We start from the raw sequence: 69783 nt of genomic DNA on the forward strand, positions 1-69783 counted from the left end.
ATCAGGGCTACCTGTCAGGCCAGCCCGCTGGGCCAGGGGCGGGCAGGGGCGGGGAGCACCTGGGACCAGGTGTGCTGTTTCCTGGGAAAACACACGACGCCCGGGGCTGTGGGCCATTAGGCCATCCGCTGACGTCTCACTCCCCAGCCGTCCAGCCTGGGAGGGGTCTGCGTCCTGAAGAGGCCAGGACATGGGCAGTGGCCAGGCTGTGCCCCTGCGGATGCGGAAACCCAGGTACAGAGGGGAAGGGCTGCCCTGCAGGGTGACGGGGACTCAGTGCCAGCGTCCCAGGGTGTGTGTGGGGTCCCACCTGGGACATCTTGGGGCGTCTGGTCCTTCCCGTCGCTCATGAGTTGGCAGAGGCTGGCCTGAGCCTTCCCATTTTTTGCCCACAGAACTCGGGGTGGACCGGGCTTTCTGGAAACATGTTCCATTTTTTTCTTTTTTGGTACCAGGGACTAAACTCGGGGGCCCTCAACCCCCGAGCCCCGTCCCCAGCCCTGTTTGGTATTTTATTTAGAGACAGGGTCTCCCTGAGTTGCTCAGGGCCTCCCCATGGCTGAGGCTGGCCTCCAACTCTCAATCCTCCGGCCTCAGCCTCCCAGGCTAGGCTGACGGGCATGGCCACCCACCTGGTGAAGCATGTTCGCTTTTTGCCACTTACACAAACGGAACTTGATCAACGAGCCTAAAACATAATAGAGCCAAACCCCCAACTCAGCATCCCATGTCACTGGTGAAAAGGGACAGTGAAACCGAGCCCAGCTACATCTGGTGACCACATCCATCTCAGGATGCAAAGCCCGAGGTCTGTCCCCTGGGCTAGTGAGGTGGGGGCCCCGGAGACAGCTGAGCCCCCCGACAGGGACTCTCTGTGCGGCAGTCAGGACAGAGGACAAGTGGCCTGGCACTGCAGCGCTGGTGAGCGCGCGGGTCCTGTCCCTTGTCACCTGTGGGAGCTCAGGTTGGTGGGGAGCCCCGGCCTGTAGCGGAGGAAGGGACCCTGTGCAGACCCCAGCAAGGCTCGGATGCAGCAGGTCGCAGTGAGCAGGCGCCCTGTGCTCTCGGGCCTCAGCCTCCCTTCCTCTAGGACGGCTGTGGGACCAGCTCAGGGAAGGTCCCAGAGATACGGTGACCACAGGGCATTGGGGCCTCCTTTACGTCCTAAGGAACCCAGGGGACACCAGGGGGACTGGGTCTCAGCGCCTGCTGGGTGCCAGCTCCTGGCTGAGGCTCACCTGCCGGGTCGTGTCCCCAGGACCCCACACCTGGTCTCCCTAGGTGCTGGGGACAGCAGTAGCTGGTGGCTCCCGGCTGTCACCCGGCGGTGCTGAGGCCTGGGAAACAAAGGTCCAGCAAGGACAGCCTTGCTGGGGCCCAAGTGGCCTGCGGGAGGGTCCCCTCGCAGGGAGCCATGTTTCCTGGGAGGCCGGATGTGACTGTCACTGTCGGGGCGCTGGATGCTGCCGACGGAGAGGAGAGGGAGGAGGAGGCTGAGCCTTCGCAGGAGGCCGGGCGAGCTGTAATTAGGTAATGACAGGCCCCTGCACCCCCGCCTCCCCGGGGACAAGGACCCTCCCTCCCGCGGGTAATTGCAGGGTCGGGTCCCGCGCGGCTCCTTCCGCGCCCGGCCTCTACCCAGAGCCAGCAGGGCCTCTGAGGGAGGCCGGGGCGCCCGGGGGTCCTTCCAGGAGGTGGGACAGGGGCTCCCGGGCCTGCAGCCTCAGCCTGGATGGTGGCACTCGATGGCCCTGCGGGGCTCCTCGTCCTTCCTCAGCAGGAGACATTCAGGGGCACCAGGAGCCCGTCCCCCCTCTGCCCTGCACCCTCCGTGGCTCCCACCTTCCCCAGAGCCCGTCCCCGACGGCCGCCCTGCCCACTCCGCCCCAGGCTCGCGCTTGCTGCGGCCGCCCCTGCACTTGGTGGCCTTGGAGCGGGTGCTGCACCCGCGCCCTCCTGTCCTCCTCAGCCTGCATGGTCACCTCTGCGGGTCCTGGTGCCGAGGGACACACCCCCGGTCTCTGCTCCTGCTGCTGTGTCGTCCTTGTGATTCCCTCCGGGGTCCCCCCTTCCCCACCTGGTCACGCCCTCGCCCTCCCCTGAGGCTGTCACCTCGCCATAGCCCTGCTGGTGACAACCTAGGTGACAACCGTGCCTGGAAGCCAGTCGGGCTCATGAGGTGACGCACCTGCCTTAATTCGCAGCCTGGTGTCCCCCGGGTCACCTCAGCTTCTGGTCTTCAGCTTCTCCCCCCCAGGCTCCCTCCCCAGGGGGCTGGCCTGGTCCCTTGAGGGACACTCCAGCCAGCCCAGGCCTGCTGGGGACGCTGCCCTGTCCCCACTCAGCCACAGTCTGCTCCCCACTGTCACCATGGACGCCTCGGGGCTTGTGGCCCACGGGCGGAGGGTCCTCTGGGCTGGTAGGGAAGGGGCTGTGGCCCCAGGTCCCAGGAGCAGGGAGGTGCGTGGGGCCTCAGTGACCACGGGGTGGGCAGTAAGACTATTCCAGAATGTTCCGTGGCCAGGTCTGCGCTGCGCACGCTGCAGCACTCACGCATGTGGTCTGCAGATGTCCCCGTGGGAGGCACCGTCACAGAGGTTCTCGTAATCAGTGGACTCCGAATTCTGGCTGCATGCTGCGTGTGAACGCGTTCCTGTCCCTGAGGGTTGGTCACCAGGCGGCGGGCCTCCAGGAGGCCAGGAGTTCTTGGGAGGGTGCCATGGTGGCCGGGCCCGTGGGTCCTCAGAGCGGGACTCGCCCTTCTGTCCCGTGTCTGTGGTGGCCTTCGGGTCTTGTGCCTCCCTCCCCACGGCCTGGTCCTCCTGGGTGCAGCCGCTGGTCTTGGTCTCCCGCCCTCCAGACCCGTGAGCTCCATGAACCTCTTGTCTTTGTAACTGACCTGGCGTCGGGTGTTCTGTCACAGCAACAGCAAACAGGCCAGGACCCGGCACCTGCTCATCAGCAAACACGTTGGCAAAGGTCCCGTTTTCTGTAACCTGTTTGCTGACGAATCCTGTTCACGTCACCCATTTCTATAAATGTCTGGAAAGATGACAAGCTGGGCTCCTCTCTGCAGCAGATCTCCGCAGCGTCTGTGTCTGTGTGTCCCCTTAGGAGGCCTGAATACTGGGACGAGTGAACAGAGAGAGGGACACAGGCTCTGGGGCCGGGTGGCCTGGTGGCCTGCTTCACTTATTGGCTGTGTGTCTCTGGACAAGCTGCTTGACCTCTCTGAGCCTCAGCTTTCTCCTTTGTAAAGCAGGGCTGGTCAGGTTAGGGGACCGGGCCCTGTCCTGGTGCCACGAGGTGTGGCAGGGCACTAGAATGACGGGTTTTGCGGAAGAGAGCTTATTTACCAGGTGGAAGCGGGGGCCTAGGAGAGCAGGGTGCAGACTGCTCCCCAAAGACAGGGTGTGGGGTATTTATGGGCTCAGGTGTGGGGACGAGGTTGGAGTCTGGGAAGTAACAGGGGAGTATGGGGGTCATCAAGCCGTCCCCAGGGTCACCATCTGGCCCCTCCTGAGGCATTCTGGCCTTCAGAACCGGTGGGTCCCGTTGGTTTGGGTTTTACTGGGCAGTGGGCGGAGCTCCACGAACCTCTTGTCTTTGTAACTGACCCGGCGTCGGGTGTTCCGTCACAGCAACAGCAGACGGGCCAGGACCCGGCACAGGGCCAGGCGCCTTGTGGCCACTGGGAAAACCCTTCTGCAGGCAGCGCTGAGAAGGTGCGGGGGTCGGAAGCCAGAGACAGGTGACAGGTGGCTTGTCCTGGGCCCCTTGGACCCCTGGGAGCTGATGTGTGACTGAAGCGGCTCTCTGTAGTCATCTTGGACACGGAGGAGGAGCCGAACAAAACCAAAGGGGACCAAGTTCCTACCCCAGCCTGGGCCCCCGCGGAGTCGCAGTCGCTGCCACGGATAAAAGAAAACCCGGGATCAAGATTCCAATTTGATGAAGGTATCCACTGCCTCAATCAGGTCCCTGAAGCTCAGGAAATAAAGAAGAAATAAACCCAAATAAGCCGATCGATAAGTGGGCCCAAGAACCCAACATCAAACGAAGAAACTCAAACCGTCAGCAAATACACGAAAAAGTGTCTGAGAGCCGTCAGGGAAAAGCAGATCAAAACTACTCCAGTTAGAACGAGCCTCGCATCGTGATGACGCACACCCCTGTTTTTCAGCAGCACAATCCCCAATAGCTGAGTTGTGGACCCCGTCTAGGGGTCTGTCATCAGGTGAACCGAGAAAGAAAATGTGGTGTCTCTTCCCGGTGGAATATTACTCAGCCATAAAGAAGGATGAAGTATGTCACTTGCAGGTACCCGGACGGAGCTGGAGAGAGCGTGGCGCTAAGTACAACGAGCCAGGCCCAGAAAGTCAAGGGTTGAGGGTTTTCCCTCATGTGAACGTTAGAGGGAGGTGGGTGGGAGTGTGTGAGAGAGAATTTAAAAAAAAAAAAAAAATGGATCTTCTGAAAATTGACGGAACACCGATAGAGGGGAGGAGAGGAATCGAGAGCAGGGCGGGAGGTGAGGGCATCGGGGAGTGCCAGGCAACAAAAGCTCCAGACTGTGCTACGTCCGTGTACCAGTGTGTCGCAGTGAATCCTGCTGTTACCTGGAGTAATAATGCACTAGTTAAAAAATCATAGAAGGACCGGGCGCAGTGGCGCACACCTGTCATCCCAGCAGCTCGGGAGGCTGAGGCAGGAGGATCCCAAGTTGGAGGCCAGCCTCAGCCACTTAGCAAGGCCCTAATTAGCTCCGTGAGACCCTGTCTCTTAATAAAATGCAAAATAGGGCTGGGGACGGGGCTCAGGGGCCGAGGGCCCCCTTCTGTCCTCCCACCTCCTGAGGGCTCCGCTCACACTCTGCTCCCTCGGCCCATTCCAGACCTGGGGGAGTGGCCCTGACAGCGTGATTGATTGCTCTGTGGGTCCCGGGAGGGGACGCACGGAAACATCCGTGGAATGTCATCATGGCATCTTCGCGGAGGCCCAGCACGAAATGAAACTATGCTCAGCTGCCGGCTGAGAGCAGCGCCCGGCGGTAACAGAAGTCCGGGTCTCCCCTGGTGACAGGAGCGTGGTGACGGTCGGAGCCTGATAGCTGATGGGCGACAGGGACCCTCCTCTCCAGGCACGACCTGGCTCTTCCCGACGTCCAGGTGTGGGTGCACGAACACACACACATGCACACCAACCTGCACACGCACACACATGCACACACACCCACGTGCACACACATGCATACACACATGCACACAAATGCATGCACACACATGCACACTTATGCACACTCACATGGATGCCCAGACATATGCACACACATGCATACCCACATGTACACACACATGCATGCACACACATGCATACCCACATGTACACACACATGCATGCACACACATGCATACCCACGTGCACACACACATGCACACACGCATGCAAGCTCATGCACACACATACGTGCACACACATACATGCACACTCACGTGCACACACATGCATGCACACACACATGTACACTTATGCACACACATGGATGCCCAGACATATGCACACACACGTACACTTATGCACACACATGGACACCTACACATGCATGCACACACACGTACACTTATGCACACACATGGACACCCACACATGCATGCACACACACGTACACTTATGCACACACATGGACACCTACACATGCATGCACACACACGTACACTTATGCACACACATGGACACCCACACATGCATGCACACACACGTACACTTATGCACACACATGGACACCCACACATGCATGCACACACACGTACACTTATGCACACACATGGACACCCACACATGCATGCACACACACGTACACTTATGCACACACATGGATGCCCACACATGCATGCACACACACATGCACACCCACGTGCACACACACATGCACACTCATGCACATTCATGCACACACGCATGCATGCTCATGCACACACATACATGCACACTCACGTGCACACACATGCATGCACACACATATGGACACTTATGCACACACACATGGACACCCACACATGCATGCACACACACATGCACACCCACGTGCACACACATGCAGGCACAGACATGCACACTCATGCACACACATGCATGCACACACACATGCACACCCACGTGCACACACATGCATGCACAGGTTACTGACTCCTTTTTCGTTTTTAATAAATAAGATAGAGTTTACATGCCCTGAACCCCCCTCTGACTCACGCAGCGTGCTCCTGGGGTTGGGTAGGCATTGAAGAAACCGGAACTTGGTCATCCCTAAGGGGAATGCCGCCATGACCCGGGCCCCTCCTTGTTCCTACCACCATGAATCCATTTCCTGTCTCTGTGGCCTTGCCTGCCCCGAGCATTTCCTACAAAGGGGATCACACAACCTGTGGCCTCTGTGTCAGGCATTTATTAGGTCAGTGTTTACAAGGTCCCTGTCTGATAGCACGCATCCGACTTCATTCCTTCATCCATTTTCACGTCTGCATAATATTCCCTTGTGCAAAGAATGGTCTATGATGCAGATAGACCACTTTTTTTGGCCTGTGAATCCGTTGATGGGCACTGGACTTGTCTCCCCGGTGGCTTTTGTGACCCGTGCTGTCACGAGCTTTTGTGTGAACGTGGGTGTTCTGTTGAATTGTTGAACAACTCGAGTGTTTAACTTTTTTTGGTACCAGGGATTGAACCCAGGGGGTGCTTAACCCCTGAGCCCCGTCCCCAGCCCTGTATATATTTTATTTAGAGACAGGGTCTCGCTGAGTTATTTAGGGCCTTGCTAAATTGCTGAGGCTGGCCTCCAACTTTTGATCCTCCTGCCTTGGCCTCCCAAGACCCTGGGATGACAGGTGAGGGAGGGGGAGGGGGAGAGGGAGACAAAGGGAGTGGGAGGGGGAGGGGGAGATACAAATCAAGAAAATTAGAGTGAGAAAGGAGCTGTCCCTGCAGACATTTCTGCAGCCAGAGGACCGAGACCTAACCCTGGACCCTTCTGACATGTCACTTTGAGCTGAGGTTCCATGTCTGCGTGGGCTCTGGGGCTCTGGGGCTCTTGGGCTCTGGGGCTCTCTTGGGCTCTCTTGGGCTCTGGGGCTCTCTTGGGCTCTCTTGGGCTCTGGGGCTCTCTTGGGCTCTCTTGGGCTCTCTTGGGCTCTCTTGGGCTCTGGGGCTCTCTTGGGCTCTCTTGGGCTCTGGGGCTCTCTTGGGCTCTCTTGAGCTCTCTTGGGCTCTCTTGGGCTCTCTTGGGCTCTCTTGGGCTCTGGGGCTCTCTTGGGTTCTCTTGGGTTCTCTTGAGCTCTCTTGGGCTCTCTTGGGCTCTCTTGGGCTCTCTTGGGCTCTCTTGAGCTCTCTTGGGCTCTCTTGGGCTCTGGGGCTCTCTTGGGCTCTCTTGAGCTCTCTTGAGCTCTCTTGGGCTCTCTTGAGCTCTCTTGAGCTCTCTTGGGCTCTTGAGCTCTCTTGGGCTCTGGGGCTCTCTTGGGTTCTCTTGGGTTCTCTTGGGTTCTCTTGGGCTCTCTTGGGCTCTCGGCCTCTGGGGCTCTCTTCAGTGAGCTGTTGACACCCGACAGAGACGTGGTGCAGGAGGGTCTAGGGCAGGGCAGGGTCCTCTGCATCTGCAGACCCTAGTGCAGGGGTCTCCCAGCTGAGGCTGAGGCTGAGGCTGAGGCTGAGGACGGGGATGGGGCGGCCGGATCCCCGAGATAAGCCTGCTCTGTCCACGGCTCTGCGCTGGTGTTCGAGACACAACCGGCCCTTCAGACCTCCCCAGGACCTTGTTAGTTGTGATCGCCTCCTTATAGACAAGGAAGCCGAGCTGAGGTCACAGCATCGTCGAGGTCATGGCCATCAGTGGGTGGCCCCGCAGAGTTAGAGAAACCTGGGCTCCAAGGCCTGCTCTCTGGCCCTGCTCTGGGCACCCGCCATGCAGTGGACTGTCACCTGCGCTGTCCTCCTCACTGCAGTCCCATCCCCGTCCGTCCCTGCCCCAAAATGAGGAATCCAGGTTTTGTGGCTGTGGCGCTTTGGTGACCAGTTCTCGGGGGGTTCCTATTTGACCTGCCTCATCTTCATGGTCTCCCTCTCCTTCGCCAGGGACTGGTTCAGGGAGGTGACTCCATTTTGACCCGTTGGATTTAAAGAAGAGGCTACCAGGGACCCCAGGAAATGATTGTCCCAGTTTGGGGACACGCAGACAGAAAGTGCTCTTTGCTTTCCTGACTTTTTGCCCCGAAGGAGGTTGTCTGAGGGAGTGACGGCAGCCATCTTGTGACCAAGAGGGAGATCGCGTCATGCCAACACTGGCCGGGTGGGGGTTTAGAAAAAGTCCTCAGTGACATCACGGAGCCTGAGCCCAGGGACCCTGCCTTGGAACTTCTCGTTCAGTCAGCACAAATGTCGTGGAGACGGCGTCCTAATCAGCTGGTGACAGACAGCTTTGTGCACTGAGTTAGGATTTCCCTCGGGCAGGTGGAGGGGGCTGGTGGCACGGTCCCCCTCTGCTCTCGGGTCCCTTCTGGGCTTCTGCCACTTGTTCCCACGGACCGAGGCTCTCTGCTGCCGTGGCCCTGGCCCTTCCCAAAGCCAGATCTGGGGACCTGTTCCTAGCGCAGGGACAGAGCTCTCCGCAGGGCTGGAAGTTTGGGTTGCTGAGCCCAAGAGCAGAGTGAGCTGTGAAAGATGGAGTCAGCGGGCCTCTCTTCTCAGCTGGCAGACGGAGTAGAGGCCAGGAGGCCCAGGAGGCCGTGTCAGGAGTAGAGGCCAGGAGGCCCAGGAGGCCGTGTCAGGAGTAGAGGCCAGGAGGCCCAGGAGGCCGTGTCGCCCTGCGAGGCCCTGCCAGGGGTGGTGCTGGGCACTCTGTGGAGGCGAGGAGGCCACTCTCGCTGCAGAGGAGGGCCCTGCGGCCTGCCGTCTCCCAGGCAGGTAGAGGCCTGCCCGCGCCCAGCCCCTCCTGCAGCTTAATCTCTGCCTGCCTCCTGGGCCGGCCCAGCCTCCTTCTCCCCCGGCCTCTGCCAGCTGACTTATCCCTCTGCCATCTCCTTCCCTGGGGCCGAGGCGGGGTGTGGGGAGGGAGGCAGGTGAGGGCCTTGCTGCTCAGGGGAAAATTAATTAGCCTGGGCTCCCCAAGTCCCTTTGAAGATAAAAAAAAAAAAAAAAGAAAATACACACACTCGCGCCTCGTGGGGGAGGCGGCTCCCGGGGGCCTGGCGTGGTCCCCTCTGCTGGGCAGGGTGTGCGCCTTCTCCGCTCCACACCTGTCTTTGCAGAGAGCCTCACTTGGAAACCCAGGTGCTCTGGCACGGGGACGGTGGGTGGGTGACTTCTCCAAAGGGCTGCTGCAGTCCCCTGGCAGCCGGGCTGGGCCTGGCCTCTCTGATCCTCAATATCTCAGCAAAATGAGGGAGGGCAGAGCCTGCCGCCGGCCGGCACGTAGTAGGTGCTCAGTAAACACGCCTCCCTCTCCCACCTTGGACCGAACGGGTGGCACGGCCCGGTGCTGGTGTCTGAGGCTGGGTTTCCAGCTGCGTCCCCGGGAGGGACCACCCAGCCAGCCCGCTCTGGCGGCGGGGCCGGCCCTCTCCATCCTTGGCAAACCCTGCGAGAACCAAGGTGCGCCCGGAGAGACTGGAACGCGCCTGGCACCCCTGCCGTTCTCGAAGAAGAAACTGAGGCTCAGAGTGGTCCACACCCCCGCCCCCCCCACCGAATTAGCGGATGCCCAGCTGGGCCGGCGGAGGAGGGTGGCCGCCGGGCAACAGGTGAGGTTTGGCCGCCGGAAGGTCTGGAAGCTTCCAGGGGCCTTCAGAGGCGCTTGGCACGGCGGGCGCGAGGCGGGTGGGGCTTCCTTCTTGGGGACCCCGCCCCGCCCAGGCCCGGCTTACCTGCCAGGCAACAGGTGGCCTGGAACCAGCTCATTTATGGCTCCAGGTGAGCCACGGGCCCCCCACTGAGGGGTGGGGATGAAAGGCAGCCCCCAGCCTCCCGCGCTCCCTGCCTGGCCCCTTCCTGACCCGGGCCTCGGCGGAGGGACTCCCTGCACCCAGCAGGCGCCAGGCCTGTGCCCACTGCCCCCCCCCCACAGCAGGAGAGGGCTGGCGGCTCGGCTGGGACAGGTCTCCGTGCTGGGCCTCAGTTTTCCATCTGTGAAATGGGAACATGGTGGTGACCGTGGAGGGGTGGCCCTGCCTTTGGGGCCCCCTGGCATGTTGACAGTGGCCGCAGGAGGTCACAGGAGGGCATTTGGGACCCAGGATGGTTCGTTTCCCCTCCTCTGTCCTGCCCAGAGCTGCTGGCCTCCCCCTGGTGGCACGGCCTGAGCCACTGTGTTCCCTTGAGGAACCTGCAAAGGGACAGCAGGATTCATTCCTGGTGGTGGCCAGCATTTATTAAGCCCTTACTGTTTGCCGGTCCCTGTGTTAACGGCGGGGTGTGTCTCAGCCCAAGCTCTCAGCCGGCCACAGGAGCCTGGCATCCTGTGACCGTCCAGCCGGGCACCCAGACGGGGACCTGAAGCCAGGCTGGCCCTTGAGACTTGTCCACCCCTTCCTTTCCCATCTCAGGGTTTATTCTGCTCCGGGAAGTCAGGAAGTCCTACCTGAATCTAGCCTAAATCCCTCTTTGCGGGGGAGGCTTCTGGTCACAGAGGCCAGGGGATCTGGAGGGGGGTCTCCGGGCAGGCGCGTCTGTCTGCCTGTCCGTTCCTGTCTGCCGGCGGCCCGGGCAGCGCTGGCCCTGGGGCAGCGGCTGGTGCATATTTGTTGAGTGACTCCGAGACGCTGCGTGGAGGGAGCGGCCGGGGCCGTGCCCGGGGCCTGCGCTGCGGGATCAGAGGCCGAGGTGCCCGGGTGAAGGCCCAGAGGCCGGGATGGGCTGGGGAGCGGGCGCTTCCTGAGGGGGTCACAGGCCCCAGCCACCTGCAGGGGCAGAGGAAGTGGAGGCTACGGGAGGCGGAGGCCCGCGGGCGGCCTTCCCGAGAGCCATTCATCACCGTAGCAATTTGAGGAATGTGGAGCCCAGAGTCGGAGCCAGGGAGGGGAGGCTGGGGCCCGGCCCCCTGTCCCAGAGCCAGGGAGGGACCAGCCCTGGGCACCTGGGGTGTGAGAGTCCCCCCAAGCTCGGAGCCTCCAACCACAGCCTGGGCTGAGTCGGGCCAGGCCGGCTGTCCCCTACCCCTGCACCCTAACCTAGGAGCCCCACCGCCCGCTGCTCCCACTTAGGGTCCCCCGTGGCGTGGTGTGAGGCCACTTGGCCTTCAGGGTCTGCGTCCTGTCTCGGGCCAGCGGCACGTGTGGACTCCTCCCCGATGCTGGTCAGCAGCAGGTCAGCCCTGGGACGCTGCGGGTGACCGGTCCCCGCCCCGTGTGGCCAGGCCAGGGCCACGGATGCGTTGAAGGACATCTCCTAGTTGTCCTCTATTAGTGGCCTCTATTAGTTTATTCGCATGCGGTGCCGAGGGTGGGACCGGGGCCTCAGTGCTCCCCCACAGAGTCACTGCTCCGGCCCTCGAGCGCAGCATCCACACCAGGCCCTTCCCGTTCCCAGCCCATGAGGGTCCGGGGAGAAGCGTCCTTCCGGGCGGCGGCTCTGGGCCCAGCAGCCCGGACACTTTGCTTCAGAGCACTTGAACTTGGCGTGGGCGCGGGGTCCCCAGAGCGGTGGCCCGGGCCCTGGGAAGAGCAGGCTCTGGATTCGAGGACGGGAGCTGCCTCTGTCCTGCAGTCTCGCCACCCGAGCGGCCTGCCAGGGTCCTCAGGGCCTCGGTGGGGTGGCTCGGCTCGGCTCCGGCTCTGCTCAGAGTGGACCGTCCATCCTGGAGGCTGAGGGGGACGGAGGACGAGGTGCCCACCTCTCCCAGTCAGCATGGCCTGGATCAGGGTGGCCCTCCTCCAGCCTGGGCCCCGTCCCCGTCCCCGTCCCCGTCCCCAGGGACTTGGTGCACCTGCTCTGAGTGTCCAGGAGCAGCCCCGCAGGGTGACAAGGGGACAGGCCACCACAGATCTCCAGCTGCTCCTCACAGCCCAGCCCCGCCCAGCCAGGCCTCCCCCCAGTGACCCCTGCCCCTCTGCCCCGGTGCTGAGAAGAACAGAGGGGACACAGGCCTGCCCTGAGGACAGAGGGGGGCTGTCCCCAGAGTGGGCTGTAGCTGTGGGGCATGGACAGCCCCGTCCTGGGCTCAGCGTCCTCCTCTGGGGAGGCCAGTGGTAGAGGCTACCACCATGACAAGTCACAGGGTTGTCAAAGGCCGCCTCCTGGGTTGGCCTGGGGCAGGGAGCCCCGCGACAGGGACATGGCTGGGCCCCGGGTGCCTTTTTTTTTAGAGACAAGGTCTCCCTGGGTTGCATGGGATCTTGCTAAGTGGCTGAGGCTGGCCTCCAACTTGCGATCCTCCTGCCTCAGCCTCCTGAGCCGCTGGGATGACAGGCATGGGCCACCGTGCCCAGCTGGGGACACTGTCCTCCTGCCGCCACTGGTCCCCGTTCACATCGGGGTTCCCTGGAGACCTGGAGCCTCGGCTGCACGCCAGGCCTAGTGAGCACCCGTGCCCTGCCCGGCCCTGGAGCTGGGGAAACGGAGGCCCGCGGTGGGGGCTCACGGGGGGGGGGGGGGGGGGGTGAGGCTGCAGGGTGAGGCCGGCCAGGCCGGGCAGGGCAGGGCAGGAGGGGGCTGAGGCCACTTCCCTGGGCCCCCCGCAGGGCCTCCGCCTAATCCGGTTTTCTGCCCAGCTGAGCAGCCAGGAGGAGGCCGGTTCTCATCCCATTTTAATGCAAAGGAGGCTGCCCGGGGCCTGGCTTGTTCTGAGCCTGGTGACAGTGGCCGTGAATGGGGACCCCAGTAACGGGGACAAAAATGTGACAGGGCCCTCCATCATGGTGTCGCACGACAATCAGGACATTATGGTTGGTCCTGGAACCCGCTATGCTAAGCAGACAAGAGGCCAGGCCTCGGGGGCCGCCCGGGGCTGGTCAGGGGCTCCATTGTGTGGGGCGCTTGGACCCGAGGACTCAAAGGGTCCCCAGCTGCCCGTCCCTCCACCTCCTGCCACCGTGGGGGGGCCCCATGGGGCAGTGGGGGAGGGGCTGCAGACCCCCCTTGGCCCTGCTGTGTGTGCCTGGGGCAGGAGCCTCCCTCTCTGGTCCTGGCTGGTGCTATCTCAGCAAGGACGGTGACCACACCACAGGGACCCTTCACACCAGCAGGCGCTCTCTTTACCAACTCTCACAGTGGCCCCCGGGGGTGGCGTGGGGGAAGCGCTGGTCATTTCCAGTCCCCAGGGACGCAGTCAAGTTTGGGGATGGGAAGCTGGCCGGTCACCCCAAAAATCCAGCCACAGACACGGGCAGGATCCAGTTCAGTGGCACAATTCCTGTGGCCACCTATCTCCCTGCATCGGCTTCAGCTTTGGATTTCTGTTGAAAATGCTGTGAGCCGGGCGCAGTGGCCCACGCCTGTCATCCCAGCGGCTCGGGAGGCTGAGGCAGGAGGATCGCAAGTTGGAGGCCAGCCTCAGATCCTGTCCCCGTGTGGACGGCCACACTGCGAAGGCTCGGGGCCTCTCTTTGGGCTTCCTCAGAGGGAGCAGCTTCTCCACACTGTCCCCCGGGATGGAGTCAGGGACAGTGGAGTCCCAAAGAGGGTCTCCCCATGACAAATCTTCCCACTCGGAGCCCAGTTTACAAAAGCTGTAGAAACGAAGGTCACCCTGTCCAGAGGCGCACAGGGAGGGAGCGGCTGCCAAGCAGAGGTCACCTGCGTCCTGTAGGGGTCTATCTGGGCCAGTCTCACCCACACCCTGTTTGCCCTGGGGGCTCTGGTGAAAAATCAGGGACTGGATCCCCCTTCAGGTCAGGCTGGCTCTATCCGCTGAGCCACCCAGGCAAGTCACTTGCCCTCTCTGTGCGGTTTCCCCAGGGGCAGGTCTAAGGTCCTTGCTTCAGGGGCAGGGGGAGGTCAGAGTCGGGCAGTTCCCAGGCCAGGGCTGGAGGGTGCAGGTCCCCCGGGGTCCCGGCTCCCTCCTCCCGCCTCCTTCCTCTGCCCTCCCTCCCAGACCCCATCGATCAGCGGAGGCTCCAGTCCCGGACCGCAGACTGGCCTCCCTGGCCAGGCCCGGTCCTTTCCATTTGCGACTGGACAGGTTCCAGGCCGGAGCTGGGAGCGGCGGTAATGGGCCACCGGGTGAATTATGGAGCCGCGAGAGGCGACCTCAGAGGGAGGTGGCCGGGACCTGGCGGCGGGCCCAGCCACCTCCTGGGGGCTCCCCCCCCACCCAGCGTCTCCCCTGCCCGTCCTCCCTGAGTCCCCTGCTGCCCACACTGGCCAATGGGACTGAGGCCAGAGGAGGAAAGGGCCGGTCGAAGGTCACACGAGAAGCCAACCCTGTCCCCTGGTCCCTCTGCCCCCGCCCCCCGCCCCGCTCTGGTGCTAAAGGATGGAGTCCGCGTCCTTCATCCCTTCCCGCCTTGGCGCTGTGCTCGAGGGTGGCCAGGCCACTTGTCAGATGCCCATGATTGGACAGGACAATGGAGAGAACAGAGAGAGGGAAGCGCATCGCCGGGGCCAACTTGACCTCGGGTCTCATTAATCAAGGTCTATGCCTTTAGATGAGGGAGTTGAATTTGGGGCTTTATGCTGCTCAGAGTTTTTTTCTGGGTCTGGTCCCCCCCCCTCCCCGGGGGGGGTGGGTGGCTGAGAGGACCCAGCCAGGGCTAGGTGCAGACCGCGGGTGGCCCTGTGGGACACGGGGTTGGGGTGCTGTGTGCATTTAGGGAATCTAGATGACAGAACAGCACCCAGTGAGGAGGGGACTAGGGCAGGGCTCGCCACCAGCGGCCTCGAGTGTCGGGAGGGGCTGGACTCGGGGACCCGCGGACCCTCCTGCTCCGAGCTGCGCGCTCAGCCGGGGAACAATGTTCCCAGGGAGCCCCGGCGACAAGGACGGCTGCTGATTACAAATTGCTCCGCGATTTTCTCCCGTTGCCATGGCGACCGCAGGCGGCATCTCAAGCAGCTCAGGATGCAGCTGGACCCTTTCAGGCCTCGGCTCCGCGGCCTCCCTGCCCTGCCCCCCTCAGCCCTCCGCCACCTCCCGAGGCTCAGCCCTGCGTCCCGCTCGCCCTGAGACCCTTGCCTTCCCCTGGGGACGTCCCCAGGCCTCGGTCCCCGGCTGGGCACAGACCCTCATTCATCCACTCACTTTTTTCGGGTGCTGGGGACGGAGCCCAGGGGCCGAGCCCTGTCCCCAAGCCCCTTTGTGTGTTTTATTTAGACACAGGGTCTCACCAGGTGGCTGAGGCTGGCCTCCAACTTGCGATCCTCCTGCCTCAGCCTCCCGAGCTGCTGGGAGGCCAGGCGTGGGCCGCTGTTCCTGGCTGTTCTTCATGCATGTGTCCGTCGACCTGAGATGTCACAGTCGGTCCCCACCAGCCACGTGTGGCTACTAAGCACTTGGAACCTGGCTGTGCCGCAATGTGTGGAAGAAATATCTGGGCCGTGTTGAGTCACCAGCCTCTTTTTTTTTTACCTTTTAGGACAATTGAAGTCACCCACGTGGCTCATATGTCACTCCTATGGCAAACGACCCTCAGCTCACATTGGGGATGCGTGCTGGGTGGCAGGGGTGATGGCAGCCTCCTTGACAGGGCGCGGTGCCTCGTTCACCTGGACGGAAGACCCCGTGGGTGTTCCTGTTGGACAGGGAGGACATAGAGGCCCAGAGAAGCGGGTGGCCTGCCTGTGGCATGCCGCCCCGGGTGGCAGCAGGTGGCCTTGTCCCCCTTGGTCATATGCCCCTAGCCATGGCGTTAACAGGCGACCACTTCAGAGCTACGCGGCAGGGGGAATGCAGCTGTCACCGGGCAAGCAGTGGGGTCGGTAGTGACGGCCGGTTGCTGTCCAGGTACCAGATCGTGGTCACCCTTGAGGGTCGCAGTGTGTCACCCTGAAGATCCTGCTCAGGTACCCCCAGGTGTGTGACGCCCTGGTCATTGGGCACCGTTGGTCCAAAGTCTCTGAGGTCACAGTCCCTGGGAGGAAGCGGCTGGTCCCCAGGCCAGAGCTGACATCAGGCTGGCCTGGGTGGCTTCAGGGGGCTCGCTGCTGGGTGGCCGCCCGGGTCTTCTCCGCACAGCCCCCGGGGAGCTCAGGACCCCGCGTCCACCGCCTGGACCCCCGTGCGTCTCTGTGCCCCGCTCCTTCTCCGGCGCCCACTGGACGGTGCCGTCCTTTGTCACAGCCCTCCTGGTTTCCAGGCACTTTGCCCCCGGAGTTGACCTTGGTTTGGGACACGGGGCAGCCAACAGCGACCACCTTACGGGGTGTCATGCAGCAGGGCGTGGCAGGGTGGCAGGGTGGCTGGCTTGTCACCGGTGCTAGGCAAACAGCAGGGTCAACAGAAGGTCAGAAACACCAACCCGGGAGCCACTTGGCCCAGGATCTAGTCCCGGCCTCTGGGCCCATTTCTGCCTGCTGTGTGACCTTGGGAAAGTTGCTTGGCCTCTCTGTGCCCGGCTTGTGTGGCTGTTAGACCTCCTGTGGGGGTCCCCGTGAGGACCAGTCCCTTCGACACCCTGGACGCGCCCACAGCCAGCACTCACAGGTGGCAAATGTCATCCCCTGTCATTTCCTCCAGCCCCCACACCTCCTTGTCCTCAGGGAGGGGGTCAGAGTCCCGAGCACCGCAACCTTGGCCATCGGCTGACCTTGACTGTCGGCTGACCTTGACCGTCGGCTGACCGACCTCACGAAGGAGAAAGCTGGTTGAGCCCCGCGGCGAGAGGAGCCGCCTTGTCCTGTCTTCTCTGCTTCCTGCCCAGCAGAATGTCCCTCGTCCTGGTCACCCCCTTGTCCACGTGACCGCTGGCCATGGACAGCATCCTGGTGAGGGTGGTCTCGTGGCGGGCGGGAGGCCCAGTGTCCCTCTTCTTCAGCCCTTGCCGCCCCCACGGCCTCTTGCTTCTGCCCCACTCGGGGTGGACACTCCCTGTCACCCGCTGTGACCGTCCAGGGGACTTGAGCTGGGCGGGAGCCTGGGCCTCCCCGGGCAGCGTCCCTGTCCCTCCACCTGTAACTGGAGCCGCGGGCCGTGGAGCCGCAGCCTGGAGGCCGATCGCACAGGTATCGGCTGACGGCCACTGTCCCACTTCCCTCCCTAGGAGGGCCAGGTGACAATGGCCACCAGTCCCCGGGGCCCGGCCCCCACCCCAGGGAGAGGCCGCGGTGCTATCGGGCCACACGATCTCGCCCTCGGAGGCCAGCCCGCCCCGGGGACACGGGCACAAACGGGGCCTTCACTGGGTGCCAGCTGCGTGTCCCCCCATGGGACCTGCGACTCACACACCTGTCCCCCCGCCCGGCTTCGCCCGTGAAAGCCCTTTGTTCCTTGGCCCGGGAGAGACGGGTCCTGGCACCGTGAGGGGCGCTCGCCGGCCGCAGCCCCAGGGCCACCTGCCTGGGGACCCTGCGGCTGACCCCCTCCCCGTGGACACCAGTTCTGGGCTGCGAGTGGGGCTGGGTGGTGGCCCAGGGGACCAGGAGCTGCGGCTGCCCAGGCAAGGCTGCCTCCACCCCCTGCCACCACCACCAGGTCCTTTGTTCTAGAACCTTCTGGGCAGCGCTCGGGGGAGGCCGGGGTTTGGGCCCAGCGCTGGCCCTGCCTCCCTGGTGGCCCCGGGCAGCCCCTGCCGGCTCTGAGTCTTTGTCATGCTCCAGCGCAGAATGGGGACCATGCTCTGTCCCTCCCAGGGGACCCTGAGATGGCATTGGCCAGGGGTGTGGCCGGCCACAGAGCTGGGCAGAGGGTGGCCGCGTCCATGTGAGGTCTCCACCTGGGCACGGGGCGCAGCCTGCGCTGGGCCCTGACACTGGGCGCCAGGCCAACCGGGGAGGGGACCAGCCGGGGAGGGGACGAGCCAGCGAGCCCCAGGTGGGCAGGGACCCGGGGAGCCTGGGACCTGGAGCAGTGGCTCTGCTTTGAAACGGGTCTGAGTTCTCAAGACCCCAGGTCCCAGCGGCTGCTCGTGCCCAGGGCCAGCTGGGCCACGTGTGGCTTTCACATTCGGAGGCTGGACGGTCTAGCCTGGCCGTCCCTCGGCCATAAGGGGCTTTGGTCTCAGTTTTATTTTTTTATTTGTCCACATTTTTTCTTTTTGGTCCTGGGGATGGAACCCGCCTGACCCCTGAGCCCCGTCCCCAGCCCGATTCAGTACTTTATTCAGAGACAGGGCCTCGCCGAGTGGCTGAGGCTGGCCTCCACCTGGCGATCCTCCTGCCTCAGCCTCCCGAGCCGCTGGGATGCCAGGCGTGGGCCGCATGCCCGGCTGACAATGTGCCTGTCCTTTGAGAGCCACTCCGTAGCTGGCGGAGGGGGCGGTGCCCAGAGCCAGGTCATCTGGGCTGTAGAATCCCTCGGATTCCTGCAGAACGGTGGGTCCCAGGGAAACGGGGTGGGGGGATCCGCACAGAGAGCCCTGCCTGGACCCTGGGGACTGTCACCACTGCGTCCCACCCTGGCCATGGATGCTCAGCCCCCAGACCACGTGGCCCCGAGGAGGAGCAGGGCCGGGCCGGACACCGGCCCCTCCGCCTTGGCTGCCCCCGCCCCTCAGCTGTCCAAACACGGGGACCCCCCAGGAGCGGCCCTGGGAAAGGCTGGGGCGGCGCAGGAAGCCCCTGTCCCTCGGCTTCCGTCCCTCCGGGGTCTGCTTTGCTCTGCAGCCGCTGCCCGCGGTGCGGGGTGACCTGGCCCGGGCCCAGCTGCTTCCCCCGAGGGTCCGGGAGCAGCAGCGTCCTCTCCTGCCAGGTCCAGGTCCCCACCCCCAGCAGCAGGGACACGCTGTTTGTCACTCTGTCCTCGATGCCCCGGGAGGCCGAGGCTCAGGGGGGACACGTACAGGCAGGTTCTCAAGGCCAGTTGGACCTGGGCACGGCCCTGGGCCTCCCTTCCCCAGAGCCCCCTGTCCCCGGGCCCTGGAGCGGTCACCTGCAAGTCCAGGTCTCCGGCCTCTGGCTCCCTCTGCCTCCCCTCACCCTGGGAGGCTGTGTCCCTCTGAGTGAGGCCAATGGGCTCTTGCTCAGGAAGCAACTTGCACAACCGTCCTGGACGCGTCTGTCCACGCCGGCCACCCCTGGCCCTCGGCGGTCAGCGAGGGGGTGGCATTTTGGAGGAGATGTTCAATTCTCACCTTTGACCTGAGCGACCTCTGCGTGTGCTGCTTCCACACACAAAGAAGGGCTGGCCCTGGGGACAGTGCCCACCCCGCCCGGCTCACCCCGGGTCCACCCTCAGCGCCACGTAGAGATAAATAAGTGGCCGTGGAGAGGAGAGGGGACACCATCCTGGCTTCTGATCCCTGTCCCCGTCTGGCTCTGGTGCGTTCCCGCCCTGTCCCCTGTTCCCTGGACGGGCAGCCTCGCTGGACAGCCAGCCCCCAGCTGCGTGGAGGACGAGGTGGGTGGGGGTCAGCCAGAGGGGCTGCGCTCAGAGGAAAGGCAAGCCACGTCCTCTCTGCCTCCTCTTTCCCTTCCCTTCTCTCCTGGTGACAAAGCCGTGACTCCTGAGCAGCCCCTGGGCCTCGGGGGAGAAATCTGATGGACCCCACAAGCGCCAGGTGGAGCGCAGTTAAAATGGCCCTGGGTGCGGCTTCAGGAAGGGCTGGATCAAGCACACAGGGTCCGTCCCGGCCTCCCATCCAGCGTCCACGCTGCTGCCAGGAGCCTGGCTTCTCTTGCCTTCCCTGCATCTCAGAATCACTCAGCAAAACACGGACAACCTGATGACCAGCCTTGACACGGGGCAGGAAGGAGGGTCCGGCTTGGGCAGGATGGAGTGGCTCAGGTCACCTCATGCTGGGGCTTTGGGGACTCTGAGAGAGGGGAACCGTCTTGAAGGCAGGGAGGGTGGGGATGAGCAGGGCAGCGAGACTCAGCTGGGAAGCTCCAGTGGCGTCCGCAAGGGAGCAGGGACATCCAGAATGCTGGTGGTCAGCAGGTGCCAGGCCCCGAGGACCTTTGGCCACAGCCGGAGCTGAACAATTTCTGTTTTGATGGGAGACGGTGCCTCCAGCGCTGCCCTGTCCCCCATGATGCCACACCTCGGGCTCTAGAGCAACAGGCCTCACCTGCCCGGCCAGAAGCCTCCGAGCCCTGAGCAGAGGAACCTTTCTTCCTTATAAGCCCACGGCCTCAGGTGTTGTGTTACAGTCACGGAGAGCCGACCACACCTGCTTTCCCTGCCTTGGAGTCTGAATGTGACCTCCCGTGGGGGGTGGCACTGGGTCTCCTAACTGCACGTCCCCACCCAACACACATTCGTGAAGACAGGGAACCTGCCATGGATCAGGTGACAGAGACTGCAGGGGACTATGGAGATCCAGCGGTGGCCCCCCAGACTGCCCTGAGCCGACTTCGTGGATGTGACCCTGTCCTTGGGGTGGCCCATGTGCCTTGGGCTCAGCCCATGACTGGGGTGTGTCTGTCCCCCTCTGTAGGTGTCTGCTGTCTGCTGGCCGTAAGGGCCCTGTGGGCCTTGGTCGGAGGTCTGTGTCGGGCTGGGTTCTCTGCATAGGCCGGGGCTCCCTCCGCCACCCCAGGGCTGAGCTGGTGGTGACAGCTAGGGCTCCTCTGGTCTCCACAGCATTCCCCCGGGGCCAGAACCGTTGTCCTGACGACCAATGGCCGTCTGTCAATGGAACCCATGGGCCTGTGACCACGTCGAGGGGGCTGGGGCGGTGCCCACGGTCCCCTGCAAGGATGCGCCTGTCATTGTCCCTGGCTTCTGCAGGCACATGCTGCAGCTGAAGCCCAGGCAGGTGGCCTGGGGACCCTGGGAGTAGGCTCGGGGTCTCTGTTCTTTCTTATTCAACGATCCTGACTCCACTGTGTGCCAGGCACAGGGGACCCAGCAGCCACCAGCAGCCACCAAGACAGAGTCCTCGTGAAGCTCAGGCTTCCACCAGAGTTCCAGGGCGTCTGGGGACTGTGACCGGGAATGAGTGAAGTCACGGGCCAAGGAGGGGGACCACACCCCACGGGAGGGGCGTGTCCATGTGTGTGAGAGGGGCGTGCCCATGTGCATGAGGGGCGTGCCCATGCCAGTGAAGGGCGTGTTCATGACAGTGAGGGGCGTGTCCATGTGCGTGAGGGGCGTGTCCATATGGAATGGGCGTGTCCATGTGGGAGAGGCGTGTCCATATGCGTGAGAGGGGCGTGTCCATGTGCGTGGGGGCGTGTCCATGTGCATGAGGGGCGTATTCATGCCAGTGAGGGGCGTGTCCATGTGCGCGAGGGGCGTGTCCACATGGAAGGGGCGTGTCCATGTGCACGAGGGGCGTGTCCATATGCATGAGAGGGGCATGCCCATGTGCGTGGGGGCGTGTCCATATGTGTGAGAGGGGGCGTGCCCATGTGCGTGAGAGGGGCATGCGCAAGGGGTGTGTGCGCAAGTGCGTGTGCGTGTGCGTGCGCATGCGTGGGGCTCTGTGCACTCGGCACCCAGTGCGGGGCGGGCCGCCTGCAGGACCCACCTGGAGGAGCAGCTGCGTGAGGGATGTCCCGTGCGGCCCCCCCGGGTCCCAGTGACAGCACCCTCCCGCGCAGGGCGCCCACGGTGGCCTCAGAACACGGACCCCACCAGGTGGAAGGATTCTTTTTAATTAAATAAATTAATATCATTTTTTTATCAGAATAAATCGTTAAATATCGCTATGCGGAGCCCGAAGGTCCAGAGTCCTGCCGAGACCCTGCGTCCCCGCCACGAGGGACCTGGGGGCCGGGGGTGGAGCAGCGACAGGTGGGGGGAGCAGAGCCATCCAGGGCCGGGCCGGCCTCCGCGGGGTCCACAGGGAGCAGAAAAGCCCAACGGGGGTCCCCTGTGAAGCTCTCCCACTGGGGGATCGCGGTGCAGTGGCAGCCCGGTCCCCCCTGCAATCTCATTTGCAGCCGGTCCCCCCTGAGATCTGGCTGGCAGCCAGTTCCCCCCTGCGGTCCCACTGGCACCTGGTCTCTCCCTGCAGTCTCATTGGCAGCGGGTCCCCCTGCAGTCCCACTGGCAGCCGGTGTCCCCCCTGCGGTCCCGCTGGCTGCCGGTCCCCCCGGAGATCTGGCTGGCAGCCGGTCACTTGCAGGTGTACATCTCGGTGCGCTCGCTGCAGGTGTTGCAGCGCACGAAGCAGCACCAGTGGAACTTGCAGTTGCACTGCCACACGCGCGCGTACTGGTGCGTGTTGTAGCCGCGGCCGCAGCACATGAGGTCGCAGCCGCTGGCCTGCGGCGCCGTCTTGTTGCAGGCGCGGCCCTGCGTGCCCACGCTGCCCGTCACCGGGTCCTCCTCGCAGTAGTTGGGCGACTTCTCGATGTAGACCAGGTCGGTGTCCATGGGCTTGCGGTAGGACAGGGGCTTCTTGATCTTGAGGAAGGTGGGCCTCTTGTTGCGGCTGGCGCGCACGGGCTCCACGTGCACCGCCTCGTTGTACTTGTCCTTGAGCACGTAGCCCAGCTCGCGGAAGCGCGGCAGCGTGGTCCAGCAGGTCTTGGTGGTGCACGAGCCGGACACGCCGTGGCACTTGCACTCCAGCCGCATGTTCTCCTCCAGGATCTGCAGGGGGGACAGGCACAGGTCACTGGGCGCCCACCAGCCCCGGGGGTCCCTCCACCCAGGCGCCACCCCGTGGGATCCCTCTTTGGCCAAGAGACCAGCCCAGCCCGGAGCTCGCCCAGATGTCCACTCTGGGCCCAGGGATTTGAGGTCCATTTTGCACTGACATCTAAAAACAGGGAGGGTTCATTGGCAAATATGGGCCATCAGGCAATGGCTGGGGTGATGTCCAGACACCTAAGAGCTGGAGAGCTGGGCAGGGCACGGTGTCCACGCCCCTCATCCCAGCCCCTCGGGAGGCTGAGGCAGGAGGATCCCAAGTTGGAGGCCAGCCTCAGCAACTGAGTGAGGCCCTGAGCAGCTCAGGGAGGCCCTGTCTCTAAATAAATGCAAAACAAGGCTGGGGACGGGGCTCAGGGGTCAAGGGACCCTGAGTTCAATCCCTGGTTCCAAAAAGGAAGAACTGGGAGAAGTGGGCCCTGCCCACTGGCACAGATGCTGTCCCCAAGGCCAGCACCTCAGCCCTACCCTGCGGGGGACGCAGTGGAGACACACTGGGGAGACGTTTCCCAGTTCCCAATCACAGGGACACACACAGGACACAGAGGTCTCATGTCCTTGCCCTGGGGAACTCGCCTGGTGTCATGTGCACGGGGAACAGGTCCCAGAGTGTCCCTGGCAGCCATGTCCCCAGGACCTCCAGCCCAGATGACATGTGGACGCCCATCCAAGCTGAGTGGACGAAGGGCGCTACCCGCACTGCGTGGGCCGTGGGGGACAGACACGGTGACCCCACCAGCCAACCCGGGGGACAGGAACGCAGGGGGGTCAGAAGCTCGAGGTCACTAGAGCCAGGACCTGGCTGCTTTCCATCAGGCTCAAGGGTGGGTGGGACTGGACCCTGTCCCTTAGGTGCCCATGGGGGGGGGGTCTGATGAGGACGGACCCCAGATGTGGGGGGGAGGCTGGCCAAGGTCACCAGGGTCCCCTGGGGCAGTGAAGATCAGTTCCTGGACGTTCCTGGGGCCACGTGGCCTCCGGTGTTTGAGGTGGCTCTGAAGTGACCCCGGACACCCTTCGTAGAGTTTTGCACACACACTGGCTGTCCCCGTGGGTAGGACGCGCCGTGGGTCTGACGGCCAAGAAGATCCAGGTCACAGGGAGACCCCCACCTCCCACTTGCTGGGGTGGCCGGGATGAGGACACGCGGTGGGTGACGGTGTGCAGAAATGGGGACCCTCCCGCCCTGATGTGGGGACGTAAAATGTCACTTGAGGGACGCCTGGAAACACAGACCCCAAGACCCGGTGCCTGCAGACACCGAGGGACACGGAGACACGTCCACGTGGAAACCTGTGCCACGGACGCCCGCAGCACCCACCAAGGGGACGTGGGCACCCAAGAGTCCCAGCTGATGGACGGGCACGTGCGGTGTGGCAGAGCCCTGTGTCGGTGCCTGTCCCTGTCACCCAGGGAGGGACCAGGGAGCCTTGCTCAGCAAGCTCCAGACCCGGGCAGCAGGTCTGAAGGCTCGTCTGTGTGTCCCCACAGGGTGACAGAGACGAGGGGTGCTGGAGGGGACACAGGGCGGGGCCACAGGTTTCTTTTTTGAGGTGACAAGATTCTGTACAACTGAGTGTGACGTCACCTCAGTAAGGACAGCTGCTACCAACACGAGAGGCCATAGCTGGGGCTGGCAAGGGTGTGGACAGAGGGGTCCCTAGTGCATGGAGATCGCGACGTTCAACTGGAAGAGCTTGATGAGAGTCGGATGATGGCAGCCGGGGGCGGGGAGAGGCGGGGCCGGGGAGAGGAGGGGTGGGGAAGAGGCGGGGCCGGGGAGAGGAGGGGCGGGGGAGAGGCGGGGCCGGGGAGAGGCGGGGTGGGGGAGAGGCGGGGCCGGGGAGAGGAGGGGCGGGGGAGAGGCGGGGCCGGGGAGAGGAGGGGCGGGGGAGAGGCGGGGCCGGGGAGAGGCGGGGCCGGGGAGAGGCGGGGTGGGGAAGAGGCGGGGCCGGGGAGAGGAGGGGCGGGGAGAGGCGGGGCCGGGGAGAGGCGGGGTGGGGAAGAGGCGGGGCCGGGGAGAGGAGGGGCGGGGGAGAGGCGGGGCCGGGGAGAGGAGGGGTGGGGAAGAGGCGGGGCCGGGGAGAGGAGGGGCGGGGGAGAGGCGGGGCCGGGGAGAGGCGGGGTGGGGAAGAGGCGGGGCCGGGGAGAGGCGGGGCCGGGGAGAGGAGGGGTGGGGAAGAGGCGGGGCCGGGGAGAGGAGGGGCGGGGAGAGGCGGGGCCGGGGAGAGGCGGGGTGGAGGAGAGGCGGGGCCGGGGAGAGGAGGGGCGGGGGAGAGGCGGGGCCGGGGAGAGGCGGGGCCGGGGAGAGGCGGGGCCGGGGAGAGGCGGGGCCGGGGAGAGGAGGGGCGGGGGAGAGGCGGGGCCGGGGAGAGGCGGGGTGGGGAAGAGGCGGGGCCGGGGAGAGGAGGGGCGGGGAGAGGCGGGGCCGGGGAGAGGCGGGGCCGGGGAGAGGAGGGGTGGGGAAGAGGCGGGGCCGGGGAGAGGAGGGGCGGGGGAGAGGCGGGGCCGGGGAGAGGCGGGGCCGGGGAGAGGCGGGGTGGGGAAGAGGCGGGGCTGGGGAGAGGAGGGGCGGGGAAGAGGCGGGGCCGGGGAGAGGCGGGGTGGGGAAGAGGCGGGGCCGGGGAGAGGAGGGGCGGGGAAGAGGCGGGGCCGGGGAGAGGAGGGGTGGGGAAGAGGCGGGGCCGGGGAGAGGAGGGGCGGGGAAGAGGCGGGGCCGGGGAGAGGCGGGGCCGGGGAGAGGAGGGGCCGGGAAGAGGCGGGGCCGGGGAGAGGAGGGGCAGGGGAGAGGCGGGGCCGGGGAGAGGTGGGGCGGGGAAGAGGCGGGGCCGGGGAGAGGAGGGGCGGGGGAGAGGCGGGGCCGGGGAGAGGCGGGGTGGGGGAGAGGCGGGGCCGGGGAGAGGAGGGGGGGGAAGAGGCGGGGCCGGGGAGAGGCGGGGCCGGGGCTGGTCAGCAGGTACTGCGTTAGACGGGAGCAGGGCGGTCCATGGGCTGTTGCACGGTGGGGTGACTGTTCCAGAAGCCCTGCCAGGCCACCATGGGTAGCAGCGGGCTGTACATTTTTACAAGCCAAGGGGACGAGCCTCTGGGTGTCTTCCCCAAGAGCTTAAGTGGCTGCGTTTTGGGGTCTGTGAGTCACGCCTGAGAAGGTGGTTTTGTTGAAAAAGGCAACGAGAACAGCCAGGGGCGGTGGCCCACGCCTGTCATCGCAGCAGCTGGGGAAGCTGAGGCAGGAGGATCTCAAGTTGGAGGCCAGCCTCAGCCACGTAGTGAGACCCTGTCTCAAAACATTTTAAAAAGTCTAAAAAAGATAAAAATTTGAAAAGGCTGGGGCTGTGGGTCAGTGGTCAAATGGCCCTGGATTCGGTCCCCAATACCTACCCACTCCCCAAAAAATGGCCATGGGAGGGCCCTGGACAGCTCTGGTGGGACACGAGCAGGAACCCTGGGCGCTGGCAGGTGGCCACAGGGAGTGTGATTGCTTTGGTGACCCTGGGCACGATCCCCAGATCCCAGGGCTGGCCGCAGGGTCCCGGGTCCCTGGAGCTCCACTCCTGACCGGGTGGCCTGCCCCCTGAATGTCCTCTGTGGCCCTGATGGCCTGAGGCCCTGGCAGCGCTGAATGGGCCCAGGGTCAGGTGACACCAAGCCGACCTGCAAGCGCTGCACTTCGGGAGCCTCGGTGATCACATTGTGTCCCCACTAAGCCGGGCACAACGGCTGCCCCAGCCAGGGCTGGTCACCCAGCGGGCACCGGCCTCTCCCCGAGGTCAGGGACAAGAGGACACACGGGAGGCACAGAGCGGCGCTCTCCCTCCCCCAGGCCCGGGGGGCGTCCAGCGCCTGGGCTGCCCCCAGGGGACACTGTCCTCCCCGTCTCCTCCCATGGGACAGTTTGGTTCCTGCCCCTTGAGGCGTTGCTGGAGACCCCAAGGTGACAGCCCTGTGCCCACCTCCCCAGAGACGGCCCCAGGACCTTGCCTAGCAAATGCCCCGACTCAGCCTTTGGCCTGCGCAGTCGCCCGCGGAATGTTCCGGAAGCCCTGCCAGGCCACCAGGGTCAGACCTGCGAGGCTGGAGGGAGGTGAAGTCTGGCCCCGAGAGGGACCAAGCCGAGGGGTCAGCTGAGGGCCTGAAGGACCTCAATACGTCGGTCTGCACCGTGCCTCGGGGTCCCGGGTTCGGGACCAGCTGCGTAAGAACACGGGGCTGCACCATGTTTCCTCCGGCCACTGCCTTCCCCTGACCCACCTGCCGTTTTCATAGGTCACCCCCTGCAGCCTCTCTGTCAGGGGACTCGGACCCCACGGGACCTTTGCTGGGTCCCACGTCCCTTGTTCGGCAAAGTTTCCAAGTTCATCCGTGGGGTAGCGTGGGTCAGCTTCCTTTTTCCTGGCTGAATGGTATTCCACGACACAGATGGACACACCTTGTCCACCCATCCCTCGGCGGCTCAGCTGTCCCTCCGTAAACTCTCTTTCACATCTCAGTCCCAAAATACCCAGTCACCTGGCCACCCTGCGGGGGCATGTATTGCATGGCTTCTGGGTGGCAGGGCGGAGCCGACCCTCAACCCCTTGACTCTGGGCCTTCCCGTGGGGCTGCCCGTCCCTGAAGGCACGTCTTTGTCACCACTCCAGAGACCCCAGCACAGCAGGTGGTCCAGCAGGGACGTGGCCCACAGGCTGTTCCCGTGGCTGGACGCAGGCCACCCAGGCCCTTACGGCTGCCCGTGGGAAGGGGGGACTCGCCCGAGGGACTTGGACGGTGACCACAGGGTGGTGGCCCTGATGTGCGCGCTGCAGAGTGCGGTCCCCTCCCCTCAAGCTGCCTGACTCCCCTGTAGAGGTCCCCAGCCTGGACATGTCCCTGGCCTTGTTCCCAAGCAGGTGGGGCCCGGCCTTGGGGCTCGGGGAGGGCTGGGTCCCCGCCACGGACACTAGGGTGCCCCTGTCACCTCCCAGGTCCCACCCATCTTTTCTAAGGGTGGCTGGCGACTCAGACCTGTCCCCTCCCCAGAGGGTGACAAAGCAGCCCTGAGAAGTGGGAGGATTCGGGACCCCTGCAGCTGGTCCCCAGGGCTCAGGGGCTCCTGGATCAAGCTGGACCTGAGTTCATTACCCAGGACCCCGATGGCTGCTCTGCCTTCTTACCCAACCTGAGTTGAGCCAAGACCCCCGTGGCACCCCGGGGGGGACAGGGGTCCTTCCACACGCGTGGTGGACCCGGCCACACCCCAGGTGGCGGCTTTTAGCCGACCAGCGACTTAGAGCAGGCGGGAGTCGGGAGGCCAGGCGGTGGACAGGGAGCCAGCTGCAACAGCAGGGGTAGGTAGCCATGGTATAAAGTGTGATACCTGGAGCTTAGGCAGCCGTCTTGTGACCAACGGGCCAGAAACCCAGAGGCTAGCTGGGCAACCCTGGCAGAGGAGAAGGTCACCACGAAACCATCTCACAGAGTGACCGGGGGCCGCTAAAAGAAATTATGTCCAGGCCTTTCTTTTGCAAGAAAAAGGGAGGCCAAACCCACGTCATCCAAGCCACGTCCAGTTCGGTGATTTTACTTGCAGCCAAATGCACCTCAGGTCACTTGTTCCCCTCGAAATGAGAGCAGAGATGTTTGCAGCCTGGTGCCCCACAAATGGTCACCGGTCCGTAGGAAGTGCTCTCCTTTTGTTCACTGAGGGCCGGGGGAGCTGGCTCGGGCCCCACTGCCGCGGTGGGGCATCGGGTCTAAGTGCTGGTTCTGCCTCCAGTGCTGTGTGGCTCTAGGCAAGTTTCTTTCCCTCTCTGGGCCTTGGTTTTCCCCATGCATAGGATGCAGTTAGAAGGAGACAGTGGAGAGAGGTGACAGGGACATCAGGGGACAGGGTCGGGTGGGGAACAGAAGCATGTTGGCACAAGAGACAGGTTGTCCCCCGCGTCCCCGGAGTTCTGAGGGGCAGGAACTGTGGAGACGCAGGAACTGGCCTCTCCTGGGGGGGCCTCCCTCCTCTGCTTCCTGCCTCCCGTCCCCCCCTGGCCTCCCCCCCACCCTGCCGGCTGCCAGGCTTCCTTCGGCCACAGCTGTGTCCCTCTGGGAAACTCTGGGAAACTCAGGTCACAGTGGAAATGGCTTTTTTTTTTCTCTCTCTGTAAACATCTGCGGTCCTTCCCTTTGGTCACATTCCTTAAGTCACCCGGATGCCCTGACATGGAGCTCCTGCCTGGCTCAGGTAGGGACTGCAGGGAAAGCCACACTCCTCTGGGACGCGGCTGTGTGGCCCGGACGGCACAAGGAGGCAGGGAGGCTGGCCCGGCCTCAACCAAACCCGACCAGAGGTCCCTGGTCCAGCCGGTTCTGAAGGGAGTGTGTGCACGTCGCAGCTGCTCCGGTGCCACCCGTGGCCCCTGTTGTCCTGGGGTCAAGGCCCAGATCTGCTGCCTGGCCCTGGGGCCTCCAGGGCCCGGCCTCGGCCTCCCTTTGGGGCCTCTCCTGGGCAAACAGCCGGCCGCCTACTAAATGCTCTGCTACGTCCCGTTCTTGGCTCAGCGGTCTGCCTGGCCGTCACTGCCCCACACACCTGGCCTTGCACACGCAGGCTCACACACACTCACGCACACCCCCAGGCAGGAAGGGGGCCCAGGCCCGGCCTCCGCTCTGCCCACCTGCAAACTGGGGCCAACGGCAGCCCCGTCCAGGATGCCCTTCCCAGTCCCGTCTCAGACGCGGAACAACAGAGGCCCAGGAGGCCGCTCCCGGTGCAGCCTCCTGACCTGGCCTCTTTTTCCTGAGCGGCTGCACCTGGACACAGCTAGGTTGACCCAGGAGCAGAGGTGGCCTCTGGTGTGCCCCGAAGTGCCGTTTGGGCGGGAACCGTGGCCTGTGGCCCAGAGTGAGGCAGCCGGGTGACCCTGCTGTGTCAGGGAGGGACACGGACCCGCCACACCCACACTTCCCTCCCCATCCCCGGTTCCTTCACCTGCTACCAGGGGGCAGTTTCGTCCCTGCCCTGGGTGGGGGGCCTTGAGGGGGGGAGGCCGGGGGTGGAGGCTGAGCCTCACCCATGGAGGCTCTGAAGGGAGGCAGCCCCTCCACCTGCCTGGCAACGTTTTCAACAGAAACGGGCGAAGCACAGAGATGGGGTGTCGGTCAGCGGTGGGCACTGTCCCTCCTGCTCAGGGGGACGCCAGAGCGGGGGGGGTGACTCGGGATCCACCTTCAAAGCCTTATGGGTGGCAGGACAGGACGCCTGGGGTCTGCCCTCCACTGTCCCCGTGTGGGGGAGCCGGGGGCTTGGTCGATGCCGAGGACCGCGGGACAGCGGTGGCTGTGGGCACTGGGTGGCTTCACGGGGCCCTGGCTCTCTCCCCATCCACTCCCTCTGTGGCCTCCTGAGTCCCTCCGGGCCTCTTGCTGTCCCCACATGGGCCTGTGCTCGCCTGTGACCCTGCGGTTCCCTGTCCCCACGGCTCCCTCTCCTTCCACTGCCTGGTGACACGTCTGTGGCCTCCCCGTCCCCTCTGAGCCACAGGGTCCAACACCCCACGCTCTCCTGCTGGACACCATACGTCTGGAGTCCAGGGGCAGGGACAGGGGCTCTCTGTCCCCTGCTGTGTCCCCAGCCCCTAGGCCGATGCCAGGGACACACTGGCTAATGACCGAGGGCAGTGACCGAGGGACCCCATGGTTGGGACTCAGTTCCTGTCTGCCCCGTGGGTGACGGCGGAGCCAGTGTCCACACCGCCTGCTGGCCTGTGCCCCGCCCCGCCCAGCGCCTCGGGGACATGTCCCCTGCTCTGTCCCTCTTCCCTCAGTGGCCAGAGAGCTGGGCTCCTGCAGGGACGATGGTGATGGTGGACTCTGGTCACACCAGGGATGTGCAGCCGCGTGGACACAGCCCACAGGGGTTCTTGGTGGCCATGTCACCAGAGCCAGACCCCAAGCCCATTCTCGGTTGTTCCCACAGGACAGTCCCCTTAGTGGGGGATGACCTCTGTGTTTCTCTTTGACCCCATGAACTCAGTTAAAAAAAAAAAAAAAAAAGCTGAGCCAGGTCTGGTGGCACTCGCCTGTCATCCCAGCCACTTGGGAGGCCAAGGCAGGAGGTTCACCAGCGGGAGGCCAGCCTCAGCCACTCAGCGAGGCCCTATCTCTAATAGAGTGTAAAAAAGAGCTGGGATGGGGCCCGGTGGCTGAGCACCCCTGGGTCAGTCCCTGGTCCAAGAAGAAAAAGAAAGGATGCTGTCACTCAGCATCCCTGGGAACTGGGGACCACAGCGTCCCGCCAGGGTCTGGGACTTAGTCGCTGCCCCAGATGCATGCAGCCTGCCCAGCTCTCCTCTCTGTCTACAGAATGTCTATAGAATGGGTGGGCCCCGCCCACCAGGAGCCACGCCCACTAGGGCCCCACCCACAATGCCCCCAGCCCACCACCAGCCACGCCTATGCCTTGTGCTGCTCATCAGGGCCTCACCACAGGCCCTGCCCACCACGGGCCCCGCCCATCGGGCTCCACCATAGGTCCCGCCCACGTAGACCCCGCCCACCACCAGCCGTGCCTACGCTATGCCATGCCCACCCAGGGCCCCGCCCACGGGGGGGGCTCACCACAAGCCCCGCCCACCACGGACATCGGGCTCTATCATAGGTCCCACCCACCCAGGAGCCCCGCCCATCACCATACCACGCCCACCTGGGACGCCCGCCCATAGGCTCATCATAGGTCTTGTCCACCACAGGTCCCGCCCAGTGTGGGCCACGCCCACCCAGAGCTCCACCCACCTGGTGTTTTCAGAAGTTCCTCTGCCCGGTCTGTCCTTCTAGAACCATCCAGTGGACTGTCCCCCACTGCCAGGGGGAGAGGGCCCCAATCTGTCCTAGAACCATCCAGTGGACTGTCCCCACGTCCAGGGCTCGTGCTGGGTGCCTGTGAGACGCACATCTCACGGGGCTTCTGTCCTCCAGAATTGTCCTCTGTGGCCGGGTGACCACGAGGCCAGGCAGCGTCTTCCTTCAGGAGACGTGGCCCAAACAGGTCTGTGTGTCCTGCAGAGGGACTGGCGACCCGAGGGGCGCCGGGACCTTGCCCCAGGCCTGCGCCACTCTGCCACCCCGTCACATTGTGCCGGTTTGGGTGACTTGCTTGTGACTTCCCTGTCTGGCTCCTGAGGCGCGCAGAGGTCACCTGCCACTCTGGAGGTGCTCAGCCCACTCTCCGGGGAGGGGACATTGTGTGCACGGGGGACAGTGAATGAACGAGAGCCCCCGTGGGGAGCCCGCGTGGTCACCCGGGTGTGGGATCTGGGGGGAGAGGCCGGGCTCCCTCCACAGAGGATGAAGGCTGAGCTGCCCGGGGAGGACGCAGGTGGGGCCTGGCTGAACCACACTGGGCCTCTGACCACGCCCTGAGCTGCCCAGACCCTGGCAGGACGTGGCCTGGGTGGCCCCCGCCCTGGAACGGGGATGAGGTGAGGGAGACAGAGCTGTCCTTTCCTCATTTCGTGTGGGGCTCGGGGGCCCCCGAAGCTGGCATCCAGGACAGGGAGCTGGAGTCGGTCAGCTCTGTGACCAGCTGGGGACATGGGTGCAGAGAGGCCTCCTCTGAGAGATGGGCCAGCCCCTGGTCAAGTCAGGTTCTGGGGCTGGGCAACTGGGAACCACAGTCATCTCATCCCTTGACAGACTCCAGCTGAGGCTGGGCCTCTCCCCCCGGGCGTAAGTGGTGGAGGATGCTTGGGGAGTAACCGATTCCTTGGTGCTTTGAATTCAGAGTTTGTTTTTGGGTCCCAGGGATTGACCCAGGAGCGTTTAACCCCTGAGCCCCGTCCCAGCCCTTTTTAGACTTTATTTAGAGACAGGGTCTCACCGAGTTGCTCAGGGCCTCACTAAGTGGCTGAGGCTGGCCTCCAACTTTTAATCCTCCTGCCTCAGCCTCCTGAGCTGCTGGGATGACAGGCGTGGGCCACCACAGCCGGCTCCTAAGTGCTTTGAACTCTTAAGAAGGGCTGCTGAAGCTGAGACCCGGGTTCAGAGGGACTCGGGCTTTTTTCTCAGCCCTGCCACCGAGAGTTCCGTGACTTCAGGGGTCCACCCTCCTACCATCAATGAGCCTCACTGGCCAGCCCCAGTGTGTCCACAAGAGGGTGATAGGATACAGAAGGCCCTGGACCCCCGCCTGGCCACAGCCCAATCCCACAGCCCAAGTGACCCGTAGGGGACAGGGCTTTATGTGGCTCCTGGTCTGGAGGCCGGCAGAGTCCCATGGCATGGTGCGGCACCTGGTGACGGCCTTGTCCCTGGAGGGGGCACCACAAGGGGAGACAGAGCAAGCCACCAGCTGGGGGTCTCACTTGCTGTTCTTATAAAGCCACTGACGCCATCCTGGGGGGACGGGGAGGAACCCCTCATGGCCTCCCCTCACCCTAATCCCAGCAGCTTGGGAGGCTGAGGCAGGAGGATCGCAAGTTGGAGGCCAGCCTCAGCCACTTAGCCAGTTCCTAAGCCACTCAGGGAGACCCCTGTCTCTAAATAAAATGTAAAAGGGGCTCAGTCGTTGAGCACCCCGCCCTGGGGTTCCATCCCCAGGACCCAAAACAACCCTGTCAGACGTTACCCCCCGCGAATTCCTCTCTCTTTTGGGCCGACCAGCATTCAGGGGTCACTAAATATAGAAATGGTGAGCAAGTAAATCACTCGGAGGTGCCACATGTGCCCAGGGCCTGTTTTACGCTTGAGTGGCGAACCATTGAGAGCCGGAGCGGTCATTCAAATGCTGACAGCCTCCCAACTGGGAACCTGTCCAGGGGGCCGGGGGACCTCGCCCTGCGCACACCAGCCGGGGTCAGTGGCCTCCAGGGGCTACCAGGGCACAGCCAGAGCCAGACTCCTCCCGCGGGGTCCAGGGGTGACGTGCCCACCTCCCTGGGCCCTCCTCCCCCTTCCTCCTGCTCTGGCCTTGGGGCTCCGTCCAGTGGGAGTCCCCGGGTGCCTCCCTTCCTGTTGGACACTCGCTTCTCACGGGGGGTCTCTCTGGCCACCCGAATAGTGTCCCTTCGGCCCGTGCCCTCTCCTCCTGGTGCCTAGCGTTTGTCACTCTCTGACAATAGAGTCTCTGCCCGTTGGACTGTTTGTTTGTGTCCTGGCCGTCCCTGGAATGTCACCTCCCTAGAGGCCAGTGCCGCGTCTAATCCCGGAGCCCCAAAGAGCACCAGACCCATAAATAGGTGCTTAATAAATATCTTTGTTGAATGAATGGACGCGCGGATTTCAGGCCTTTCTCTCGGCGGGTCGGGTGATCTCACTGGGAAGAGGGCCAACTGTCCGGCAGTGAGCTCAGCTTTTCACCCCTCGGTGCGGCCAGCCAGCCTTCCACAGGACTGCCCACTCATGCATCTGTCCACCCAGCCAACCGTCCTCAGGGCCAGCCAGCCAGATGTGATATTCACCCCATCCACCCACCCACCCATCCATCCATCCATCCATCCACCACCTACCCATCCACCACCTACCCATCCATCCCCATCCACCCCCATCCATCCATCTACTTGCCCATTATCCATCCACCATCCACCCACCCACCCATCCATCCATCCACGCACCCATCCACCCATCCATCCACCCACCCATCCAATCATCCACCCACCATTCATTCATCCACACACCCATCCATCCATCCATCCACGCACCCATCCATCCACCTATCCACCCACCTATCCATCCATCCATCTATCATCCACCCACCCACCCATCCACCATCCATCCACACACCCATCCAACCACCATCCACCCACCATCCACCATCCATCCACCATCCACCATCCATCCACCATCCACCATCCATCCACCATCCACCCACCATCCATCCACCATCCACCATCCACCATCCATCCACCATCCACCATCCATCCACCATCCACCATCCATCCACCATCCATCCACCATCCATCCACCATCCACCATCCATCCACCATCCATCCACCATCCACCATCCATCCACCATCCACCCACCATCCATCCACCATCCATCCACCATCCATCCACCATCCACCATCCACCCACCATCCATCCACCATCCACCATCCATCCACCATCCACCATCCATCCACCATCCACCATCCATCCACCATCCATCCACCATCCACCCACCCACCCATCCAATCATCCACTCACCATCCATCCACACACCCATCCACCCATCCATCTAGCATCCACCCATCCATCCATCCACCTACTTATCCACCCACCCACCCATCCACCCACCATCCACCATCCATCCACCATCCACCATCCATCCACCATCCACCATCCATCCACCATCCATCCACCATCCACCCACCCACCCATCCAATCATCCACTCACCATCCATCCACACACCCATCCACCCATCCATCTAGCATCCACCCATCCATCCATCCACCTACTTATCCACCCACCCACCCATCCACCATCCACCATCCATCCACCATCCATCCACCATCCACCCACCCACCCATCCACCCACCATCCACCATCCACCCACCATCCACCATCCATCCACCATCCACCATCCATCCACCATCCACCATCCATCCACCATCCATCCACCATCCACCCACCCACCCATCCAATCATCCACTCACCATCCATCCACACACCCATCCACCCATCCATCTAGCATCCACCCATCCATCCATCCACCTACTTATCCACCCACCCACCCATCCACCCACCATCCACCATCCATCCACCATCCACCATCCATCCACCATCCACCATCCATCCACCATCCATCCACCATCCACCCACCCACCCATCCAATCATCCACTCACCATCCATCCACACACCCATCCACCCATCCATCTAGCATCCACCCATCCATCCATCCACCTACTTATCCACCCACCCACCCATCCAATCATCCATCCACACACTCATGCATCTACCCATTCATCCACCCACCCACCCACCCATCTATCCATCTACCTATCCATCATATGTCCATCCATCCCTCCATCATCCATCCATCCATCTGTCCATCCATCCATCCACCCACCCATCCATCCATCATCCATCCATCTGTCCATCAATATACCCACTAATCCATCCATCCCTCCATCATCCGTCTGTCCATCCATCCACCCACCCACCCATCTATCCATCTACCTATCCATCATCTGTCCATCATCCACCCACCCATCCATCCCTCCATCATCCATCCGTCTGCCCGTCCGTTAACCCACATACCCACCCCCACCCTCCCATCTCGCCATCCACGCACTTAAGCCGGTCCCTAAGCAGATGCCATCATCCTGGGTCCCCGTGCCCTCCGCCCCCTCCAGGTCCCTGCCTCGGGCCGCGAGTCCCCTTCTCCCTCTCTGGGACGTCAGCCCTTGGGGAGCAGAAACGCTCTCTTTGTCCCTGAGTCCCTGTGCCTAAAACCGAACTGCGCATAGTAGGTCTCAGGAGAAGGTCGTTGAAGAGACACGCTCTCCCTGTTGTGGCCACAGCCTCGTAGCCACCGCACAGAAGGCCTCTGGAGGCCCTGGGTGACCGCGTGAGTGGACAAAGGAGTCGGGCAGCGGGCCCCAGGCCCCCCGCTCTGGGCACCAGCCCCGACCTGGAGTCCGGGACCCTGTGGGCCTCGGTCCCCTCGTCTGTCAGAGGGAGCCCCTTCCCGGGTCCCCTTGGGCACGGGCCCCCTGAGTCCACAGGGAGGACCCAGGGCAGCACGGGGCTGGGGGCGTCTGAAGTAAGACCTCTACACCGCGGGTCCCCGGAGCCAGTCCTGAAGGCAGAGGCTGGGGCCGAACACGGGTGGCCCTGGCTCGGCCGTCCCCAGCCACGCAGGGATTCCCTGGCAAACCTCCAATGTTATGTCAGGTGGCCACAGCGCTCTGTCCACAAACAACACGAGGAGACAGGAAGTGGCCGGCAGAGGGGAGGCCGGTCCAAATAGGGTGGTGGGAAGGGCCTCCTTGAGAGGTGACATTTGAGCAGAGACGGGAGGTGAGGGGGGGTTGGACGTGGGGCGATAGCCATTCAGGCAGGGGAGATGGCAAGTGCAAAGGTCCTGGGGTAGGGAGGGACCCGGTATGTTTGAGGAGGCCAGTGTTCGGTGGGACGGAGGGGCCAGGCAAGGATGGCAAAAGAGCAGGGGACCCAGGTCAGGCCCTGGTGACGCCTTTACCATCTATTCAGAACGATGGGCACCATCGTGAGGCTGTGGGCAAAGGAGAGGGTCGAACTTCCATTTGAAGACCACAGGAGGCCAAGCAGGGACTTGGAAAGTGACATTGGTGGCTTGGGCCAGTGGCTGGGGGGTGTAGGTAGTTATAGGGGTGCAGAGGGGCCTCGGCAGGGAGCGTGGAATTTGGAAAGACGCTGTGGGGGGCACTGGGCTGCGGTTCTTGGGGGGGGTCAGGAAAAGTCTGGAGTCAAGTTCAAGTTGTTGTTATATTTTTTTTTTTGGTCCCAGGGATTGAATTCGGGGTCCCTCGACCCCTGAGCCCCATCCCCAGCCCCTTTTTCTATTTTATTGAGAGACAGGGTCTCCCCGAGCTGCTCAGGGCCTCGCTAAGTGGCTGAGGCTGGCGGCCTCCGACTTGCGATCCTCCTGCCTCAGCCTCCCGAGCTGCTGGGATCCCAGGCCCGGCTGCCCCCCCGCCCTCTGTGGGCACTGTCTCAGTCTGCACCAGATCTGAGGGGGACGTGGCCTCCTCCTGGCCTCTCCCCCCAGGGCCAAGCTGAGGTGGCACAGTGACAGGCCGCCCAGTCGGGGCTGTGATGGAAACTCGCGGCCTCCCTGCCCAGAACAGAGGCCCAACCCAGTCCTCCCCGAGCCAGAGCAGGGTGTGACCCGCGGCCCCCACGGCCTCCGGCCAGGACTCTCCACGCCCAGGGGACAGGAGCTCACTGCCAGCCTCGGCCTGAAGAGTGGACCCAGGACCCCGTCACCCAGAGGGGCGCTGTCCAGGGGCAAGCGTCCAAGAATAAAGACCCAGGGTCACCCGGAGAGATGGGCCAGGGGACCCGAGGGATGGGACACAGCTGGACCTGCCCCTCCATGGTGTCCCCGGAGCCTGCGATGCTACTCTAGTCCCTCCCTGGACGGCCCCCTGGACAGTCCCCCCGCCAGGCCGAGGTCTTTCTCAGGGACATCATGGCCCCGGGGATTCTCCTCAAGAGACACCAAAGTGACCAGGATTAGGGACAGTGGCAGCTGCCGGCTCGGGGAGCCAGGTCCTCCAGATCCCCTGGCCCTGGCTCCGGGACACCCCCCGCCCCTCCCGCCCGGTCCCCTCCCGCCCCTCCCCCCTGCAGATTTGATAACACCCAGGAGTCTCGGTCCCCTCCTGGGGACAAAGGAGGCGATTGTCCCCTTGGACGCCTTTTGACTTGCTCTCACCGAGGTGTAACTGAGCCCCACTCTCCCTGGGCCTCACCCTGTCCCCTCCCTCCCCGGCCGGTTTCAAAGGAGCCCCCGGCTGCGGGGGCCAGAAGCCACCCTGGGAATGGCCCCGGGGGACGTCACGTGGCTGGCACTGAGACCCCTGGGCTGGCGCGAGGCCACTCCGAGGGACGTCAGCTTGAACAGCCACCTGGACTGTGGTCACCGCCCCGGACGCGTCCCCTCCGTCAGCCACCGCGACACCCTGTGGTTACGGCCCTGTCTCAGGTGGGAAGGCCGGGGCACAGAGAGGCCAAGAGACTTACCCAAGGACACACAGGAAGCAGCAAAGAGCAAGGACGCAGCCCCACGGGGAGGGTCCCCACCCTGAGTCACCTGATGCTGGAACTATAGTCCCCACGCGCCCCCAAGTCGGGGGACCTGAGGATCTCCAGGCCACCGGGGAACCTAGGGTGTCAGGACCTGGGGAAGATGCGGGGAGGCTGAGCCGGGTCCAAGACCCCTGCGGCCTGTAGGTGGCTGAGGGCTGAGTTGGGATCCCAGGGTAGCACCTGTCCGCTGGGCAGCCCCAGGCAACTTGCTTGACCTCTCTGTGCTTCCATTGTCCCATCCGCAGGACGGAGAGGACAGAGACCGCTCCTCACAGGGGTCCTCGGGGCTCTTGGGGCTCAGAGGAGCCCCCTGCCGCGAGCGCTGCCCGTCCAGTGACCTGCATCCTCGCGGCCACTAACGAGGCCACTTCCCGGTGTGAGTTCTGTCCCCCTCTCCCCCAGTCCTCTGTCCCGGGGGCCTGTCCTGGCTCTTTCCTGTGGGTCTGGCCACCGCCCAGGTCCCCCACCGGCCCACAGGAGAGCTCCTAGTGCCACCTCGGCCCTTCAGGCACACCGGCCCCTCACAGGAGCCGGAGGGAGGCTGAGCCGGGGCGGTCCCGGGTGCGAATCCTGCCTCTCCGCTCTCTCTCTCTGAGCCTGGCCCAGTCTCCCGTGCGTGGACCCGGGAGCCCCCAGGGGGAAGCGCCTCTAGCCGCACAACAAGGTGGCGGGTTCTTGGGAATGTCCCAGAAGCGGGTGTCTTCATGGGGCAGCAGAGGCTGGGCGGGGAGGCCGGAGTTAGCCTCCCCAAATAGGCCAGACCTGAGACGGACACCTGCTGAAGCCCCTTCAAGATGGGTCACAGGAAAGGTCCCCCAGAGGGACTGGAATGGTGGGAGCTGGGACAGGGGGTCCGTGTTACCTGGGGACAGAGTCGGAGCTACTGACGCGAAGGTTTGAAGGGGAAAGGCGCCTCCCGGGGGGGGGGGGGGCAGACGCGGCATGTGCCAAGGTCCTGAGGTAGAAATAGCCTGACTCACCCCAGTTGGGAGCAGGGAGGGCAACCGGACAGGACCTGGGGGTCTGGTGGTCCTCAGGACCCCGGGTCCTCCCCAGCCTCATGTCACAGAAATGAACCCTTACGGGGGCGGTGGTTCTAAGGTCCCCGAGGCAGGAGATCTGCCCACTTCTGTCCCCGAATGCAGGTGGCCCGGGGAGGTGGGGCTCGGCCGCTCAGGCCCTTGACGTGCCCGGAGTCACCATCTGGTCCCTCTTAGCTGACCACTCTTTCTGGTCAAATATGCAAGTGGCCCTCAGGACGCGGCGAGGAGATAGCTCCGCCGGCCTTATCTGGGCCCCGCCCCAGTGGCCAGGGGCTGAGCACTGGGACTCCAGCTCCCCAGGAGCACCCAGACCAGACCGGGAGGACAGGAAGGGACAAGACCGCAGCCCTCCATGCGCAAGAGCCTGGGCAGGGCCGGGAGGGGACCCCGGGTGGCATTCCAACCCCCTGAGCTCACCTGCCCCCGGGCAGTGGCGCATTCCAGCAGGACCAGCCCCGTCCAGCCCCGCCGTCCCCGGCTGCTCTGCGGTCCCAGGCCCTGGAAGGGGCTGCCCAGGCCCCCAGAGCCGGCCTGGCATCTTGGGGACTTGGCCACCCCTGTCCCCGGGGTAGAGGTTGCAGAAATAGCAGGAGGTCGGCTCCGGGCCACCCCGGGGGACGTTTTCTAGACTCTCAAGCGCATCTGGGTCCCATCTCCCAGGCCACAGGGGGGGCTGGACCTGTCAGCGGTCCACGTGTCATGGCCACCTCCCCTGGGGGCCGCCAGCCAGGAGCCTCCGTAGCGCGAGGGTCCCGGCACCTGCAGCCTGAGACAGCCGGACCTGCAGCCGGCTCCACGCCCCGCACCAGCACCCGGGGGCACCCATTTCTCTTCCTCATCCAGTGCCCACGGCCTCAGCTCGGCTCCTGACCCTGGCCAAGGCGCCCTCGGCCACCCCAGGGGCCTTCCTGCAGGCCAGGCTTCCCAAGTGGCCTCCTCTTCACCTGCGCCAAGACCCAGCTGAGTTGAGCCACCAGAGTCCCCTCTTTCCTCTCGGCCCTGTCCCCGGGGCCCTGCCACAGGAAGTCCCCACGAGTCCTGTGTGACAGGATCTGACTCCCGGAGCCGACTTCCAAGGCTCCGAGTGCCTCCGGCCTCCCCGGCCTCACCACCCCTCACCCTGACCGCTTGTCCCCTGGCGCGCAGCCCCAAGTCACCATCTGGTCCCTGTTAGCTGATTGGACTAGACTGAGTCCCCTGGAGGGCGCAAGTCATGGGCAGTTCCCTTCCCCGCTGCCCAAAGTGCGGTGGCCCGCGCCGGTCATCCCAGCGGCTCGGGAGGCTGAGGCCGGAGGATGGAGAGTGGGAGGCCGGCCTCGGCAGCTGAGTGACGCCTGTGTCCACACAGAAGGTGAAACGTGCTGGAGGGACGTGCTCGGACCCGGGGACCCGCCCTGAGGGTCCCACACCAGCCTCTGCAGCCTCCGGGCCTCCAGCCCCAGACCTGCCTCCCCCAGGCCACCTGCCGGGACGTGGGCGGGGGGTTTCTAGTGACCCAAGCCCAAGCCCCGTGACGTCAGCGGGAACTGCACCCACAGGTGCCCACCCCCTGCACCAGGGTCTGGAATACGCTTTGTCATCGTCCCCGGGAGGCTGGGTCCCCAGCCAGCTTACAGACTGAGGAGGAGGGGACACCGCAGGACAGGTGACGTCCTCCTCCCGTCCCTCCTCCTGTCCCCCCGCCTGCAGCTCTGCGGTATCTACTGCTTTAATTCTCAGCTCGGCCCTAACAGGTGGACAGATAAGGTCAGCGCCGCAGGGGGATGGAGGTCACTGCTGCTGTGACCTGTGACCCATGACCTGAGGGGACCCAACCCCAGAGAGAAGGAGGAAGAAATAGCCGAGGACCCTGGACAGGGGCCCCCAGCCATGGACCTGCAGGGCCTCAAGGTGACCCCAGGAGGTCACCCTGGGGCAGCTCAGGGGAGCGGCCTCCCTGCGTGACTCAGCAGGGGACAGGATGGGGTGGGAGGCAGGGAGACCGGACAGGGGTCACGTTGCTTCTGCGAGCCGCGGGACCCTTAGCTCGTCCCTCGACGGCAGCCATCACAACGTACGGGTCCAGCCCGGCTCGATGGCCCATGCCTGCCATCCCAGCAGCTCGGGAGGCTGAGGCAGGAGGATCACAAGGTGGAGGCCAGCCTCCCAAGCCACCAGGATTAGAGGTGTGGTCACCGCGCCCTGGTGATGGTGGCCTTACGTGTCCTTTTACAGCCATGGTCAGTCCCCAGATCCAGCAGGCGCCGAGCCCTCCCACCCTGGCTCACAGACCCTCTCCAGAGCTCAGAATCATCGCCAGGGGACATTCACCTTCTCTGTTTTGCGCCGCAGACCTTAGTTAAGATGACCCAGGACAGGTTGGCTGCTCAGGCAGGTGACCCCGTGGACCCTCCCTTCCAGTTCTGCACAGCATGAGCCCACCCGCACCCCTCCATGGGGCCGAGTGACCCCAGAGCGGCCCTCAGGGACCCCGAGCGTGACCCCTCCGGGGCACAGGCGGTGCCTCGGGGCGCCCCGAGGCTGCCGGACGCCGCGCGGCCCACCTTCCTGCCGGCCTCGTTGTTGTGCAGGTTCATGAGCGTGCGGGCGTTCTGCTTGATCTCCCGGGCGTCCACGAAGACCTTGGCGAAGCCGATGCCGTAGCGGATGTCGGCCGAGCAGCCGCCCCACTTCCAGCCCTCGTCGCGGTGGTACTGGCCCTGCTTCTCCTTGTCACAGCCGCAGTCGCTCAGGTTGCCCTGGGTGCAGGCCGCCGTGATGGCGTGGGCCACGCCCGCCGCGATGATGGCGTAGGTGAAGGCCGCCTCCCGGCTCCCTGGGCGGGGGACAGAGGGACGGGCTGTGGAGCGGGCTTCGTGGAAGGACCCCAGGTCCTGGGGAGGAGGCCCGGCGGCGAGGCCACGGCCTCCCCCAAAGACCTGGCCTCCATTCCTGGCCTCCTGGATGAGGCCAGTGACTACCTGATCGGTGTCCCCGAGGAGGCTGAGGACAGGGCTCAGCCTGGTGCCTGGCTCAGCAAACGTCCCCAAAGTTGGCACTCTGGGCCCCGCCCACCCCCTCAACTGTCCCTCCGCCTCTGAGACTCGCAAAGGGCATTACCTGAGCACACACTGAGCACGCACACAGGAAACCCTGGGGGACGTCAAGGTCAAGGTCAGACCCCCTGGACGAACAATGAGAAGGGGGGGGATGGGTGGCTCTTCCTGGACTTTCCTGCTGTGTGACCTTGAGTGGGTCACCTAACCTCTCTGTGCCCATTTGCTCCACTATAAAATGGGGTGATAACAGGACTCGGGTTATTAGGGTGGTCAAAAAGCCACCGAGGTCACAGCACGGGGCAGAAGGACGTGACCTCGACATGGGCTATCGCACAGCTGCCCACCCGGCCCGCAGACACCCTGACCAGACCATGGACTGTCCCCACTAACCCGAGGGGCAGCAGCTGCGGGGAGACTGCGTCCCCGTCACCAGAGTGCAGTGTGGCAGCGGGGGAGGGGGCGGGAGCCTGGCCTGTCCCCTGGCTTTGCCCGCCCCATTCTGAAGGCACTGGCCTCCCCTCCTGCTGCCCTCCAGCTGGTGGCCCGGCCAAGTCCCCAGAGCAGTGGACAACACTGCAGGTCATGAGGAAATGGCCGGACTGTGGCTTCGGTCCTCCCAGCTGGCTCATCCTGTCCCCGGAGACCAAGCCAGCTGCAGGGGGCGGTAGCCCATGCCGGTAACCCGGTGGCTCGGGAGGCTGAGGCAGGAGGATCGCAAGGTGGAGGCTAGCCTCGGCCACTTAGCGAGGCCCTGAGCAATTCAGTGAGACCCTGTCTCTGAATAAAATAGAAAATAGGGCTGGGGACGGGGCTCAGTGGCTAAGTGGCCCTGGGGTCAATCCCTGGTATCAAGAAAAAAAAAAATAAAACCCACAAAAAAACCCCAAAGAGGCCCAGCCGGTCCTTCCTGAATCACTCTCACTTGCTCTTGGATACACCAGCGTCACCGTCTTGCAGATGAAGAAACTGAGGGTCAGAGAGGCTCTGACCAGTCTGTGCTAAACTCCAGCCCCTGCCCGTCCTGCCAGGGGTGACCGGAGGCCTGGAGGGTCGTGGGGAGTCGGGGTGGGGGTGGAGGGGAGGTCCCAGGTGTTGGGCATCCATTAGGCACCAGATGCATACGCAGCTCTCTGCGAGGTTCTGTGACCGTCCCTGAGGCAGGTTCCGCTCTCTGGGACCCTACAGTCCACAGGCTCCGAGGAGAAAACCCATGTGGTCCCCTGTCTAGAAGGTGGACGAGACGGGGTTCAGGCCCCAAGTCCGGCAGTGTCCCCCTCGGGCCCCGCCCTCCTGGCCCCCAAGGCCCAAGTCCTGGGAGGTCCCTGGTAGAAGTCAGGACACTGGGAGGTGATGTCCCTGGAGGTCACCTGCTATCCCCACCCATTCCAGAGGGCTCCGGGGACCTGACGGTGTTGCCCGGCTCTGGGGGCCACCTAGTGGCTGAGGCTGGCCTCCAACTTGCGATCCTCCTGCCTCAGCCTCCCGAGCTGCTGGGATGACAGGCGTGGACCACCGTGCCCAGCCCCCTCCCTCATCCTCCACCCATCTACATCTCAAGGCCAGCCCCGGGGACAGGGGGACGTCAGCTCAGGCCTGGGATGAGACGGAGCTTGCTGTCTATCCTCCTGTCTCGCTGGGTGACCCCGAGCAAGGCCACAGCCTCCCTGAGTCTCAGCTGCCCGTCTGTGACCTCAGAGTCCCCAGCAGGACACGGCCAGCTGGCTGGTGGGGACACTCTGGGCATGTCCACGGGGTCTGGCTGGGAACCCCGGACACCCCCAGGTCCTTCTCTTCGTCTCTCTGCTGTTCCCAGCCGAGGGCCAGGGTGGGCGTCCTCCGGGTCACAGCGGCTGGCCTCCGTGACAGTCCGGAAAACAGATGGAAAAATGTCCTTCTTTCCAGCCCCGTGCCCTGGCCACTCACCGCCCCTCTGGGCCAGCAGCCACGTGGGGCTGTTCCTGTGCAGGGGGACCAGGGAGTCCCCGGCCGGAAAATGAGGAGGGGTCCGGGCTGCGGCGGGGGAGGGGTGTGGGCAGGTCCCCACCCCGTTCCCGCCCACCTCTGTCCCCGGCCTCTCCCGGGTGGCCCGGCCGGGGCACATGGTGGCCTGTCCACCCATGGGCAGCGCCCGCCCCAGCCTGCCCTTCCCTTCCCCATGCAGCTGGGTCCACCTGGGAATGTCCTTCCTGTCCCTCCAGGGAGGGACAGGGAGCCCCAGGTGGCCACACGCAGGCCCTGGAGGACGGTAACCGGGGTTCACATCTGGTCCCCCCCCCCAGTGCAGCTGGACCTCGGCCACATGAGCTCCCTCCAGGCCTCAGTGGCCCCTCGTCCCCTGGTCAAATCAGTCTTCAAGGGGACTTTGCCCCGCCAGGGTTGAGGCTGAGGAGGCTGAGGCAGGAGGATCGCGAGTGCAAAGCCAGCCCCAGCAACTGCGAGGTGCTAAGATAATGAAACCAGGTTCCGTCTGCCAGGTCTCAGAGCACCGGGGACACAGTGGGGACAGGAACTGGCCTGGCTGGCCAAGCACTCGTCAGTGTTCTGTAAGCACCTACTGTGTGCTGGGAAGAGACCAGGAGCACCCACTGTGTGCCAGGAAGAGACCAGGAGCACCTACTGTGTGCCAGGAAGAGACCAGGAGCACCTACTATGTCCCAGGAAGAGACCAGGAGCACCTACTGTGTGCCGGGAAGAGACCAGGAGCACCTACTGTGTGCCGGGAAGAGACCAGGAGCACCCACTGTGTGCCGGGAAGAGACCAGGAGCACCCACTGTGTGCCGGGAAGAGACCAGGAGCACCTACTGTGTGCCAGGAAGAGATCAGGAGCACCTACTGTGTGCCAGGAAGAGACCAGGAGCACCTACTGTGTGCCAGGAAGAGACCAGGAGCACCCACTGTGTGCCAGGAAGAGACCAGGAGCCTCAGGGTGGGCAGAAGCCCACCTGTTGGACACATGTGACAAAGGTAACTCAGGTCCCCGGTGCAAGTGGTGAGGACTGAGAAGAGGGCAGCAGGGGTGCCCTGCGGAGCTTTTGGGGGGCTGTCTTGGGAGGGATGGTCCAGGACACCTTCCTGGAGGAGGAGGCCGCTGACTAGAGATCTGCATGATGTGGGCGGGGACAGGGACCCACCACCACCCGGGTGCCTCTCCCAGGTGCCCCTTGTCCCCACCCTGCTCCAGAGAGGAGCTGGGGGAGGGGCCGGCTTCAGCACCACGGGGGTGGAGGTGGGGGGGGGCAATGTCCATGAAGCCCACTGTCCTCACTGTCCCCTCCACATCCCAGGCACTGTGTCAGAGGCCTCTGCTCCCTGGGGACCTTCCTTCTGGCCAGAGAGATGGACAATATTCCCAAGGGCACAACCAAGACACAGCACAGAGCCGGGCGCAGGGGCCCACGCCTGTCATCCCAGCGGCTCAGGAGGCCGAGGCAGGAGGATCGCAAATTGGAGGCCAGCCTCAGGCACTTAGCAAGGCCCTAAGCAGCTCAGCAAGACCCTGTCTCTAAATAAAACACAAAACAGGGCTGGGGACGGGGCTCAGTGGCCAGGTGCCCCTGGGTTAAGTCCCCAGTATCCAAGACCCTGGTAGCTAGCCTACCATGTCAGCCGAGCCCCGCCTCCTGCCATGGCCCCGCCTCCTGCCATGGCCCCGCCTCCTGCCATGGCCCCGCCTCCTGCCATGGCCCCGCCTCCTGCCATGGCCCCGCCTCCTGCCATAGCCCCGCCTCCTGCCATAGCCCCGCCTCCTGCCATAGCCCTGCCTCCTGTCATAGCCACGCCTCCTGCCATAGCCCCGCCTCCTGAAGACCCCCCCATACACACACACACCTCTCTGTTCTCTCTGCCTGGGGTCCCACTGATTGGTCATCAAGTTTCTTTCCATCCTTCAAGACCCATTGGCCAGATCACTGCCCATCTTGGCCGTGTCACCTCTGAGACCCCTCCCACCCCGCACTGTGCTGGACCCTGCCGCCGTCTGGTCACTTGTGGCCATGGACTGAGTTACACGCACATGTTGAAGGCTGGACCCCCACCCCGACCCCTGGGATCCCCAAATGCCACTGCAACTGGAGAGAAGGTCTTTGAAGACCCGGTTAAGTTAAAATGGGGCCATTAGGGTGGCACCTGAGGCCATCGATTGTTCTTAAGCCAAAGGGGACAAGGACACGAGAGCCCCAGGGCACTGGCTGAGGGCAGACTCTGTGAGGGCACCGAGGACATAGCAGCCTTATCCCAGCCGCAGGGAAACCAGCCCTGCCGCACCGTGACCTTGAACTTGCAGCCTCGGGGGTGAGGGACCAGTGGCCCCCATTGATGTCCCAGGCTGAGGGGCTTGGGCACAGGCAGCCAGTCTGTCCCCAAGAGACCATCAGGATGCAGCCAACAGGCGTGGCCAACACCAGCATGCGGCCTGTGGCCTCGGTGGCTGACTTGGGATGGACGCACGGGCCCTGCTGGCCACCGGAGCCAGTCGTTGTGGCCCTGGGCTGGCGAAGGTCATCCTGCTGTCCCAAGACGTGGCTCTGGGGGAGTTGAAGGCCATGCTCCCTCTGGCCCAGGTCATCCTGAAGGCCAGCCCCACGCCCTGGCTTTCTAGTTCTTGGGCATTCATAAAGTCCCCCTTTTGGCGGAGGTGGCCTGAGTGGAGCTTGGGGACCAGCATCCAAGGGGGACTGGACCTGCTGTTGCTGGGGGCCTTGATCTAGGCAGGAGGCCCCGGAAGGAAGATGAACCAAGGAGCCAGCCCAAACTGAGGGCCATGGTGGAGGGTCGGGTGGGGAGGACAGGGCGAAGAACCTGAGGGCCAGCTGCCCACCCCACGTCCCTCTCCCCTTCCCCCTCGCTCTGAGAGCCCAAGCCCTTCTCATGGTGGCTCTACAAAGAAAACTACATTTCCCAGCAGCCCTTGTAGCTAGGCATGGCCATGTGACTGGTTCTGGCCAATGAGATGTAGGCAGATGGTATGGGGGTGGAGCTTCGGGGAAGGCTTTTCAAAGACAAGCCAATGCCCTGTGGCTCAGAGAGTGCCCAGGCTCCAGAAGTCCAACGCCACCACCCTTGGTCCCCGCCGTCAGAGAGCGGCCCTGGGTGACTGTGTTATCTCCAAGAGGCCACCCCGTGAGGACCAGAGTCCCGATGTAGCCAGCCCCCATCCCCTCCTGCCTGGGAGGACTCACCAGGGCCTTCCCTGCCCAGCCCAGCCGGCCTCATTCTTTTCCTCGGCACACCCTTGCGGAGATCTTGTGGCCTCCAGTCACGGTGGCCGCCCCGTAGACATTTGGTAAATGCGTGACCAAATGAATGGATTCTGTACCAATGCACCTTCCAGAATTAGACTGGATCCTATGAAGCTGCCGATTGGGTAAGTCAATAATCCCCGAAGAGCGGCAATTTCATATGGTTCAGGCCAAGCTTTGGCATCCAGACCCAGAGACAAAATCCTCCAACACCTCCCGCCAAATACCAGGGAGAGACCCCACCTGTCTCCTGGCTCCAGCCCCCACTCCCTTCCAGGTGGCGGGAGCATCGCTATCTCATGGGTTTTTCCGGGGCTCCTCTTTTGGTCTGAATTTTCCTCGGTCACCTCTACCTGCCTAGCCTGCTAGAGCGCCTCTTCTTTTTTTTTGGGGGGGGGGGCGATACTGGGGATTGAACTCAGGGGCCCTTGACCCCTGAGCCCCCTCCCCAGCCCTATTTTCTATTTTATTTAGAGGCAGGGTCTCCCTGAGTTGCTCAGAACCTTACTAAGTGGCTGAGGCTGGCCTCCCAACTTGCGATCCTCCTGCCTCAGCCTCCTGAGCCACAGGGATGACAGGCGTGTGACTTTGGTCAAGTCCCTCTGAGCCTCGGTTTCCTCACCGGTCACATCGTGCATCCGCAAAGCCGTAGAGCCTGAACTCAGAGCCCCAGAAATGAGGATTGGTTGGGAGGCAAGCGGTCTGAGCAGGAGGCAGACAGGTCAGAAGCCAGGAGAGGCTCAGGAGGAGACGGAGATTTTAGTGACCTCAACTGGAGTCCCTAGGGGGTGGGGGTGGGGGGGCAGCACCTCCACTGCCTCTCCCTGGGGTCCAGTTTCCCACCTGCAAAGGTGAGCCCTCAGGTCGGGAAGAGGGAGAGGAAGGGCAGGGGATGTGGGGCTCAAGTTTCTGGACCAGCAAGATCTTAGAAAGGTGCATGGATGGGCTCCAGGCTGGACCCCAAGTCCCCAAATCTGACCTGCCCTGACTCTCAGGGAGGGTCCCTAGGGGCAGAGAAGGGTTTACTGCACTCTTGGTGCCCAAGTGCCCACAGGTGGAAAGATACTCTGCGTGGCCCTTCCCCACGGGCCAGGGCCTCCTGGAGACCAGTATTGTTCTCCACCGCCTTCCTTCTAGAATCTTCTCGCGATTGCCTCAGATGTCAAACGTGTGGCTCAACTAACACTCTGGGCCTGCGTCTGCCGGCACGCCTGTGTGTGGCGGGCGCACGTCACCGCACACGCCCCGTCCCCAGAACACAGGGCTTGCAAAGTCTGGATCGTAAGGCACCAGGTGGATCCGTCACCGGCACAACAGGGAGTGGTGGGGATTGCGGCAACAAAGGGGCTGCCCGGGGGCCATCTGCTGCAAGCTGCAGTCTCAGCTCCATCACACCCCGGTGGGACTATGGGCCAATTATTCAGAGAAGCAGGAAAATCCCTATTTTGAGGTGCCATCGCTCATTTCAAATGCTGGGGCCTCCAGTTTCCAACAGCACGAACACTTTTTACGAACCCCCGGACATTTGCACCCACCGATTGGGTGGTTTGCAATTGAGCCTGCCGTCCTGACTCCCGGGTTCAAGTGATGTGCCCCCTATTGAAGGGGATTCTCGCATGGCATTCTAGAAGTCTCCCAAGAGCATGCCGGTGTCCCTCCGAGCCCCTAAGACCCCCGCCTGGGGTGTTGGGGTGAGCACGTACCCACTTTGAGCTCCTTCCCGAAGACGGTGCGCTCCCCCAGCGCTGAGCAGTTCCAGCGGCCATTGCGGAACTGAAACTGACACTCGTCTAGGCCCATTTGGGAGCCTTCTCCGATGACGATGATGGCGTCGGGCCGGCTCTGGCAGATCGCCCGCTGTCTGGGGGCCAGGCCTGGGATCTTGTTACAGATGATGCTCGCGCCCAGAGCGACCACGGAGGAGAAGCCACTGGAGAGGGGACACAGAGAGACAGAGGTTGAGACCCACGGGAGCTAGCAGGTGCTGCAGGTGGCTGGAGGGACCTGGGGCAGGGGGAACCCGTGGCTCAGGCCTGTCATCCCAGTGGCTCAGGAGGCTGAGGCAGGAGGATCGCAGCCTCAGCAATTTAGCGAGGCCCTAAGCAGCTCAGTGAGACCCAGTCTCTAAATAAAACACAAAATAGGGCTGAGGATGTGGCTCCGTGGTCTAGTGCCCTTAAGTTCAACCCCCGAGGACCACCCCTCTCCAAACCGAAACCTTCAGAGGCACCACACAGGGTCCCTGAGCTGGTTAGGGTTGCCACGTGGGCTTCTTTGGCTCTCTGACTGTGTGACTCTGAGCTAGTTACCCACCCTCTCTGTACTTCAGTTTTTCCATGGCTAAATAAAGGGTGTTGGCAACTCGTCCTAATCTGATAGGGTTGCTGTCACCATCAAATGTGCTAAAACAGAAAGGGCTTAGAAGGTGCGGGAGGGAGAGGTGGGGGCTGGTGCGTAATCACTAAATGTGGCCTCTGTTTATTATTCTGGGACCTGATGGCTGTTCCAAGAGGCTGGTGCGCTGGGGACCTCCTGAATGAGGCTCATCAATGAATCCCACCCATGCGCCAGTCTCCTCCCTGGGAACAGGGTTGCAGCCCCCTTTCACGGGGGCACGGGGCCACTTCTCTGGGATGTTGTCACTTTGACCCTTGGGGTCCCTTTTACAGATGGAAAACGGAGACCCAGGGCGCATCAGGGCCCGGCCCAAAGCCACCCGGCCCCTCCCACCTCTTAACCTGGGCCTCTCCCGCGCTGCAGAGGCCAGCCTCGGGGCGGAAGGCCGGCGGCGCCCTGCCTGGCTCGCTCCCCAGGTCCCTCCGAGGGGACGGCTGGGTCCCCGCAGGGCCGATGGGCCACAGGCGCCAGGGGCGGGGGCAGGGGGGGGTGGTGTCCGCCGGGCGGGGCTGCAGGGAGGTTATTTTCTGCTATTTCCCCTTTCTGTGTCCCCTCCCGGGTGTCTCCGCCCCGAGTCTCATTAGAAAGGAGATAATGTCGCGCGCGGGCGGCCAGGGGGGGCCCCTCAGCGCGGCTTCCCGGACGCTGGAGGAGCGCGCGGGGCTGCGGGTCGCCCAGCCAAGATGCAGATGGGAGCGGGGAGAGCCACCCAGACGCGGGCCAATCAATAGCACTTAGAGCTCAGCGCGCGCTCGGCCCCCGCGGTCGCCTCTCCGCCCGCGGTCGGGGCCGGTGGCCGCCTGGTCCACTCTGCGCGGCGCACCTGCTGTGACCGCCGCGGCTGTCCGCTGGCCAACCCCCCCCCCCGCCCCCGTCCCCGGCCACTCCAGGGACGCGGGGGATGGGGAGGTGGCTGCACCCGGGTGGCAGTGTCAAAAAACACAAAGGACCTGCCACACACACACACACACACACACACACACACACACCCCTCGCCAAGGCCCCAGCGCTGCCTCCACCCCCTCCCCCCCAAAAAAAAAGAGGCGGACGGGAGTTCACAGCCAGGGGACAGAGGGGCAGGTGGCCCTTCGGCGCCCGCCCTGACGGCCATCGCCACCCACCCCCCTCGGGGCCTCGCGTGCATTATCTCCCAAGTACAAAGGGCCCTGCAAACGCAGCCCCAGGAGCGACCCCCGTCGCCTCCTGCGCGTCCAGGCGGAGAGATGCGCGCACCCCACTTCTCAGACACGTTTGGGGCGCAGTCGGGGGGAGATCGGGGTGTCCCGCCTCTCTTTGGGGTTGTCCCTGCGACTGCTCTCCCCCCTCCCTCCTACCTTTGTGTGTGTGTGTGTCTCGGGGGGCGGAGGCGCTGTCCCCTAGACTTGGGGAGAACTCTGGGCACCTGAGGGTCCCTAGGCATGGGGTGGTGCCAGGGCTCTGAGCGTCGGTCGGTTTATGTTTTGGCCAGCGAAGGTCCCTCTCTCTCCCTCCGGGTACCTGTCCCCTGTTGGCAGGGACCGGCCCCCCCCTCTGCCACCTGGGGACTGCCCTGTCGCTGGGAGCGGCGGTGCCCGCGCCTCCTTTGCGGAGCGGCTGCGATCCCGGCTCGGCGTTCCCGCGGGACCTGCTGTCCCCCTGGCCTGGAGGGTCCCAGGCGGCGCTCTCTGTGTCTGGGGGCTTGCAGATGGGCGCGGGATGCCCAGTCCCCAGACCCGCGCGGGTGGAGCGAGGTGCGCCCCCCGCGGGGAGCGTCCGCCCGGCGGGGAGCCTTTGTGCGCGCCCGGGCTCCGGGCCCCCCAGCGCCCACCCGGCTCCCCCGGGGGGGGGGGCACCCAGGAAGTTGGTGTCCTTGGCCTCGCCAACTTGGCTGCGGGACGCGCGCGCGGAGGGGGCGCGGGGGCCCTTACCCGATCCGGAGGTAGACCATGCCCAGGCTGAGAAAGAGGTGGCCCAGGCAGCGCCGCGCTTTCCGGTTCATAGTCCCCGCGGGTGGCCGGGGCCGCGGGCCGGGCAGTGCAGATCCCCGCGGGCCGGCCCCGGCGGGGCAATCAGCATAGCCCGCCCGCCCGGGAGGCGCGGGCCGAGGCGTCCCCGGGGCCGTCGGTCTGGGCGCCCGTCCGCGCGCGCTCGGGGCCGAGAGTCACCGGGAGCGCGGGAGCCGCGCCGCGCAGGAGGGAGGAGGAGCGAGCGCCGCGCGGGGCTGCGCCGGGCTGCGCGCGAGCGAGCGGTGCAAGTGCAGCCCGCGCGGGGGGTGCGCGGGGGGGGGGGACGCTGCTGTCGCCCGCCCGGTCCCTCCCTCCTCCCCCCTCCGTCCCTCCCGGCCCCTCCCCCGCCCGCCTCCCCGGAGCGCCCTGCCCCGGGCGCGCTCCTTCTCGGCTCCCGGGCGCGGGTGGGCAGCTGCGGGACCCCAATCGCCCCCCCACCTGTCGCCCGATCGCAGGTGTCCTCGGGTGCAGGGGACCAGGACGCAGCCGGTGGGGAGCTCTGGAGCCTCTTCCCATAGCAGCCCCGTTGCCTGGGAGCTGGGGGTGTCGGGGCGCACCTGGGTTCCCCCCGGCCCAGGATGGAGGGGCCCGGCTTCAGGGGAGCGGAAGGTGACCAAAGGGACCTAGTCCCTCCTCCCTTCTGCTACAGGTGGGAGCCTGGGTGGGACAGTCCCCCCCCCCTCCTTGGGGTCGTGCTACAGGAATGGGGTGGCCGCGCACCCAACCTAGTTGTGGGGCGCAGGAGCTGCCCGAGGGCTGGGGCGCCCCTTGGTGGCTCAGCGCGCTCTCGCGGCGACACCTGGCGGGGGGCGGCGGGCGGTGCATCCCGGACTCAAGGGGACCGGACTGGAGAGGTGCTGAGCCCTGCCTTGGATATGCACCCGATCAGGGGAGCTGGGGGTACTGGACCCAATTTCAGGCTAAGGAACCCAAGGCCCACGGAGGCGAAGGTGTTTCCCCAAAGTCACCAGCCAGGGTGGGGCAGAGCCGGTTTGGTAGACGCCCCTTTCCTCCACCCTGTCGCATGACCTCCCTACATGGCTGTCACCACTGTCTGCATGAATCTCTCTCCCTCTCTGACACTGCACGTCCCTTCTCCCCTGGAAGCCACCACATCGTTCCGCCACATGGTTCCCTGCCCAGCCACGGGCATCGCAGATCCAAGGAACAGAAAAGGCAGGTGTCCCTCCTCCTGGAGCCGGCGAGGGGTCAGAGGGCCAGTGAGCAAGGCCACTCTTCCAGACGGCTGGGGCTCAAGTGATGATTAACAGGACAAGATGGCGGGAAAGAGAGCTCTGGGCACCAGAGGGTTATTTCAGATCCGAAGAGATGGCATTGGCCCAGAGCCCCGAAGGACACCGGATCTGGAGCTTGGCATTCCAGGAAGGGGACCGGCCAGTGTCAAAGCTCCGAGGTGGGCGTGAGCCCAGGAGGGGATGCTGGGGCCATGCTGGACAGAAAGAAGTCCAGGGGGGGTGAGAGGAGACGGCGCCATGCAGAGCCCAGAACTGTGCGCAGGTTGTGAGCTCGGAGTTCAGTGGGAAGACCCTGAGGGATGAAGGAGGGGTGAGTCACTGGGTTGGTGGGTCCAAGTGTCCCTTTGCTGCTCTAAAAGAGACTCCACCAGGGAGTGGGGAGAGCCAGGCAGGCCACAGAGACCCCACTGTGGGTCCAGGCACCAGGCACCGTGGTGCACACCTGTCATCCTAGAGGCTCGGGAGGCTGAGGCAGGAGGATCGCAAGTTGGAGGCCAGCCTCAGCCACTTAGCAAGTAAGCAACTCAGGGAGACCCTGTCTCTAAATAAAATATAAAAAGGGCTGGGGACGGGGCTCAGGGGTCCAGGGCCCCTGAGTTCAGTCCTGGTACCAAAAGAGAGAGAGAGAGAGAGAGAGAGAGAGAGAGAGAGAGAGAGAGTTTAGAAAGACACACTGCTTGTATGGTGGGCTGGGACAGTTCTGCTGGAACTCAGAGCCACTATGGAAGGTGGCTGGAGATATTACAGAGAGACCAGTGGATCAGGGCAGATGGGCAAGGCGGTTGCAGGTGAGAGAGAGATGGAGGAGGAAATTAGGATTGAAGAGCAAGCGATCAATAAGTCCAGATTCTGCCCTCCTGGGGCCAGAGCCTGAGGACTGATTGAAATATCACACAGAGGTGGCACCTCTATGTGCCAGGTGGTGTCACTCAGAGATCCGGCCTCTGATAGTGCTATCATGCAGATGTTATTATTATCATCCCACCCGTCATTATTTTATAGACCAGGAAATGTCAATTGTGGAGGGATAAAGAAAAGTCCCAAATGTCCCACAGCCAGCACCTGGCGGAATTGAGATTTAACCCTAGAGAGTGTTGAGAGGACTATGTAAGTCAGCTTTCCGTTACTGTGACAAAACACCCGAGATAAATTAAGTTGTAAGCGGGGAAAAAAAAAGGTTTATTCTGGCTCCTAGTTTCAGAAGTTGCAGTCCAAGGTGGCTTGGCCCTGTTGTCTTTGGGTCTGTCCCGTGTCCTCTACTGTGAGCCCATAGTGGAGGTGACTGTCCCTTGGTGGCAGTCAGGAAGCAGGGAGAGAGAGAGACCAGAGGGAGAGGATCAGTTCCAGAATGTGAGAGAAGACATCGCACACCATGAGGTTCCAGGCGGGTCGCACTTGCTGGGGGTCTTGGGGGCTCTCGATTTCTTGGTCATTCAGTCCTTGGTGGGCTGGGGGGGGGGCTGTCCCTTGGGAAAGCTCTGCTTTGTCCTTGGACCCTAGACCAAGGGGAAGACCTGTTTGGGGATTCAGTGGGACTCGCTGCAGAAAGCTGACCCCAGATCTCGCTGCCCAGTGGGTCCCCCTCTGCTGGGACCCAGGGAAGCAGAGGACGCCTCTCAGCCGCGGCGGCTCAGGTTGAGCCCAACCCGGCGACTCTGGGGCAGGTGACAGTCGGCCGCGTGCTTTGGCGCCACCTGCTGGACACAGCGGGGAAGGCCGCTGGGGTTCCCCGGGCACAATCAGGCTCATCACTGTCGCGCAGGGAGCCCCGCGGGGGGTGCCCAGGGTTTCCATTGTCCTTTCTTGTGCTCTTTGGGAAACTTCAGCATAGAAAAAGCTTTTACTGATAAACTACTTAGTGCCGCGCTGGTCCAATCAATCAATCAATCAATTATCTATATCAATATGTTGGTCCTGGGGATGGAACCCAGGGGCCCTCGACCCCTGAGCCCCGTCCCCAGCCCTTTTTTTTTGTATTTTATTTAGAGACAGGGTCTCGCTGAGTTGCTCAGGGCCTCGCTAAGTGGCTGAGGCTGGCCTCCACCTCGCGATCCTCCTGCCTCAGCCTCAGACGTCCACGGATCCACGCGAGGAGAGTGAGACTCCACCTCCTAAATATTTGACCACCTCCCAGGAGTTTCACAGCCTGGGGACCAAGCCTTGGCCACATCAGCCTTTGGGGACACTTAAGATCCAAACTGTCCACCTTCCACCTGATCTAATAAGGACCCAGCCCCTTCGTCTGAACTCTGGCTGCACAAATCGTTTATTGAGCATCTACTACGAGCCCGGTCCTCCCCCCTCCCCCGCGGGATGCTTTAGATTTTTTGCTACCTGCAGCCCCTTCCTCCGCCACCGTGTCGGGCCATGAACGCTGCGTGTGGATTTGGGGACAGGAAGGGTGTGGTGACAATCCAGTCACAGAGCGGGGGACTGAACCCCCAGGCGGGTCCTAGGAGGCTCCCGAGACACAGGGGCAGCCAGCAAAACACCCAGCCTCGTGCTGTGTGACCTTAGGAAGCCGATGAGCCTCTCTGAGCCTCGGTGACAGCAGTCAGCAGATGTCCTGCACTCCAGCCCGGGTGGCTCTTTGGTCATGGTGATCCTGACGTGTATGAGGGTTCCCCTGTGCCAGCCCTGAGTCTGTGTCCAGCCGGACGTGGCCGCCGGTCCTTAGGGTTCCAGAAAGACGCAATCGAGGCGCCCTCTCTACCCGGTGACCTGGAGTAAGGGACTCATGTCCAAGGTCACCCTGGTGTGACAGAGTCTCTTTCCACAAAGCGCCTGGAGTGTGGCTGTTCTTGGGTGCCTCCGGGTCCTCTGGGCTGCATTGTACCTCACTGGCCACTGGCCTGCTGACCGCGGGCTCCTGGTCACCTTGGGAAGAGAAACTTATCGCGGTCCCACCCCGAGGCCCTTCCTGGGGATGCTCTCTGGCCGGGGCAGCTCATCCCGTGGGCCGGGCCCTTCCTCTGGGCCTGGAATCTGTCCCTCCCTTCACATCTCCCGGGTCAGGCCGGCGACCCTGGCCATGTGACTTCCTCCCGGGGCCTGGCCCTGGGTCCCTGCCTGCCTCCCAGCCCTCTCTGCCTGGTTACTGACTCACCCTGGGCCTGACGTACCAGGCAGGGCTCAGCTGGGGACAAGGACGCCCACAGCTTGTCATGTTGGGGAGAAAGTGCATCCTGGGGTCCAGCCCTGACCCTGGCCCTACAGCAGGGAGAGTCTCTCCGCATGTCCCCTGCTCCTGGTGTGCACACACTCCCCGAGAGGCCTCTGTCCCCGATGTCCTGGAATCCAGAAGACCTCTGAGCACACGTCCCAGTGCCACTCTGCCCTTGCTGTGTGACTTTAGGAAAGTGAATCCACTTCTCTGGGTCTTAGTTTCCCTGTTTTTTTTTTTTTTTTTGTTTGTTTGTTTTTTTTTTTTTTAATTAAAAGGAATAAAGCCTCCATTTTTAGAACGTGTGACCGCTAAATAAAATGACCCACTTGTCCTAGTGCCTGGGCCCCAGCGCCAACGGATAAAATGGGGATCTCTGGGGAGCAGATCTCAGGAATCGGATTCTATTAAAACTTTCAGGGAGGCTGGGGCTGAGACTTGGGGCAGAGCACTTGTCTAGCACGTGCGGGGCCCTGGGTTCGATCCTCAGCATCGCATAAAAATAAATAAAGAAAATAAAGGTTTTGTGTCAACTATAACTAAAATATATATATTTTTAGGGGGTGCCAGGGATTGAACTCAGGGGCACCCGACCCCTGAGCCCCCTCCCCAGCCCTATTTTGTATTTTATTTAGAGACAGGGTCTCAGTGAGTTGCTCAGGGCCTTGCTTTTGCTGAGGCTGGCCTCCACCTCATGATCCTCCTGCCTCAGCCTCCCCAGCTGCTGGGAAGACAGGTGTGCACCACCGTGCCCGGCTCTTTACTCTTGATGCCAACACTCAAGTCCTAAACCTCAGGGCCCCTGTGTCTCCCCTGAGCAAAAATTTTTTTTGTACCAGGGACTGAGCCAGGGGTGTTTGACCACTGAGCCCCCCTTTTAAAAAAATGCATTTTGAGAGAAAATTTTAATGACCACATGGACATGATCTTCTATCAAATTCGTGTTTTGGTCACCAAGGAAATAGGTCACGTTGGCAATGGCTTCTCTTTCACCGGAATTTGTTTTTTCTTAAATTCAAGTTAAAATGAATATAAATAAAACCCCCATCAACCTATCCCACCTGGTGCGCCCTGGGCTTGGTGTGATTTCCCCACGTTGGACGTGCTGATCTGCGCATGGGACACCAGGTGGCGCTAGAGATGCACCTGTTGGACGTGCGGAGCCGCGCATTGGACACCAGGTGGCGCCAGAGCTGCGCGTCAACTCTCCCTGCAGCCACAGCCTTGGGCTCTGGGCTCATCAGCCTGGTTCCTGGGAAACCTTCAGGATTCGTCTTAAGAGCAGCAACTAGTTTTAGAGTAACTCAGTGAATTTGATGCATGGAATAAATTTTCCCGCCAGGAAAGGGAGGATTATTGCACTCTGCCCAGAGTGTTTTGGGTCCATCTTCTTGGAAAGCAAAATACACAATGAGATCCCCCAGTGAGATGAGGGTCTGAATTCAGCCTTGACCTCAAACTCATCTTGAAATGTGAGTCTTCTTGGAGTCCAGGTTTCCTTCCATCTTCCAAGAAACCAGTGGCATTTCTCCCAACTCCAGAGGTCCACGTAGAAAAATCGATCCTCAAGATTTTGTCTTGCAAATCTGCATCTCAAGCCCGGGACCCCCATAGGTGCTAGGTAATTGTTAGACTCAAAATTTTAATAAAAGGGTTGAGGACACAGCTCAGTCACAGAGTGTTCCCCGGGGTTCAATCCCAGGTACCCAAAAGAAAAAATTGCTAAGGAAATGTGACATGTGACAGATTGGAGAATAGAGGGTGACTTTTAAGAATTCAGAACTCAAGTAGATATTTGCTTAAAAGTTTAAATGGCCTCCAACTCGCGATCCTCCTGCCTCAGCCTCCCGAGCCGCTGGGAGGAGAGGTGAAATTTTTTTAAAAAAATTTCAACCTTTAATTGACGTAACATCTTGACTTATATGTGGAGTACACTATTATAAATCTATACATGTTTAAATTGTTTTGTGATCACATTATGGTAATTAACCACAATTTGTTTTCTCAAATTGTATCGTTTCTAGGTAGGAAGGAGGCTCAGAACTCTTCCCCTCTAATTAGTTGTTTTTATTCATAAAAATGTCATGCATCCTTTTGCACAAACTTGTTTGAATTACTAATTCAAATGATGCTTTAAAGAATAATAGTACAGGGTCACTTCCAATAATGCAGTCATGGAAATATAAAATTTTTGGATAAAGCAGGGATGAGAAGACACGGATTTTCAATGCTATTCAGAAATTAAGACCTCAGTTCATCGTTGCTTTAAAATGACTGGAAAGTCCTATTTTTATGAAGGTAAAATCCTACAATAGCAGCAAGAAAAATGAGTCACCTTTCTCCAGAGCATAAACAAGAGTGAGAGGACATTTGTAAATACAAAACCTAACTGTGTAGAACGGGCGAGGTCACACACGTCTGGTGTTATCCAGCTGGGTCCAACATTTGTTGGTGGAGGATGTGTACCCAGGGGTGTGTGTCCACTGAACCACATTCTAAGTCACCCCCACCTCTTTTTTAAATTAAGAGACAGGATCGTGCTAAATTGCACAGGGCCCTGCTGCATGGCTGAGGCTGGCTTTGAAATCGCGATCCTCCTGCCTCAGCCTCCCCTGCTGCTGGGATTTCAGGCATGCACCACCATACCCAGCTTCTCTCCAAAATCCCTGTCTCACACTAATGTATCCGTACAAAAAAAACCCATCAAATACATGCAACTTACTGAAATGTTACATGTAAACATTTTAAAGGTAAGTATGTAGCTATGTGTGGGTTAATATCTCATTTTTATTAGAAAGCATAGGAGCCTTGCATAAAAACCAAGCTAAAAGAAATTGTCAGACATGTCACCTCCCAGCCATGACCCTGCCTGAAATAATAACAGGCCAGAGTTCCCAAAGGCAGTAAGACCCTAACCGTATTTTTCAAGTCTGTCTTGAGCAACCTAAGAAGAAAAAAATTACTTTTCTAACATCCAGAAACTCCAAAGGAGCTTCGTCACGACCCTGAACTGTCATTACTGAGAGACCCACACGTACCTGCAGGAGAAGGTCTCCACGATGAACCGATCCATGGCATGAGTCAAGTCCAAGATGCTTCATGGAGAAGAAAAGGAGATTGGCTCCCATTTTCTCTGTAAATGCATTTGCATGAAAAGATGCACTTTAAAAAAAAAATCAAAACCTGAGCATTCAGACCTGCACAGGATGAGCTCCAACATCTCCAAGGCTTCTTTCTAATAATATTTATTAGAGTCTCTTCAAATACCTTCAATCTTAGGGAATTGGGAAGGAGAATAACGTAAGTGAATAACGCAAAGAGAAAATACATCAGGGTCACAGCTTTCTCCCTTGAAATTTGATAATGCGCAGAACATATGCTTTGGATTGGGGCACCATTAATTTTCAATTTAATGAAATGGAAAGACCAGAAAGATTCTGTGAAAATCTAAAAATAAATGCTTGTAGCCATTGGGAGGCACAGATTTTCCCCTCTCAAATGAAACAGAGGACGTAACTTAGGAAAGCTTCTTTCAGTGCATTTTACAGAGGACTATTGGCTGGTGGAGTAGAGTGGTCAGCGCTGGATGTCTCTTCTCCAGCAACCAGAAATTGCAAAATTGCACCGAGAGACCCAATTTGCCCCCTTCCCTCCTCCTCCCAGAAGCCCGTGCACGCAATCCCTACATCTGTGCAGCAGAGAGGCACCTACCTGGATGGACGGACGCAGGGCACTTGGTGCACCTGAGAACAGCCTGCCGAATTTTAAGGAAAGGGGTGCTGTGAGCTCATCTCTCTGCAGCCTGTCATTTTAGCACCCTTAGAAAGGTGACAGGACCCCTCTGGGGAGCACAGGATGATGCATTCCTCAGAGGAACATTTCACTTGTCCCTTGATTGTGATCCTGTTCTGGATAATAGCCATCTGGGGAGACGGGGGGCTCCAATTTTCTCTTAAGTTCCGGTAAAAAATGGAAATCCATGACCTACAAGCCTTTGAAATGTAATGTTAGGTTATTCACTGGGTGATTTCTATTCTTTGGATAAAGGAGCAATAAACTTTCCCCTTAGAACTGCGTGCATAGTGTCCCAGAGAGGTGGATATGTTGTGTCAATATTCTCATGGACCCCTAAGGATTTTTTGATTCATTTCTGATTTCTTCTGATATCCATTGGTCATTCCGTAGTATGTTATTTAGTCTCTATGTGTGAGAGTAATTTCAATTTTTATTTTATTGTTGATCTCTTTTTTTTTAAAAAAAATTTATTTATTTTTAGGTGTAGATGGACACAATACAGTGCCTTTATTTTTATGTGGTGCTGAGGATCGAACCTGGGTCCCGTCAGTGCTAGGCGAGCGCTCTACCGCTGAGCCAAAATCTCAGCCCCTATTGTTGATTTCTTTTTTAAAAAAATATTTAGGTTTTAGTAGTAGCTGGACACAATACATTTATTTATTTCTATGTGGTGCTGAGGATCGAACCCAGGGCCTCCCACACGCTAGGTGAGCGCTCTACAGCTGAGCCCCAGCCCCAGCCCTTTATTGTTGATTTCTAAATTTATTCCACTGGGATCTGATAGGATGCAAGGTATTATCCCTATGGTTTGGTGTTTACTAAGAGTTGCTTAAGATGTGGTCCTAAGATGTGGTCCCTTTTAGAGAAGCATCTGTGTTCTGCTGAGAAGAAAGTGCATTCCATCATCGATGCATGAAATGCTCTGTGTGTCTGTTAGGTCCAACTGCCTGATTGGATCATGTAGTTCTGTATGTTCTTTGTTGAGTTGATGTTTGGTGGATCTGTGCATCAGGAGAGCAGTGTGTGAAAGGGATCCAGTGTTATTCTGTTGTGACGGATGTCATTGTTGAAGTGGAGAAGGGTTTGTTTGATGTATGCAGATGCTCCATTGTTTGGGGCATCAATGTTCAATATTTCTGTTTTGTTGATGCATAATTTTTCTCCACCGTCTGAAATGTCCCTCTTTGTCCCTTCTGATGAACTTTGGCTTGAAGGCCATTTTATCTGATAGGAGGATGGACCCCCTCTGCTTACTTACCTACGAGACCCACAGGAGTGATGATTTTAGCTCATTTACCTTCCAATTATCCTTGAGACATGATTTGCATTTCCAGTCATCTTGGTTTATTACTGGTTTTTAGGTTGAGTTAGTTTGTCCTTTGACTTTTTCTCTTTATTTAGTATAGCTCTTCCCTTTGCTGGTCTTGACTTATATTTTTCATTTTCTTCTTCATGAAACATTTTATCGAGTATATTTTGTTCGACAGGCTTTCTCGTGGTGAATTCTTTTCAACTTTGTTTATGATGAAAGGTTTTTATTTCACCGTCGATTCTGAGGTTTTATTTTTCGGGGTATATAGTATTCTTGGCTGGCATTCATCTCCTTTCAGAGCTCAGAATGTATTATTCCAAGAAATCCTAGTGTTCAGATTCTTGGTTGAAAAAATCAGCGGAGATCCAGATTGGTTTCCTTCTAAGTGTGTCCCATTATTTTCTCTGAAAAGCTTTTAAAATTCTATTCTTATTTTTATATTAGGCATTTTCATAATCGTGCACCTTGGTGTGGGCCTGTTGTAATTTTGGATATTTGGGGTTCTGTGCATCTCTTGTATTTGATTTTCTTTCTTATTTATTTTGTTTATTCATTTTTATGTGGTGCTGAGGATCAAACCCAGTGCCTCACAGGTGCAACGCAAGTGCTCTACCACTGAGCCACAGCCCCAGCCCCTCTTGTATTTGATTTTCCATTTCATTCTTTAGGTTTGGGGAAATTTTCTGATTATTATTTCATTGAAAAACCGTGGATTGTTTTGGTTTGTATCTCCAGGCCTTCATCTATCCCAATCCATCTCGATTTGCGTCTTTTCATGTTATCCCATATTTCTTGGAAGTTCTGTTCACGTCTTGAGGATTTGGGACTGATTCTTCTTCAGGATGTCTACCTCCTGGTTAAAGGGATCATTCAATTTTTTTGTATTTTTTCTAACTTTGTTTCTTACATCCCATCTTATCTTGCAGACTGACGTTACCATGAACCTTTCTGAGTTCCATCTCTGACCCTTTGTCCACGTGGTATCCATGGAGTCTCTTGCTGAGGTATTCTGTGCTGTTGGGGATGGTTTGTTCCCTCGCCTGTTCATACTGTCTGGCGGTCTCCCCATCTCTCTGGATATATCGGAAGCCATCGGATTCCTACCTAATGAGCTCCCAGCGCCTCTGTGCTCCAGGACCTCACAGACTGGGCCAGGGGAGCCCCACAGTGGCACCAACGTATACGGACAATATACCGCAGAGGGCTAGGTCCACAGGTCCTAGGTGATAGCTACAGTGTCCGTTGCTGCAATGTCCAGGAAGCAGGTTGAGCCATCTCCATCAGGTACAAAAAAAAAAGTAAAATAATCATGAATTCGGTGTGGCCTAGACAAAGTCTAGAAACAGGGAGAGAGAAACAAGGGTGTATATGTATAGGAATTCTTGAGTCACTTAGTACACGAATAATATACCAAAAAAAGAAAAGCAAAAATCAAAACAAAATAACAACAGCAAAATAAAAGGTGAGAAATCTTGGTGAAATGTTCATGAATGAAGGAGTCCTTTCCACCGAGGTGGATAAGATAATCCGTGAGCATGGGATTGTCCCTTCTTGGGTGATGGGCATGGGTGGGCTGGGGGCTGTGGCTGGGTGGTGACGCAGCTGGCTGTGTCCAGTGGGCCTGGCTGGCCTGGGCTTGTGGATCAGGGCTGGTTGATGGGCCTTGCTGGACATTGGACTCACAAGACTGGGTTTCCAATCCCCGTTGGTTCCTCCACCGTCAGTCTCAATATGGCTCTAGGTTGGCTGACCAAGGGTGACTGATAAACTCAGGCGACTTCTTTTTAGATCCGTTTATTGAGCCAATGAGTCTTTGATTCTCCAGGGCAAACTGACCCCCCACTCACGAGTTTTCTCTCTCTGCCTTGGGGAGAAGCTGTATCCTGCTGCTCCAGTTCTGGGCCGCTGAGCTCGGGGACAGACTGCCTCACTCGAATCTGCAATCTTGTCCTCCCATCAACCATATTTATTTTTTCAAAGTACCAACTTTTCCTTGGGTCGATTTCTTCTTATTTTTACGGAGCACCTGGAGCACCCCCTGGTCGTCCTGCATGCTAGGCACCTGCTGGGCCACAGAGTCCATCCCCGGCCCCTGCTGACCAAGACTTGCAGCGTTTCTCCTGGGAAAACACCTGGCAGGTCCTAAACCTGCATTGTGCTGACATAATTTGGTGACATTAAAACCTTGGTATCACATGGCGGGTTGAGGAAAAACCACCATTCGCTGGCCGCTGTGTTGGACAGATTTGCCTCTGGGGTCCTGTCCTGGACAGAAATTTCCGGATCACTTTTTTGTGGGTGCCACTGAATGTGTCTTCCCGTTTGTTGCTCAGTCTGTCATATTAACCACCCCCCAAAAATGTGCCATCTCCCTGGTTAGAGAACGTAAGGAAAGCCCTGGGTGGGGGACCCACTATGTCACGGTCTGGGTGAGCCCCACTCTGTGGACACCTGGGTTCTGGATGGCATTCTTCATGAAGGCCATAAACTCAATGTTCTGTATTTAGTTTCGCTAGATATTTCAATTTTCTTGAGCATATAATTTTCCTTTTCAAAAGCTTCTTTGAATAGACAGAACGATGTGTCACTTTACGGTTCCTTCCTAATCCACGTCATAAAACAGAGAACATCGAGAGTTGTTCATCCTGTCTCATGTCACTGCTTTCAAAGTATGTCCAGAGAGCCCCCTGGTCCCATCAGGGTGGCCCAAGAAGGTTCATTACTCTTTCTTCTTGCCCTGGATGGAGAGTCTCCTTCCTCATTCACAGAATGAGACGATTCCCAATTCTTAGAGGAGACGTGTGTCCCCTCTCCAGAACCTGTGGCCATCCAACAGGCGAGGCTGTACCTTGAAATGCACTTAGTGACACTAGCTATTCCTGGAGAATGAAAACAAATCGACTTTATTAAGAATGTTGTTTTGCTTCCTTTGACCTCGGCCAACATGGATGCTTGAGTGTCTTTCTTAACTTGAAACAGAAGTGCAAACCTGAAGCCGGGTTTGCAAATCCTAGGAGACACAGTACCCCAAACCACGTGGTCACGGTGAGAGTGGACCCGGGACAATGGTCTCCCATTTTAGGGAGAGGACCCTCGGAGCCCTGGGGAACCCACGGGAGGTGCCAGTAACCACTGTCCCCAGAGTAGAAGCGTTGCAATATGTGAAGTGTGTTTGCACTAATTTGAACATAGGTTAAAAAAAGGAGGGATTGGGTGTGGTCTGTGGGATTGGGAGCCTTCAGAGCCTCACGCAGGTATGTCCAGGGAGTTGAAAGAAAACTTTTGAGGTCAACTGTCCCCAGGTTGCTGCTGTACATCAGAGACTAAAGTAAGAGTCAGGTGACATGTTCCCCTGGGGGAAGCCACGGTTCTGGGATCTCCAGTGGGATCTTGTCACCTTCTTGCAGAAGCTAAAATCAAAGCCCCACAGAGAGGTGAGTTAAAGACGTCCTTGGCTTAAAAAGGGTGCGGGATCCGCTCAGGTCCCCTGACTCCCCGTGCGACCTGCCCAGGTAAGTGCCTCTCTCTTTCTGAGACGCAGCCCCAGTGTGTGAGGGGGCTTCTGTGACTGTGACGAAGAATCAAAACAGCCAAATTCTATGTGAGGTCCTTTGGTAGCTCTGAGTTATGTGCCCACACTCCCGAGCTCAGGGGATCCTTCTCTCTAGATTTGCAAAAGGGAAATTTTCTGTGTAAAACTCTTTTGCTTTTTCTGGGTGGTGCTGGGGATTGAACCCAGGACCTTGTGCATGCCAGGCAAGCACCCTACCAACTGAGCCATGTCCCCAGCTCCTCTTTGCAATAGATTTAGCCCTTTAATTTGGTGACTCGTGAACATTTGTTAATTTTTAAATTAAAAAAAAACAACTTATTTCAAGTAAACCATCTTAAGCTCCCATCTGTTTCTATAGTGAGTTTGATTTACGGCTCTTCCGGTCCTGAGAGTGCGTATGATTGGGTTGTCTTGTTCTTTTCTGCTTCGACCTCACGAGTTCCTATCAATCTTCACCAAAAAAGAGATAGGTTCCAACCCAAGAATTTTATTTCACATCCTTGATGTTCCTTCCTAACGGGTGGCGATGTGGCCTTAACTCAGGAAGTCCGGCTGCTGGATTGAACCCAAGGTCAATGTGAAAGCGGTTCAGTGGCAGCGTTTGTCACCCCCTGGAGGACAGCCCAAGACACCACCTTCCTCCACCTAACACGTGAAGACTCCAGCTGCATTTCTGGGGGTGCTGTGGGGACCTCTTGGGGTCACTGGTCCCCAAGAATCAAGGAGGCTGCCATTCCTCCTGACTCTCAAAATGTCCACTCTGACCAGAGGAAGAATGTCCGACATGGGGGCCTCCCTCCATCTTGCAAGTTACCGACCCTGTGCCAGAAGATACTCAGATACTGTTTTCTGCTTCTCAGGAGGAAATCTTGCTCCATTGCAGAGGCTGGTCTTGAATCCCTGAGCTCCAGGGATCCTCCTGCCTCAGCCTCCTGATTAGCAGGACCCACAGCTGGATCTGCTGGGCCCAGCTCAAACATTGCAGCAGATTCAAAGTCGTGCTGAGCCTACGGTATTGCCTGCCCCTCCATCACACCACGGGCTGTGTCCCTGCACCCCTGGGGCACTGGTGAGTTCCATCCTGGGCTGGGGATCTAGCTCAGCTGGTAGGGTGCTTGCTTTTCAGGCACAAGGCCCTGGGTTCAATCCCCAGCAACACACACACACACACAGCTGTTTCCTTTTTAGCAATTGGGATAGCCATTCTGGTGATTAGGGGCCCTTGGTAAGGTCCTTCCATCTCAGTTGAAGCTTGTCTTGATTAAATCCGTGATGCCACGCTGCACGGGATGGGTCGTGAACTCCAGGGGAGGCGTTATAATGAACGCACCAGCAAACAGACAGACAATCTAGAAACATCCACAGATCAAGTCTGCCCATGCAGGAGCTCAAAAAGGTTGTAGGTGTCAAATGCACTCAGAACAGATGGTGACTCTGAGGGGACTTTTTGTGACGTCCACCAGGCACGCCCATAGGAAAGCCCTTCCTTCTCCATCTCCCAGGGCCACTTACTGTTGGATGGACTGACACAAATGCACATCTCAAGTCACAGAAAAGAACTGTCATCTGATCCTGTGAATGCCCACGTCTGGCTGTGTGTGGTTGCACTCTCCTGCCAGGCGTCTGAGACCAAGTTGGACCATTTTCCTATCTACTCTGAGATTTGTGGGATTTGGTTTTAAACATCGAGCAAGTCAGTTTCTCCAGTCTTGAAGTGGGAGTCCTGGGTTATCATTTCAGTGCATATCATTTTATAGTGACCCTTCAACTTAATTGGGGTCATTGTTAATACTGGAAGTGGGTTGTATCTTCTATCTAAAGGCTAATTGTCTCAACTGAACTCAGGCGTTCTTTTAGATGCAGTGTTTCTGCAAAAACACCAAACAGGCAACAGCTACAAAGTTTTACAAAGAAAATACAGAATGAAATTAAGAAGAGTAAAACCATGTTCAGTTTGTATAGTAGCTATGGACCCCCAAATGCATTTTATCGAGATCTTTTACTTAGTTCCATATTATATCCCTGGTTCTTGTTTTTTTTTTTTTTTTTTTTTACATGACAGGAATCTTTACAGTAAAAAAAAAAATGTATCTTGGGAATGTAACATTAATTGTGCTTCATTCTGGCTTACTTTGGAGGCATCCTGACTTGGTGCAAGGTGAGAGGCAGCGCATTATCTCAGGGGAGGTGGGTTCCATGGCAAATTTTAGGAAAAATGCTTTATTTCTGCAGCTGATCTTTGCCTTAAATATCTTAAATGGCAGCTTTCAGCCATTTTCCCCTTGAAGGAGCCTGCCTGACCCGCACATTGGAGAAACAACCCCCTGATGATTTTGCAGGATCTGGTGTACTCTCCTCTGAGCCCATCAATGTCCACCAGGTGAAGAGGATTTTCCAGTGATCTTGAGGTCCAGACCATTGCATGGCCATTTCACACTAAGTACCCACGGGTGTGTGTGCACGTGCTTATTTGGCGTTTGCTGGCATCAGGATCCCCAGGAGAAGGCCTTGTTCACATCCACAGGGCTCCCCCCTCACCAGTTCAGATGCAGCCCACCTGGGGTGTTACCTGAGCACGTGTATTTCTAACAGTGTCCAGGAGATGGTGAGGGCCTTCCTTGGAGCCCATGGGAGGCAGGAGTGAGGTCGAGGGGGTCTCTGGCCACCTGATTCTGGAACCCCAGGCAAGGGCTTTGCTCTATGTGACTGCCACACTCCCAGCTGGTGGGATGAGAAGTTTGGACGCGTCTAAAGCCTCGTCCCAGGGAAAGAGTCAGCCCTGAGTCCCGTTATGCCATAAGGAGTCTAGACCCTGGTGCCTCCTGTGTGAAACCTCACGTGCACCCAGGAAGCCCCTGGGGGACCACAGCGGCAGGCTTCACTGCTGCTTTGGGGATGCAAACTGGCTGCAGAAGACAGGCAGCCTCCCACCAGCCTCATCTCCTCTCTCTACCAGGTGACCCTGAGCAGGGGACTCCTCTCTGACTACATTCTGGTGTGGAAGGTCACTGAGAAGTCACTTAGAAGTGCTGTTGTTCCTCTGTCAGGCTTAGCGAGTGGAGGTGGGCGGAGCCCAAGTGCTGGGCGGAGCGATCCAGCTGAGGCCAACCCTTAGGAGCAGCGGGTGGGGCAGGGCCTAGGGAGGGAGAGGAACCCGAGGAATGGGCGGAGCTGGGGGTGGAGCCAAGTGGAAAGCGTGGAGCCTTGCGGATGGGCGGTGCTGGGGGCGGGGCCGAGCGGAGCTAGGGGAGTCCAGTGAATGGGCGGGGCTGGAGGGGCGGAGCCAAACGGGACCAAGTGAAGCCCAGCGAATGGGTGGAGCTGAGGGCGGAGCCAAGTGGAAAGCGTGGAGTCCGGCGAATGGGCGGTGTTAGGGGCGGGGCCAAACGGAGTGAGGGGAGCCCAGTGAATGGGCGGAGCTGGGGGGCGGAGCCAAGCGGGACTAAGTGAAACCCAGCGAATGGGTGGAGCTGGGGGCGGGGCCAAGTGGAGCCCCACCCCTAAGAGGAGCTGGGGGCGGGGCTAGCGGAACACGCGGGAGGCGCGCCCAGCCCCCGGCTCCCAGGTGGGCGCAGCACGAGGACCAGAAGCTGAGGGCGGGGCGGGCGCGTCCTTAAGAGGGAAGGAGTCTGACAGGTCGTGGGTCGGGAAATCCCGTCAGAGGTCGCTGTGGAGCCAGCGGGGAGCCTGCATTGGGCTCCCGCGGCCCGAGTTGTGACCCCAGAGTCCGCTCCGCCGGCCGCAGTTCCCCCCTCACACGGGACGCCGCGGAGGGAGGCCGAGGACCCGCTGCGCAGCCTCCTCCGTCCCTCCTCACTGACGCGGGGGCCTCTCCGCGTGTCCAGGTGGGTTGGGGTCCGGGGGTGTCTGGGAGGGTCCTGGGCAGGTCGCCTTGGAGACTGCTTTCTGGGCGCGACCGTGGTCCCGGCGTGTCGCGGAGACCCTCCTGGTGCCTGCGGTGTAGACGGCGTGACCTGGAGGCCGAGAGGGTGGCGGGTGGCGCGGCTGTCACCGCTGGTCCTGGCCCGGCCCCCGCGGTCCCCCGCACTGACCCGGGCGGGGAGTCCTGGCCCTGGGCAGGGGGAGAAGCGCGGACGGGGAGTGGCCTCGACCCGCCAGGGCGACCTTGGGGACTCGCTGCAGCAGGATGCGTGGGACACCGCCTGTCAGGCTGGACAGAGGGCAGTCCGGCCCCGGGGTCTGTAAGGGACGGTTTGGCGGTGGCTGGACGGGGACCAGGGGTGACAGCGACATCGTGAAGTCGCACAGGTAACACGGTGGCATGACCAGGTGACAGGGGGACAAACGTGGTTGGACCTGGTATGTTTATTTACAATTACGTACATGTTCTCTACACGTCTGTGTCATATTCACGAGGTTGTGTGAAAATATATACAAACACGTGTTGATAACTTTGTCTGAAAAAAGAAGCGGGAACTTGTGACAGAGAGGTGTGGGGGAGGGGCCCAAAGACCAGGGACACTCCCTGCATCTTCATCTGGAGCCAGCTGGGGGGTGGCTGACCTCCCCCCATCCTGGAAAATACTGCCATGAGGCTGAGGGTGACCTGGGGTGAGCACGGAGAGGCACA

The 69783-nt window shown here is 60.8% G+C and overlaps 1 protein-coding gene across 1 annotated transcript; it reads right to left on the reverse strand.

Moving 5' to 3' along the window:
• Positions 1-22132: 22132 nt before the first annotated feature.
• Wnt7a (Wnt family member 7A) lies at positions 22133-52106 on the reverse strand. Its single transcript, XM_077106254.1, has 4 exons — positions 52036-52106; positions 49435-49661; positions 41999-42270; positions 22133-22612 (listed from the first exon to the last, which is right to left on the reverse strand). The coding sequence occupies exons 1-4, from the start codon at positions 52104-52106 to the stop codon at positions 22133-22135; spliced, it is 1050 nt and encodes a 349-aa protein (XP_076962369.1).
• Between the last annotated feature and the right edge of the window lie 17677 nt (positions 52107-69783).

The sequence above is a fragment of the Callospermophilus lateralis genome, chromosome 20, assembly GCF_048772815.1.
Source record: "Callospermophilus lateralis isolate mCalLat2 chromosome 20, mCalLat2.hap1, whole genome shotgun sequence".
Taxonomy (NCBI): domain Eukaryota; kingdom Metazoa; phylum Chordata; class Mammalia; order Rodentia; family Sciuridae; genus Callospermophilus; species Callospermophilus lateralis.

Coding starts and splice junctions, on each gene's coding strand:
- Wnt7a (XM_077106254.1), bottom strand. CDS start 52,106: ATGAACCGGAAAGCGCGGCGCTGCCTGGGCCACCTCTTTCTCAGCCTG. Junction 42,271..49,434: donor CGGGAAGGAGCTCAAAGTGG/GTACGTGCTCAC, acceptor TCCCCCGCCCAG/GGAGCCGGGAGGCGGCCTTC. Junction 22,613..41,998: donor ACAACGAGGCCGGCAGGAAG/GTGGGCCGCGCG, acceptor TCCCCCCTGCAG/ATCCTGGAGGAGAACATGCG.